This window comes from Amborella trichopoda, chromosome 3 (genome assembly GCF_054954075.1).
Source record: "Amborella trichopoda isolate Santa Cruz 75 chromosome 3, AtrichopodaSantaCruz75HAP2 v2.0, whole genome shotgun sequence".
Classification (NCBI taxonomy): domain Eukaryota; kingdom Viridiplantae; phylum Streptophyta; class Magnoliopsida; order Amborellales; family Amborellaceae; genus Amborella; species Amborella trichopoda.
The window spans coordinates 22,296,685-22,368,773 of NC_142338.1; the positions used below are offsets into that span (position 1 = coordinate 22,296,685).

Below are 72,089 nucleotides of genomic sequence, written 5' to 3' on the forward strand. Positions count from 1 at the left end.
AACCCGAAAGGGAACTCGGAGCGATGCAAAAATAATAATAAAAAAAAATCCGTTGGGCTGATAATTCGAAAGGAACCCTAAGCGTCGGAAAAAAGGCTACTGGGCTGAACACTCGAAAGGGACCTTGAGGTGATGAAACAAAAGAAGTTATCTCCTTCCTTCTACTCTCTGAAGTCTCTTCTCTCTAAACATCTTCTCTTCCTCCCCCTAAGTCAAAGTGGTGTTAAAAGAAAATCAATAAGCATTAGCCTGACGGAACATTGTTAAGGATCTAAATCATCTGTAACTTCGAAAGGTGAGTGGTGGAGGAACGAAATCAAAAATCCAAAGAGATTCTGAACATCTAGGGGTAGTATCCTTATTTTCAAGACTCTGTTTCACTCAAAACTTCAGATAACTCTCCTTGAATTGCAACAAAATAGCCGAGGTTGGAAGATAAAGAAAATACTTGATGATTCCTCATCCCGAAGATTCAAGCAAAGATCTGATACGCTCACATGGTTGCATGAGTTGAAATTGCTAACCAATATTGCTTTTCGAAGTATCTTTCCCTTTTCAAAATTTTTACCATATATCTCGTGTTTTAAAAAACGTTAATTTCTTTGTTAAAATCGTAGCCTATCCCTGCTCCGGGTTCTGCTTCAAATCCCTTCCTACATTCAAAAATTTCTAAAAGGACTTGTAAAAATGAAGGAGCTTGGGCACATGTATATGATGAACACCGCGTTGCTGCCTGGCCTCTCTATTCGGAATTGATCAAACAACTCTTGTCCTATATAAAGCCTTTTTCTATAGACAGCCTTAGGAAAAATCAAAGAAATTGCCAAGGTTAAAATTTTTCAAACTGAGAAAACCCTGAGGTCAAGTGACATGGCTGTAAAATCCACCTAGAGTTTTCAAGCTTGCGTAACTTGCTGACACCTCACGTCGAAAACCCTAGCCCTAGGTGGGTGAGCATGAGAGTGCAATGGCTTGGAGGGATGGTGTGCCATCTGCCCACGTGACGTCGGGATGACATTCATCTTTGACATTCTACTGTCCCTCGAAGGACAGGGAGCATTAGAGAGTCTACTGTTGCTACTCACCTGGCCCTTGATGGACAGGGAGTGTGCGTTCGCCTTCCGCTAGAAGGACAAAGAACGACAATGTGTCTACTTCTTTGCCACTCTTCTGTCTCTCAAAGGACAGGGAGTGTCAAAGAGTGGCAACTGTAGACACCCCGCTTTAAATCTAGCAAGTTCTATAGTTTTCTTGGACCCTTAGGATCACATTGACGTAGTGAACCCAAAATCCATAAATCATACAACTTACCCTTGGACCCAGAAGCATTCTGCCAGCCCAGAAACCCTGTTACACCCTATTTCGACCCAAACCCTGAAAACACACTGTTTTATGGAAAAAATCAATAAAAATAGTAAAAAAATATGTTTTGACCCAAATGTTTTCTAGGAGCTTCAGAACAGCCTCAAGAACACGTGTGAAAAACAATTTTTCAAATAGGAGGTGTTTTGACCTGGGCAACACTAGGTGAGTCGCCAAGCGACACAGGCTGTGTCGCCCAAGTCACTCATTTTCACTAAAACGCATTTTTACGTGTTCTCACACGTTTCCCCTACTTTCTAGGTCATTTATATTGGGTGTGGGGTCTGGGGAAAGGTATATGTACCTCCCAAAATTCGTTTTCTTTTTAAATTCGAATGGTGTTGACCAAGGATTTGTTGGTTGCGGGCATAACACTGCCCCAACAAATACCTCGTTCATAAAAACCCTCTAGGTGGTCATTTGAGGGGTGGGAACAAAGACTTTGGGAGACCTTTAGAAACCTGAGAGACTTTAGAAACTTTAGGCTGGAAAGATAAACCTGAGAGATACAGAGAGAACCTTTACCCTGCTCTGCGCCTAAAATCTAAACTCACCCTAGATCCGAAATTAGGGTACAACCACCCCAATACTACAGAGACTTGCTGATCATCAATGCCTGAATCAAAAGGGCAAAGAGGAACCTATTCTGATACGAGCGAGCCCTCAGAGGCTTGAGAGTCCCGGGTCATCCGACCCGGTCAGGTACTCATTCTCCCTTCATTTCTTATTTATTTTATTTTATTTATTTTGTTTTGATCTGATTTTGATTTTTTTTTATTGAAAATATTGTTTTGAAATGCTCCGGATCACGCTGGCTCCACCACATATCTGATAGCAGGTTTGCTCATTTTTTAACAGATCTGATCTCAGATCAGAATTTGATTGTTTCCACTTTCTCTACCATATATTTTCCTTTTCATTTATATCAATTTGAAGTGTCAGATCATGGTGATCTACATCATTAGATTGCTCGATTCTGTGCTGTAAACAAAAAGTAAACATACATGCCCTTCATTCGAGACAGGTTTTTTCCCATTTGGGCGTCATTTGGCCATCAAACTCGTTGATGCAAAAACAGTCACAGTTCTGGAAATTCATATGCTCAAGTTAACATGCTTTTAAAGAACACTTGATGTTTCCTAACCAAGCTACCCTTTGGGCTTGGAACCTTGTTCATGAAAGGAGTCTCACAGTGAGCAATTTCATGAGTGTCCATAAATAAAAAGATCATATATATGGTAAAAACAGTCATGGCATTGAGAAGCACAAAAACTGAAATTTCAACCTCATGTTAACCCATTCATTCTTCACATTTTCATTCTATCATTTTCCCATTCTAAATATTTGTTCTTTACATAAATTATAGATGCATAGAAACTAAGCCCACTTACCTTGACTTCTCACAGTATCTCAAATCCTCACTCATGGTCTCCACAGTCTTTCCTTAAGCTCCACCAATGGGTTATCTTCAAGGGGCAGCAGTGAACTCCTTAGGGGGAGAGAGGGAGTAAAATGAAGAAAACTGGTTGTTAAAGGGGCTTAAGTGTTCACGGTTGGTGGGATTCACTGTGGCTGACACAATCACGCATTGGTCTGACACATATGGAGCAGCGCTGATATGTACGGAGGTTGTTCATTTAATCAAGACACTCCCGGTGATGCTCTTTCTTGCTCCCCTTTTTCTAGTCTGCAGTGGGTCACAGTTGGTGCTAGCCTTGCATTCACAAATGGTGATGGGTTCTCTTACACAGCTGACGCTGCGTCTTCTTCTTACATAGCCTGTGCTACCTCTTTTCCTCTAACTCAGCCGGCATTGCATTTTCCTCTTACTCAGTCGACGCTGTGTTTTCTTGTTACTCAGTTGGCACTACATTTTCCTCTTACTCAGCCAGAGCTACATTTTCCTCTTACTCAGTCGGAGCTGCGTTTTCCTCTTACTCAACCGGTGCTACGTTGCCTCTTCCCTTCTCTTTTTTGATCTTCGTCACTGATGGTGTTAAGCTCCCATGCGGGCAATGCCTCAGACGATAATATGCTCGCGAGTGATATGCTCTCGGTAATACACCAGACGGCGATACGCTCGCGGTGATGCTTACGCGCGGTGATACTTCTTACACCTTTCACTCGCGGTGATAATCCTTATTCCTTTCACGTGCAGCAATATTCCTTGTTCACACACAGCATTACCAATTATTCACCCTTGCGGGCAGCGTTAGCTTTTGCTACATGGACGGCACTAGGCCAAGTCACCCAGACGGTGTTAATCCTTGCCTTTAGCGTCGGGCATGCGCTTCCGTTTTTCTCGATTCCTTCTCTCTCTACACTGCCGCGAGTGGTCCAATTTAATCTAATTGTGGCCCTTACATCATCCCCCCCTTAAAAGGGATTTTTTCCTCAAAATCATATCAACATTAACTAAAAAGGTGGGGGTATTTCTCCCTAATCTCATCCCTCATTCCCATGTTGATTCTTTCCTTGAATGATACTGCCATTGTACCCTAACCAAAGGAATTTATTTATTATGCAACACTTGTACTCTCCTGTCTAATACGACAATTGGTCGTTCAACATAGGTTAAATCTTCCCTGAGCGGGATTGGTTCATACTCCAAGATATGAGATAGGTCAAGTTGATATTTCCTCATCAGTGATATAGGGAAGACATTGTGGACGCAGGCCAGTTCAGGTGGCAGAGCAAGTCGGTAAGCCACACTTCCAATTCTCTTCAGGACTTCAAAAGGCCCAATGAATCGTGATCTCAACTTCCCCTTTTTACCAAATTTCATAACACCCTTGGTTGGTGATATTTTCAGGAAGACTCAATCCCTCACTTCAAACTCGAGGTTTCTCCGGCGATTATCGGTGTAGCTCTTTTACTAACTTTGGGTTGTCTTGAGCCGCTCTCTAATTAAAGAAATCTTTTCGAAAGTCATCTAAACTATTTCGGGCCCTAATAATCTTCTTTTGCCCACCTCATCCCAATAGATGGATGACCTACACTTTCTTCCATACAGAGCCTCATAAGGTGTCATCTGAATACTGGCTTGAAAACTGTTATTGTAGGCAAATTCTATCAGAGGTAGATGGTCTTCCCAGCTGCCCTTAAAGTCAGTGACACATGCCCTCAACATGTCCTCCAATGTTTGAATGGTTCTCTTTGACTGTCTATATGTTTGGGGGTGGAAGGCGATGCTGAAAGTAAGTCTTGCTCCCAAAGCTGACCGCAGACTTGCCCAAAATCTAGAGGTGAATCTAGTGTCCCTGTCTGACACAATGTTGATGGGCACTATGTGCAATCTCACAATTTCCCTTATGTACAACTAGGCTAGTTTGTCTAGAGCATAGGTCATGCGCACTGGTAAGAAGTGAGCAGCTTGGTTAATCGGTCCATAGGCACTATCATGCCATGTACTTGATCTCGATAATCCAGAAACAAAGTCCATCGTGATGTGTTCCCATTTCCACTCTGGTATGGGTAGGGGTCGTAGCAGTCTATCAAGTTTCTGATTCTCTGCCTGCACTTGTTGGCATGGCAAACACTTAGCGACAAACTGTGCCACATCTCTCTTCATGTTGTTCCATCATAAGGTCTTTTTCAAATCCTGGTACATCTTTGTACGTCCTAGGTGTACTGTGTAATGGAAGTGGTGTGCTTCTTCTAGGACAGCCCTTTTTATGTTCTCATCATTAGGAACACACACTCGGCCTTTAAAAATTAACAAGTCATCGCTGCTCATAGGAAATCTCCTTTTCCTTCCATGTTTAGTTCTTCAAGGATTTTTATCAGTTGGGGATCTCCTTTTTGGGCTGCTCGAATTTGTTGAAGGGGCAGTATCTCAAATCCTCACTCATGGCCTCCACAGGCTTTCCTTAAGCTCCACCAATGGGTTATCTTCAAGGGGCAGCAGTGAACTCCTTAGGGGGAGAGAGGGAGTAAAATGAAGAAAACTGATTGTCAAAGGGCTTAAGTGCTCACGGTTGGTGGGATTCACTGTGGCTGGCGCAATCACTCATTGCTCTGACACGTACGGAGTGGCGCTGCAATGTACGGAGGCTATTCGTTTGACCAAGACACTCCCGACATCACTCTTTCTTGCTCCCCTTTTTCAGTCGACGCTGGGTCACAGTCGGCACTAGGCCTTGCATTCACAGACGGCGATGGGTTCTCTTACACAGTCGACACTATGTCTTCTTCTTACATAACTGGCATTACCTCTTTTCCTCTTACTCAGCCAGCACTGTGTTTTCCTCTTACTCAGCCGGTGCTACGTTTTCCTCTTACTCAGTCGGCACTGTGTTTTCCTCTTACTCAGCCGGCGCTATGTTTACCTCTTACTCAACCGACGCTGCGTTTTCCTCTTACTTAGTCGGCACTGCGTTGCCTCTTCCCTTCTCTTTTCTGCTCCTTTGTCACTGACGTCGTTAAGCTCCCACACGTGGCAATGCCTCATACGGCAATACACCTGCAGGTGATATGTCTCGATAATATGCCTGACGGCGATACACTCACGGCGATGCTTACGCACGGCGATACTTCTTACACCCTTCGCCCGCGATGATAATCCTTACGCCTTTCACGCACGGAGATACTCCTTGTTCGCACACAGCATTACCAATTCTTCACCCTTGCACGTGGCGTTAGCTTTTGCTACATGGACGGCACTAGGCCAAGTCACCCAGACGGTGTTAATCCTTGCCTTTAGCACCAGGTGTGCGCTTCCGTTTTTCTCGACTTCCTTCTCTCTCTCCACTACCGTGAGTGGTCCGATTTAATCGAATTGTGGCCCTTACAGTTGGTAACACCATGAAGACTAAGTTCTGGTCGATTATCAAAGTACTTAGGATGCAAGCCAGTAGGGGTTGTAACACTAAGAATATTAACCGTCGTTCGATTATCAAAGTACTTGCGACGTAAGCCAGTGGACTAGGTAGACCAATCGCCTGTCAAATATCGAAGTACTTAGGATGCAAGTCAGTGGGGTTGGTAACACTAGGAAGACCAACAACTAGTTGATTATCAAAGTACTTGGGACACGAGCCTGTGGGGTTGGTAACACTACGAAAACCAACCACCGATCGAATATCAAAGTACTTAGGATGCGAGTCTGTGGGGTTGGTAACACTAAGAAGACCAATCGTCGGTCAATTATTGAAGTACTTAAGATGCGAGCCGGTGGGGTTGGTAGCACTACGAAGACCAACCATCAGTCAATTATCGATGTACTTAGGATGCGTGTCGATGGGGTTGGTAACACCAGAAAGACCAACCGCCAGTCAATTATCAAAGTACTTAAGATACGAGCTAGTGTTGCTGCAAGGTTGTATAGCAGTCGGGACCAAGTGCACGACCAACATGCTCAGCAGCGAAAATTGTGACCCTGTAAGAACAGTGCCAAGAGACCAAGGAGCCTTGGCTTTCTCCCAACCTCCCTTGGGAATCGTGTAAGGACTGTGCTTACGAGGTGAGGTTGTGAGATTCATGTGAGCAATAAAGGCGTGTGCTGCTAGGCTAGAATAATCCACAGCACGACAGGTACTCCCCTTTTTTTTACTCTTATCAAGGTATGTAAGAACTTGATCAATGGCTTAACACCCAGGACCAAAGCCACCTGGGGGCGCATCTTGTGGAATGTGGCCTTTCTACTTGTAGTTCCTGGGTTGTCGTAATTATCAGCAATAGTAAGATGATCCTTACGTGAGGGGACGTTCAGCGGAACTTCTATAGTGCCGACTTGACAGGAGGTCATTATCACAGCCATCGGTATCCCTTGATGACTTGTGTAATAACACAGGGGATCACTCATTAGAATGATGAGGAAGTGAGAATAATGAAAGAGAAAGAAACCCAAACTGAGGATATATGTAAAAGAAAAAGATTATGCTCTCTCTTGTACCCTACTAGTGATGAAGGGTGAACTATTCCCCAGTGGAGTCACAAGAGATTTGGAGCTCTAAAATGTGAATTACTATGAGAAAAAGGGGGTATTTGATGTTTTAAAAAAAGAAAACATAATTTAAAAGTGTTGAGACTCCAATTAAATGCTTTACTAGGGGACAATACATCCGAGGCTAAATTCGCATGTGCATTCCATATCATAGAAACACAGGTTTTTTATACTATATACTGGGAACGAAATAATTTTAAGAGTTTAATCCCCTTTTATAATTTACATTGACCAAATAATGTGATAAAAGCAAACAAGGCCAACTACCCTTGATTATAGCCTCAAGACCTATACATTCGTTTCTCTAACAAAACAAGACGTACAGACATATAAAAAGAAATAACATCGAATGGGACATAAACCCATATAGCAGATCTATGGCAGGGCTGTCAATCCTACGCCTTTTTCCCTTTTAGAAAATGGGCCTCAAGCGGGTATTTCAAAGCATGGAATCAATTTCTTCCTATTTTCTCTCTCTTCTCGCTCTATCTTAGTACTTCATCAAGTTATGAGATATTCCCTCCCAAATAGTACCTATCTCCAGGAAACAAATAAGTGATCTCATTTGTTTTCCTAGCTTTATAACCTTCTTTAGATGATAATTTTCAATTTCCTTTTTGATAACCACCAAATATCATCTCAATCGCCGATCTCTTAATTATGCTTATCCTTTTCCTCACCTTCACGCTGGATCTTCACTTTGTCCTTATTTCTATGTGAATTTGTGCTGATCTTATGCGGTCCTTAACCATACGTGAATTCAAATTCATGCCCATTTGATGTGGCTAACTACCCCTCTTTTGAATTTCAAATATGCAGCCTTGAGAGTTAGTCAAGTTGTCTGATGATAAAGACTAGGACATATCTTCCCTTTTTATTACTCGTCGGTTCATCTTTCTATTCATCCCGCTAAGTATACTTTCTTCACTTGCATAGAACATTTCCATACCTTTTAAGGGTGGTCGGATCGAGGATCTAACGGTCCTAATTTCTTGAGAAATTCCTCACATTAAGTGAAAGAATGCCATTATGTCTGGAACGCACGAGACATGGAGCTTTGAAGCTCCAACTGTCGAGCTATCCGACCTCCGACTAATACAAAACTTCAAGAAAAGAGTCACAGCACTTGACGTGTTTTCTGAGAGTCTCAATTTGGTCTCGAAGGCATCTAGCTTTGGGGTGTCATTTAAGGCATATCCAAACTGATGATGGATACGGACATGGGTTAAGCCAGGTCCAAATATCGCCCAAGTCATATCACCCTTGGACCTTAGGGTACATGAGGCCTTAATAAATATGTTTTAGGAATTCCCCTCAGTATATTATGACGAGGTTTTCTTTAAGCTCCATTGGTCAAAACACCATTATTTCAACATACGATGGATCCTTTAAAGAGTCACATCACATCTTACCCAGAACTCCTCCAGTATCCAGTGGAGAGGCATTTATGTGGCAGAGAATATATGTATTCCAGATTTTCGTCTCAAGTAGAAATGTCTTCATGATTTGATCGTAAGTTATAGCACATGTACATAACCAACGATGGATTCCAATATTAAGTTGTATATGTTCCTCCACATATCACATGGATGGGCATACATAGAACTTTAAGAGTTTTTATATCCTAGAACTTGTCTTAAAAGGAGATGACTTCATCATTTTATGTCAACCTTGAATACGTTTAGCTGATGGGCTTTTGGCATTATCAGTCTTGAGTTAGGACCTTTAAGGACTAATCGACGAATCAAGATTCCTCTAAGCATATCAAAGCCTTTTATGTAATGGATCTTAATCATATCATATATTTGCATCAGATGGGGTATTTTATTAAGCCTCGCATGAAGCTTGGTTGTCATATCAGTATCAAAAGGCATCTGGTCTTCATATGCGATTGAAAACACGCCCAACACCTGGCTAGACTTAGAATTTGTTCTGACTAGACTTAGAATTGAACCTAATTGAACCTAGATTTGGACCTAGGTAGACCTCACACCTAGCTAGACTAAGACTTGAACCTAGCTAGACCTCGACTTGGACATGGCTGAACCTAAAATCTGACGTAACTAGCCTTAGACTCAGACCTAGCTAGACCTAGACTAGAACCTGGATAGATCTAGACTCAGACCTAGCTAGGCCAGGACTCGAACTTAGATTACAGCAAGGGACATGAAAACAGTTTGAAAAATGAATTGACCTAAGACTCAATGGGGAGGTCAGGTTCAGGAGGGGTTCTTAACTAATGAAAAAGCTGAAAATAGGGTAGCACTAGTGTAAGTGCCCACGTAAGACCCAAGCTTCCAGTTACCAGTAGAGGCAAATGCTTAATTCATCAGCCCTTGATCTCGACATTCTGGGGACCCAAAGTGGGACCTTACCTGAGATCGCTCTCTCAGATACTGTGGCATGTGTGCGTGTTCCCTCTAGCTCGTGTGTGTGCTCGTGTCGCCAAAACCAACATAGGAGAAAGGTTTGAAAAAGGTGAGAGGTGAGACCTACCTCACGGGGTCAGGTTCGTGACACACCCAGGGGTGTGAGAAGCCCTCTTAGATCACGAAATGGAAAGCTCCCTGCCTCACGGCTCAGTCTGGCTCTAATTCCCTAGCTTCACACTGTGACATGGTAAACACACATGAATAAGATGGCTAAATGATGGGTCAACGACCCTAGTTTGTCCTTGCAGAAAAAGTCTTTGCAGTTATAGAGGAGTGGTGGTAGGGGCTGGTCAAAAGAGGAAGAGGAGACGATGAAGAAGAAGAACAAGAACAAGAAAGAAAAAGGAGGAAGAAGAGAGAAGGAGATAAAAGAGAAGAATGGGCAAGCAATTCTATAGCCTTTCGGTGCCACCTCCCAAGAGACATCAATGGTGGTATGAAAAGGCATCAAACCGAAGTCTAAATACCCCAGAGAATGCCTTAAGGATCGAATACTATGGGACAAGCCCAAACAAGATAAACCTCGGTAGAGCCTCCTAAGAGTAATCGAAATTCAAGAGAAGAAGAAGACGAAGAAAGGAAGAAAAGATTAGGGAAGAGAGTGAAGATGAGAAAAGAGATCAAGAAATAAGAAATTTGGCAACCTTTCGGCACCACCTCCCCTAGGAAACATCAACGGTGGCATGAAAAGGTATCAAACCGAAGTCTAAATACCCCAAAGGATGTGAGGATCAAATACTATGGGACGAGTCCAAACAAAATGAACCTCGGCAGAGCCTCCTAAGAGCAGTTGAAATGCAAGTATAAGGAGAAGAGGAAGAAGGAGAAGAAGAGAAGAAAGGTCTATAGAAGAGTGAGAGAAATGGGGACGTACTCCAATTGATGCACAGAGGGTCTAACATTGTGAGACAAGCCTAAAACAGGACAACCTGCAGCAGAACCTCGTAAGAGTAGTCTAAAAGATGGAGAGAGAGAGAGAGAGAGAAGGGTAAAGAGATGAGAAGCGAGACATTCATGGGAGAGGAATAAGTTTCAAGGGAGATAGAGAGAGAGTTTCAAGAGAGAGAGTTTAAGAATTTAATATAGCAAAAAAAGTTGAAAATTTAAGAGAGAGAGTGAGAGGGTTTTAAGATGAAAAGAGTTTAAGAAAGAAGAAGATTCAAGGGGGGGAGAGTTTCATTCAAGAAGAGAGAATTAAAAAGAGAAGAAGATTCAAGGAAGAGAGAGTTTCATTCAAGAGAAGAAGAGTTTAAGGGAGAGAGAATTTAATTCAATAAGAAGAAGAATTTAAGATAATAAGATTCAAAAGATAGAGAGATTCATTTAAGCGAAGAATAATTTAATAAAGAAGAAGATTCAAGGGAGAGAGAGAGAGAGAGAGAGAGAGAGAGAGAGAGAGAGATTCATTCAAGAAGAAGAAGAATTTTAAGAGAAGAAGATTCAAAGGAGAGAGAGATTCAATCAAGAGAAGAACAATTTAAGAGAGGAGAAGATTCAAAAGAGAGAGATTCATTTAAGAGAAGAAGAATTTAAGAGAGAAGAAGATTCAAGAGAGAGAGATTCATTCAAGAAGAAGAAGAATTTTAAGAGAGAAGAAGGTTCAAGGGAGAGAGAGTTCCATTCAAGAGAATAAGAGTATTTAAGAGAAGAACATTTAGGGGGGAGAGAGAGATTCATTCAAGAATAATAATAATTTTAGAAAGAAGAAGATTCAAGGGAGAGAGAGTTTCATTCAAGAGAAAAAGAGTTTAAGGGAGAAGAACATTCAAGGGAGAGAGAGTTTCATTCAAAAAACAAAGATAATTTAATAGAAGAAGATTCAAGGGACGGAGATTTTCATTCAAGAGAATAAGAGTTTAAGGGAGAAGAAAATTCATGGGAGAGAGAATTTCATTCAAGAGAAAAGAGAATTTAAGATAAGAAGAAGATTCAAAGGAGAGAGAGTTTCATTTAAGAGAAAAGAGAATTTAAGATAGGAAGAAGATTCAAGGGAGAGAGAGTTTCGTTCAAAAAAAGAAGAGTTTTTGAGGGAGAAGAAAATTCAATGGAGAGAGAGTTTCATTCAAGAGAAGAGAGAATTTAAGAGAAAAAGATTTAAGGGAGAGAAAGATTCATTCACTAGAAGAAGAATTTAAGAGAGAAGAGAGTTTAAGAATTGAGAGAGATATTTGAAAGTTTAAAATTGAGGGAGAAAAGAGTTTAAGAGTTGAAAGATAGATTGAAGAAAGTTTAAGAGAGAAGAAAGAGAGAAGAGAGTTTAAGAAAGTAAAAGAGAGAAAGATTAAGAGAGTTTAAGAGCGAAGCAAGAGAGTAGAAAGTTTAAGAGAGAAGAGAGTGAGAGAGGTTAAGAGAGGGGAGGCGAGCTCAGGCCGCCAGCCTAGGCCGCTCCCATAGGGAAAGAAAGAGAGGGTGAGAATGGGGAAAGAGACAAAAAAAAAGGGGGGGAGGGAAGCCCGTGGCCTAGCCGCCCCACAAAAAAGTAAAGAAAAAGTGAGAGAGACAGAGGAGGCACTGGCTTGGGCCACCCAGCCATAGAGAGAGAGGAAGGGATGGAAGGCCTTACCTCCTCTCGAGAGAGAAGATGAGAGACAGAGAGAGAGAGAGAGAGAGAGAGAGAGAGAGAAAGAAAGAGAGAGAAAAAAGAAGAAAGAGATGAGAGAAAGAAAAGAGAAGAGGAATAAGAAGGACAAAGGGGTTTAAGAGAGAAGATGACAGAGAAATTAAAAGAGAAAGAAAGAGATGATCAAGTACCTAGGGGTGAGCCCGTGCTCAAACTCCATTACTTGGTTCAATCCGGGTTGCCTTGGTATGCTCCTTGAGGGGGCTAAGGTCTTATGAAGAGGGTTGAGGCAAGTGGTTCAAGTGGATGTGGGCTGGTTAGGGAGTATAGGGTTAGAGTATGGAGGTAAAGTGTATGGACTAGGTTAACTTAAGGGAGTATAGTGGAGTATGAGTTGTGATGGTCTAGGGAGTATAAGTGGGGCATAGGCTACAGTGGTCTAGGGAGTTTAGGTGGGGTGTATGATATGGTGGTCTCAGGAGTATAGGTAGGTGGGAGTAGGAACTTTGGAAGTTAGAAGTATGGAAGTAAGAAGTTCAAGGGGTAAACTCTCAAGGGGACAAATATTATCTCTCCTCACTCTCAAGTTGAAAAATGAAAGTACACAAGGAAAAATCAAACTAAAAATCTCACATCACCAACCTTTTTCACTTATGTCCCACTTAGATCGAACTTCCTTTTTCACTTATGTCCCACTTAGATCGAACTTAGGGTTACAACATGAGCATAAATTGCTTATATATCATTCCCATTAAACATGGGTGGATGAAGAAAAATGGAAGAAATTGCTTAAAATTACATTTTAAGAAATTAAGAAGTGAATATCTGATTTGGGGGAAATGACCACTTTGCCCCTATCAAGAATCATGAAAATGAAGAAATAGTCCCTCAAAAAGGTGTCATATGCCATTACCATGGTTCGGGGCTATTTTTCATGCTATATGCCATTGCAATGATCGATTTGATACCTACTTTTAGCTTTGAATCTAGCATTTGACCTTACTTTTAAAATTCAGCCAAAACTCATAAACTTATCATCTTCGATCTCCGATCTTGCTCATTCCATCACGGTTTCGGTCATTTTCTTTGTCACAAATCAAATGGAAAATCGTTATGGTCATTTTGCAATGAGAACCCCTTTATTTGGTGATTTTTGGGAACACACCAAATTGGGGAGGTCGCCAGGATATGGGATTCTGGCAACCAAAAAACATGCTTTCTTTTAACTTGTAATAAGGTATCTTTAGTTCTTCAATCTTGCCCAAATTATACCCCAAATCAAACCCTCTGAGTTACAGTCTCAACGGACCCGCATTTGAGGCGATCCGATATCGGAGCTTTAAGATACGGCCATTCGGATGTATGGGTGTTCTTCTTTGAAAAATATGCAACACATGAGTTTTTGGGTCCCACTTTTATCTACGATTTCTCTCGTTTTGGGCATTATCACAGGTCGTTCCATATACCAAAATATGCGGCTTGATACCCTCTACAACATACTGAAATTTGAGCTCGATTGGCCCCAGAATGAGATAATTATGACCTTTGCAAGGTAATCTCAAATCAATGGCACACTTTTCATAAATAAAAACTAATTCAACGAGGCTGCATCAAAATAGTGTAAAACCTACCCATTTTTTATAAGTTAGGCTCATAATGGTTCAGAAAGGTCCAAATGAGCCAAAATTTGATATTTGGGGGTTTTTAGACCTTTTGAATCTAATTGTGGGGGTTTGACGCTCATCTGGGATCTTGCCAATATAGCTCTAGTTATTATGTGTTTTTCGGCATGCTAAGAATTGGCGTTGAGAACTAAATTTCAGTCTGATCTGCCTTAACTCAGTGGGATCAAATGAAACTTGATGGGCATCCTTAGGGCATCAAATGCTACCCTCACATGCTTTTTCGGGCCAATCTGATGCCTTTTCAAATTCACTCAGAATTAGACTTATTCAATTAGTGCTTTTGTAGTCCACAGGCATTTTTGACAACGCAGGTCTAAGTTACAACTAGCTCCTTCCTTATTCTCATCTTGGATACAAGTATGTCAAAAATACCCTACAACATTAATATATGGTTTGTTTTCGAGGTCAGGATGATCGAAGGGGTACTCCCGTCGATGCTAGCACATCCCCAACTTCTTGTGCACGAAAACTAGGATCATATATGATGTCGATGTTGGTTTTGGGGATTTTAAAAAATCAGTGGAAATAAATTTGTTAATGTGGTGTGTGTGATTCGTGTGTGGAAAACAAGTACACAAGTGGTGGGTGCAAAGTGTGCTGCAAACAAATAATATGAAAGCAAACTAAGATAAGATGTTGGTAGAATAAATTATACTAACGAATTAATGCAATAATTTTTTTTTTCTCAAAACAAGAAAGAAACTGCAGAAAACAAGGAAAAATCAGGGGGCAAAAATCTAGACAGAAAACAGGCCACTAGAAAAATAATTCCAGCAACTCTATATATTGCGCGAGTTGAATGGACTCAAGCAATGTGAGTCAAATCGACTTGGACAAATCTCCGCGAGTCGATGTGTCTTGTGCAAATCCAAGAAGGCCCAGATCAATTTTAGGGTTTTTTGATGATTTTTTTCCCTTGTCTTTTCCTCCATTTTGCTAAAAAAACTGAAAATAAGGACTAAAAATAACAAAGAGCTAAGAGCTTTTCTCATGATCAATGGTGTGAAATTGCAACTCGAAGGCCTCATGGTGGGTGCCAAACCAAACCGTTTATGTGAAAAGTTGAATATTCTCGAGTGAGATCCCCTCAAATTCAAGCCAAACGGTTAAATGTAAGTAGATCAGTAGAAACTATGGGGCCGGTCATATTATAGGTTCAAAACTAACACAGATCTAATTGATCTGATCCCTTTTGGAGCTACTAGCATCACCAGCTACAATTTCACACCAAAATAGATCTTGAAAAGATAAATCTATAAACAAAACTAAAGAAAATTAAACGAAACAAGAAAAAGAGAGATCACTTATCTGAGAAAACCTAGAGTTTGGGCCTACATCAAGACCGCAGATTGATTTACACCTGTGGTATCTTCTCTTATTTTCTTGAAGAATCGGCTTCACAGGTTTTGGATCTAGGGGATCTTGTTTCATACGTTTTGATTTTTGAAGATTTTCAGATAGATTTTTTAAAGGATTTTGGCTCAAGGTTTCTAGCTTAGGGTTTTTCCCTAGATCTAAGGTTTCTCGATCTTAAGGGAATTTTTTAGGATTGTCTTGGTATTTTTTATAATTTTCTAGTAGTTTTTCCTAATTTTCTAAGGGATTTGATATTCTTTAAGAGTTTTTAAGGATTTTTGGATAAAATTTATATAGGCACATGTTTTAAACATTTTTTTGGAATATTCCCTTACGTCCTAAGGTTTAACGCGTCAATACGCGTCCAACTACAAACCTAGAGCATCCCTCAAAAGGGTTCCAGAAAATTTGGGACTTTTTGGGAAATTTTATGGCCTAAACTTTGTGTGGGTCGCCGTACATCGTGCTATCTGACATGGCCCATGTGGTGCAGGGACTAATATGTCATCTTTTGCAACCAATTTGTTTGGGCTATAACTTTCAAAATATAAACCGGAATCAAGTGATTTTTAAACTGTTTGAAAGCTTACATCCTCCTTCATAATTTGGAACTAAATTTGGTCAAATTTGAGTGATTTTGAAGAATCTACAAAACTAAAATTTCAGAGTCTCTATTTTAGATTTCTGAGTGTTGGATTGGTGTTCAGGTTAGTCTTCTATGTTTTTTAGTCTCAAGCAATGGTTTAAAAAACGGATCGGTGACCCGGATCGGGCTTCCAAAAAACCGATTCGGATCGGCGAATCAGCTATCTGGATCGGGAATCGGGTGAATCGGTCAGAATAAAGCTTAAAAAAAATCCGAAAAAATTATTAAAATTCATTATAAATATTATTTTTTGGGAATTCAATAAGAATGAGGGTACTCCATTAAGAATTTTCATGTTTTTGAATGAATATGCGAATATTGATATGTTCTTTCCCTGCATAAACCGCCATTCAGCATTTAATTTACATCACACAAAAAGATAAACATATAATTATCATGGAATAAGTATATCAACATACATGGACTACAATAAAGCATAAAATTAGTAACATATGATCTAAAAATAAAATGATAGACGACGTTATTGTTCTTCTTGGTCACGCTGGTGCCATTGATTGAATTCGTTTAACAATTCATTGATTCGATCTAAAAACGAATCATCGATATTAGCAGGCGTCTGACTATTCCCAAATCCCTGAGTGTTAGTGTTTGTTGTGTTCCCAATCTAAAATCCCCGAAGATTGTCCATCCTTCATGGTCACCTGCACTGTCGTGCTCATCCCTACACTGTTGCTGTTGGGACTCGATATGTGAATAATATGGCTGGGATAGGGTGGCCTCATAATCATCATCTCTCTCATTTTCTCTTTGAATAATATGGATTAAAAAAAAAATAACAAATTTTCAAAAAAATCGATCATGGATTAACAAAAAAAAATCACAAATTTTCAAAAAATTCTATCATGGATTACAAAAAAAAATTCGATCATGGATTAAAAAAAAAAATCACAAATTTTCAAAAAATTCTATCATGGATTACAAAAAAAAATTCGATCATGGATTAAAAAAAAAAAAACACAAATTTTTTAAAAAAATTCAATCATGGATTACAAAAAATTCGATCATGGATTACATAAAATTCGATCATGGATTACATAAAATTCGATCATGGATTGCAAAAAAAAGACAAACAAAAAAAAGCAAAAAATTCAATCGTGGATTACAAAAAAAGAAAAAAACAATTCGATCATGGATTACAAAAAATTCAATCATGGATTACAAAAAACTCTATCATGGGTTACAAAAAAAGCAAAAAACAAAAAATTCGATCATGGATTACAAAAAAAAAAACAAACATTTCGATCATGGATTACAAAAAAAAAACAAACATTTCGATCATGTATTACAAAACATTCGATCATGGATTAGAAAAATTCTATCATGAGTTACAAAAAAAAAAAAAAAACAAAAAATTCGATCATGGATTACAAAAAAAAAAACACAATTCGATCATGGATTACAAAAAAATCGATCAAGTATTACAAAAAAATATATCATGGATTACAAAAAAAAAAAAAAAGGATTGTACGGGACTCGCCGATTCACTGTACGGAGTCACTGTACAGAATCGTCCGGTTCTCTCTAGAACCGGATGATTCCCGTTTTTTTCGCCAATTCGAGCCGTCCATGACGATTCCCGAGTCGAATCGGACGACTCGACGTTTTTTTAAACACTGGTCTCAAGCAGGATACTAGCTTGGGGTATTTAGATAGGCTTTGGTCTGGGTCTGGATCTAAGTAGCTAACAGAGGTACAGGTTTAAGGTCTTGGGGGCTTCCTTTGGCAAACATTTAGGGGGAGTGTCCACATTATCAATGAACTAGGGTAATTTTAAATTGTTTGAAGTTCAAATTTCCTACCCAAAATTCGATGAGAATGATTAGAATAACCAAAATACCCTGGTATATTTTCACCGCAGTTATGATAAGCGCAACTGATCTTTCACAGGTTATGCTACCTAACTTCACATATTTTGTACTTTTGATCTTTGTTAATTGTGATTTATTGTTCTTTTCAACTACTCCCACCTGCTCTATTGCAATTACAGCAGATGAACAATGATTTTTCAACTCTACGAAAACCCCATTCTTGGATTGAAATTTTGATGAGCATTTTATAAAAGAGGCTAAACTCTACTCCCACATGTTTTTACCGCGGTTAACTACTGAGATTTCTTAGTTTAATCATTTAAGTTTTTCTCTATATGATCCTTGGTAGAGAACATATCATTTTTAGCCAAAAGTTAGGTAAGTCTCCCTTAAGGATCGCAAGAGAGTGTAACTCTAATATTTCTTTAACGAGTGTTTCGCTCAGCTTAGTTTTATGTTGAGATATATTTGCCTAAGAATCAATTGCATTACAAAGAGATTTTACGTCGAAAGACAGAGATTTTATGTTTAAAGATAGTAAAGCTGGTTTGGAAACTGAGCTTTCCTACCAAGTGTTACTATTTTGCAGAGAAAAGGTCCTGGTGCAACTCTGACTCTCACTATTTCAGTGATTTTTGGTATCGATTGGAGTTCATTCTTAGTGGTTTTCACTTGGTTGGGACTCAATTTTCACGGAGTTGTCTACTTGCTGTAGCTCAAAAGCAGTATTTTTTACATCAGTTATGCTCAGACATTAGACTATGAACAAGCTCTTCAGTCTTCCTCAAAGATCAGTGAGCATCATTCCCAATGATCATCAATAGTTTTGAGAAGTTTATGAAGATCTGAGGTTTAGTGCAATATTTGCTCACATTTAACTTTGGATATTTGGGAAAAGTAGTCTCACAGAATATATGCCTTGGTATTTAATAATAGGGATTGTCTACAAAGAGATCATAGGTCATATTCATCCATGGATGTCAAATTGGATGGCTTGGGGTGAATCATGAAGTTCGAGAATATTTTTTTATATTTTATGCCTTTTCAATGACATTCTTACAACTACCCATTTTAAAATTTAACAGACAAGAACGAATGTCACCTCCATGTACAAAAGATAAAATGATCTTTTTGGAAACAAACCCTTAATAATATCTACCAAATAAATCCCCCTAAAAACCATTTTTCGTTTTGACTAGGGCCACAGGTGAAGCTTTTTGATCATAGGAGTAAAAAACTTCGGCCCGGTGGGGTGCGAGGCCAATTCTCCCCCCAACTTGCGAGTCGCCTACTACCTTGCCTTCATGCCCAAAAACCCATGGAAACGGGGTTTCAAGTCCTTTTTTGAGCTTTTTTTTTTTTTTGGATAATAATTTATATAATTCTATTCAACCTCCAAAATCAATCTTTGAATACCCTATTTTTTATCGAAAACTAGTTCATTTGGATCAATTCGAGATTTTAATTTTGATGAGGTTTTCTTGTTGAAATCTTGTGTTTCTTCAACCCTAAATATCAAATATGTCGTTCTTCGAATCTCTCTTAATTCTTATTGAAAGAACTTGAAAATCGTATCAAATTAATTGCAGAGTCCCTCAGTCAAACCTCTGTATTAATCAGTTGGGTGGAAAACTAAAATAAGAGAAATCAAGTGTCCAATTTTTTTGTGGTGGTTTGAACTTTTTTTATTTGTCTCTCATTATTCCACCAAATTCATTTAAATCAAACCCCCAAACAATTTTTGTGAATAAAAGTGGAAAATCTCTATCATCATTTTTTACTTGTTTTTTTTGGGAATTTTTTCAGCATTTTCTTTCCAAAAATGATTTTTAAAATTCTTTTTTTTTTTTTTTAATTAGGTTTTATGCTTCCTAATATGAAATCAATGTTTGATTTTGAATTCTTGATTTTATGTATTTTTGTGTATTTATTAGCTTTTTCTTTTCAAAATTGGAACCGGATGATTCGCCAAGTCGCCCGAGCCAGCAAGCAGTCGATTTGGGTCCCAAGCCAGGTTTTTAAACACCGGTAGGATGAAATGACAAAACAATGAACAGCTTCGACCGTATCTCTCTCGTATGTATGAGGTTGATCTCTCCATAATTATCTAGTAATTCTATGATAGTTCTCAAAATTTTAGATTTAAAAAAAATTAAAATTCCTTTCAAATTGATCATCTATCCCAGAGACTATGTATACAATACACTCCTGCAGGAGCACAGCATGCACGCTTCAGAAGTATGCGGAAGTCAAAGCGCCATGCGAGCCTAATCTTTTCAAAAGGACACTACTAATTGTAGTGCCATTTCCCCCTCTCGTCTGATTTATTGATTAGTTGCACCGCCATAAAAGACAGGTACCCTGTCCTCACTTCAAAACAACAAACCCAGCTCGTTAGGGTTTCTTTGTTTTGCAATCACCTTATGGTTTCCCCTTTGCCCATTAAGATTTGCTCCTCACAACCCAAGTGCTGATATTGAAGCCAGGGTTTTGCTCTCTCCTTCAAGAACCAGGGCCATTCTAAACTGTAACTCCTTCAAGACTCCTTGCTTTTCATCCATCCATTCCCAATTTTTCAAACATTTGGCATTTGAAAAGTGCCATCTGTAATTTGTAGTTGAATTGTTGTTAATAGCATCAGAGTATCAAACAACCTTAAGCTCTTGAGCCCCTTTACTCCTGTTTCTTTCTTCATCCTAGGACTAGTGCTCAGAAGTTGGTACACAATTCTTCAGTGAGAAATTCCATGACCATGATGTTGTCGTTGGCTTCGACAAGAACAATCTTCTGGACAATTACTTCGGCTGTGGCTGCCGCGTTGCTCGTACACACCATAGTCAAGGAATACACACCCCCTGAATTCCACGGCTACATCTCCTCAAAGATGAAATGGTTAAGTAACCACTTGTCTTCACAACTGTGTGTTGTGATTCAAGAATTTGAGGGACTCGCGATCAACAAGGTCTTTAACACGGCGGAAGTCTACCTGGGTAACAAAATCTCACCATCCATCAAGAGGATAAAGGTTGCAAAATCGGAGAAAGAAAAGGCATTTAGAATCAGCATGGACAGGAATGAAGAACTTGTGGATATCTTCGGGGGAAAAAATTCAAGTGGAAGTTGGTTTCCTATGAATCCCAAAGGCTAGTAGCTACGACAGCAGATTCGACGAACCCCTTGACAAATTGTGAAATCCGGTTCTTTGAGCTTCGTTTTCATAAGAAGCACAAGGACATGGTTCTGGAATCATATTGGCCTCATATCGTGGCCCAGGTGCATAAGAGAAGAGAAGAGCCTAGTTAACCTCTTGACTTTGAAACCTGAGTACTACTATGGTGATCCCAGAGGTGTTTGGAACCACATAGTTTTTGATCACCCATCGACATTCGATACTTTGGCAATCGATGCCTCGCTGAAGGAGGAGATCATGGCTGATCTTAAGAGGTTCACATAGAGGAAGGACTTATATAGGAAAGTCGGTAAGGCATGGAAGCGTGGGTACTTGCTCTATGGGCCACCTGGTACCGGCAAGTCTAGCCTGATAGCCGCCATGGCCAACTTCCTCAACTTTGACATATATGACCTTGAGCTCGCAAACATCAATTCAAATTCGGAGTTCAGGACTCTCCTCGTGGCCACTTCGAACCACTCAATTATAGCGATCGAAGATATCGATCGCACACTGGACTTTCAAGATAGATTCAAAGAGGACCAACCCAGTAGAAGACATAACTCAAGGGTGAATCTATCATGGTTGCTAAATTTTATTGATGGGTTGTGGTCGAGCTGTGGAGATGAGAGGATATTTGTGTTCACAACCAATAACAAGGAGAAGCTTGATCCAGCATTACTGCGGCCAGGTAGAATGGACAAGCACATACAATTGGGCTACTGCAACTTCTTTAGCTTCAAGAAACTCGTTTCAAACTACCACAATGAGGAGGATCACCCCTTGTTTGAAGAGGTTAAAAGTCTTATAGAAAAGGTACAGGTAACCCCAGCTGAGGTAGCAGAGCAACTTCTGAGGAGTGAGGATGTTAAGGTTGCACTTCAAGGCCTGATCGAGGTCCCTCAGACGTAACCCAAGGGGAAGAAATCAAAGCAAATGGACAGCAAATGGGGTGAAATGTCGATGTCAATGTCTTTAGGCCTCTTCCACGACTCACTAAGCGTATGTTTTGGATACTTTTGAGAAGAAATAATGTTGTATTTAAATTGACTTCAAGATATGTATGTAATCGCCATGCAAAGATGAATAACAAAGGTTTTGCCCTCCTAAACAAAAATAATTTTTTCTTTATGCAATCGCAATGAAGACGATTACCAAAGTTATTGCCCTCCTAAAGAAAATTAAATTTCACTTTATGCAATGGCAATACAAAGTTTTAGTCCTTCAAGAAAAAGGAAAAAGAGAGCCAAAGTTTAGTTCTTATGGTTGGTAAGTTAGTGAGCCCTCACACAAACTAAGGTATATAGGAAAACACTTATATAAAGTTACAATTCTACTTAAAAGAATTAAGGTTGTGGTAATCTATACCATTTATTTTATTTGGATAATGTAGATTTGATGTTGTCGTGCAAAACATGCCAGGAAAGGTTTCTATACTTCCCGTAGAGCATAGAAGTTCTATCCTACCCCTAACATACAGCCGTCCAATTTTGATCAAGAGAGCCACTCACTGTTTGATCTTAGATCCGACATCTCGAAGTATTTTATTTTTAGTTTTTTTTTAATACCATTTTTCTGAATATGAAATTTGGTACACGACATCTTCTCATTGGTGCGCCCTATAAAAAATATTAACAATAATTTTTTGATAAAAAATAATAGCCGAAATATCCCTTGAAACTTTCGGAGGTACTTTGATCATTTTATTTTATTAAAAAAAAAAAATTCACTAGTGCAAGTTTAATAGAGGAATGGATTTCCAAAATTTGGTGTCAAAATATTTTATAGAAAAATAAAATAAAAATAAAATAGTGTAGAGACGTGACATTGAAATTGGGGCAATCTTAGCCCTTCATTCAAAATGGAGGGTTGGATAAGGGGGAGGATAGAACTTCTATCCTTGGGAAACATAGAAAGCTTGCCCAAACATGCAACCTTTTGAAGCTATCTTAAAGGTTGTGGCTTGTATAAGGTCTCAACTTTAAACCATTAAAGACATACTTATAAATAATTTTAGAAAAGATGCAATTCAAGTGCCGCAAACACTTACAACGGTCTAAAAATCTATTCTCACATCTAATTATAAAATTGAAAACTCTGAAGTTGTTGTAGATCAAGCATATCTATACATACTCAAAACTTTTGAAAATGAACAGTTTGAATGCACTATTTTCAGAACTTTAAATCATCTTTTTTTCATATTCATATATCTCGAGATTGAGATGATCAATAGGGCTTTTTGAATGTCAGAACAATATTTCCTATACATTATTTAGGTGCACATATTTCTTTTAGATTATTTAGGTGAACCTTACTTCTATAATGTTGGGTTAACACCTTATATAAAATTTTTTTTGTCTTAAAATATGCGGGAAATATGTCTAATTAAAATAGAACATCGCAAGAAGTAAGATTTCTTTTAACATTAAAAAAAAACAAAAAGTAAGGTTGCTGCCTTATATAAACCTGACCCCCTACAAAAGTTGAGAATATATTGTTGTGAGTGAGTTTACTAAAAATTCATTAAAAAAATTTTATAGATAACAAAATCATTAAATGAGGTATATTTGAAATGTTTACAAAAGTAGAATGTTATTTCTTGAATTTAATTTTCTAGGATCTTATTAGTACAATACCCTTATCCTTCAGTGAAAAAATCACCTTGCGCACCTCAAAAAGTTGCTTTCCCTATTGAGCATATATGTAGCATTAATGCTATCCAAGGACAGCAGGATGCATGGCAGTAACTTTTCAAATGATGACCTATAGTTGGGGTTTTGATTTCATTACCGGCCAGTAATCGTTTCAGGGGAATTGCACGGCCAAACTGTAAGCAGGATAAAGTTAGATGAAGCATTTGCAGTTAATCTGAAGCCCTCTAATCTCACCATTTAGCGGTGCAATCAAGTAAGTAAAAAACCAGCCAGTGGTATGCTCTTGAAGCTCAAGGTTACTTAAATTCATGTGTGCTATTTCATGTCATTGACGCCAATAAATCCGACAATTCTTATTATGGCAATCATAGCTTCATGGCAATGGAGTGGTACCCTTTTCTCTTCACCAATACTTCAAATATGGCCAATATTCAATCAATGATAATAAAAGGTCTTTCTCCACAGTAGAATCCAACTATGTTGATGTTAAATATTATAAATTTGGCAAGGCTTCTGTAGCATTGAATGAATGCAAGAGGGCCATTAAATATAACGGTGTAAATGGGCAACATTCCGTATGGATCATCCAAACGTGTCCAAGGTCGAACCATAACCCTTTTGGGTCTAGGTTGATCGGTCCTTGACCTGACCTATCGGGCCTATATAAAAATAAAAAATATGTATTATGCATATATTACAATATACAAATATATATTATACTATACAAATATATTATACAAAAAGTAACGGAATGGGTTGGGCAAGGCTAGATCCAACCCAACTCTTGGGTCTACACTTTTAGAACCAAACTTGACCCTCCATGCCCAGAAGTTGGAACCAAACCCAAAATCAAGTCAACCAATTGGGCCCACAGGTCGACCCAACTCGATTGAAAACCCTAATCAAACGCTTCATATAAAAAGTCAATTTTAACCGTATATTGCATCCAAGCAGTAAGAAATACACCCTACCCAATGCTCAAGGAGGGATATTGTTTGTTGTGGGTTCTTAATTTAAGTCCTTTTCCAAATATTCGTGAAAATCCAACGGTCGTCTAAGAACATTATGAATTGTTTGGTAAAATGCTTGCAAAGATTCACTAAAAGACCAGTTGATTACCAGAAAAACAGAAATGGAAACAAAGATTCCATGAATTCAAATTTGTTCAAAACAAATCAGGAATCATTGATTTTCAAAATCTATAGATTCTGAAAGTTTATGGTTTTCAATTTTTCTCCCATGGGCCCTTGAAATATTTTAAACATCACGCCTTCTTAAAACGTTTCTACATCAGTTTACAAACACGTGAAAATAATCATTCAAATCAGTAATCATTAATTCCAAAATCTATAGATTCTTAAAATTTATAGCATGTTTGTTTTATGTGAAAAATAATTCTCAAAAAATATTTTCACATAATTCTCAAAAAATATTTTCACGTGAAAAAATTCTCTCATATTATTAGGTATGGGAGTATTTTCATATTAATTGGTACCAGTAGTGCATCTTTTCACACCAATTGACATCTAATTAGTGTAAAAATATTCACACACCTAACTACATGAAAAAAAAATTTCACATGAAAATATTTTCATGCGAACCAATCGTGTTATTAGAAATTTCAATTTTTTGCATACAGCCCCTTAAGTTAGTTTGAAAATCAAAGCTCGTTATAAGGATCCTTAAAGAACGGAATCTGTTTACCAAGAAAACGAACTACAGAGCGACTGCAGCAAACTGTGCTATAAAACCACCAGCAATATAAAAAATGAAATAAAAAAAAAAACTCAAGAACCATAACTAGACACCATATATGGGATCCTTCCTAAATAAATAGGCAAAACTAATAAATAAAGGGTGTGAACCTTAAACAACCTCCGAATTTCATCATAACATGTAATTTTGATGTAAAAAATTTTCAGGATTATCTAATAATCTACTTTCATATCTAATTGTAAAATTTTAAACTCCAAAAATGGTTAAAAACAAGTAGATCTATAAACATATGAAAATCTTGAAAATAGACCGTCTAAATAATGTATTACAAGATGCACTATTTCTGGAACTAAAATTTTTTTTTTTTTTCATATTCATTAATATCGATGTTAAGATGATCAATTAAAGGGTTTTTCAACACTAAAACAATCCTTTCCAATAGATTTTTGAGGTGCAGCTGTAATTCTACATTTTAAGGTTGCAACCTAATAGAAAGCCTTAGCTATGCCAAAACTTCATTCCACACAAACTATAACGGATATTTAGTGTAAAGCACTTCGGGCATTAAAAATCTCCCTAAGCTGTGCCAAAACTTCATTCCACACAAACTATAATGATATTTAGGGTAAAGCACTTCGGACATTAAAATCTCCATGCTAGCTTTAAAATCAATTTTCAATGCCAGCTATGGGATTTGAAACCCAAAAATGGTACCAATTGCAAGTATGTGAGTACCTATTTTTAAGAAATTATAGACCGTCTAAATAACGTGTTACAATATACATTATTTTTTAGAACTTGAAATCTTGATTTCTTTTCACATCCATAGTAGTAAAGGCTGAAGTGATTGACTTGAAGTTTTCCAACGTTATAACTGTAATTTTTGATGAATTTCAAAGCGAAACTTTACTTATTTTAATAGGGCTCAAAATATTTTCCTTCAAAAATTATCATCAATATTTCATATTTTATGCCCATATCCCAATTTTTATAGCACATAAATATACAAATTAATACTTTTCTATACAACAAGCACAAATTTTGGGTGCCAGTACTAATCACCATTATCAACTTGTAAGACATACAGAATTTATAATTTTTAATAACATTTGTATTATATATTTTGGGCAATTCTAATTTTTATTTGTGGGTCACTCTAAAATGCTTCACACTAATGGTGAACATAGATTTTAGTATTCCAAAATTGTTAAACCATAAAACACCCTTACATGGTTAAAAATGACTTTTTATTATAAATATTTCATATGGTATTTTGATTTTTTTTAAAAAATCCCTTCAAAACTAGATTCAAAAAAAAAAATTTAATTAAAATTGGACTTTAAAAGTGAGCCCTTCTCAAAATTTTCAAGTGCCAATTTTGATATACTTTTTAATATTTGTGAAAGCATCTAATGTCAAAAAATTTGGAGTACTAAAAATTCTAAATGCACTAATAGTGCAGTGAATTCTAGAATAACCCTTTATTTAATTATATTTTTATAATTTTTATAAATGAAATGTAGTTTGGATAGAGGAACACTTTCCTACATTTACATCCCCATAGGTATCAAACACCCATATTGAAGATGGATGTCATGTCGTGGCCGCTCTTTTTTAGGAAAAATAATCTAATGATTCAAAAACTTTCTACAACTAATCTTTGTAACTTTTAAATATATTTATTTTTTTACAGATATCCACATTGACTACATATGTCCAAAAATTTGGGGTCTAAATTCCGTCTAAAAATAGATCAAAAAGAGGCCGCATATCTACATGCGACTCATTAAGTTTTTGTCCTCTAACAAATGACTCGTAACGAAAAGGTGGGGACAAAACATTTGTGCTCACTCAATTGTATAGAATAATAAAATAAAATTGATTTACTAGGACAAAATATAAAATATTAGAACCACCTTTTAAATTTCAAAAAATATAAGGTATACTTATGTAAGTTTCCAACAGAAAAAAACAAGAGAACATGCAAATGACAAAAACATATTTGCCAAATAGGAAGAGGGAAATTAGCATGGTTCGATTCACGTGAATGATATAAAATGGAGCATGGTTGAAGTTGGAACTGGACATTCTCCATTCCTTCATGAAAAGTACTTTTTGGACACATCCTTGATGAAAAATACTTTTATCACGAAACAATGTTGTTGGGTTGAGATATGCTAATTCCTTTCCCAAAGATGCAAGAAATGTTTGCTCCCATAAAACCCTCTCTATCGCTTCTCAAAAATGCAAGGAATTTCTTGACATCGAGAACCCGAGTGTGTGTGAGAGAGAGCATAACCACAAACTAGAAACCTACATTTTCATTGTTATACTCCTCATTATGAAAATCAATAAAAAGTGAAAACTTATCAACCCCAGCAGCTCCGATGTTGGACAAAAACCAAGCCATTCTTTAACAGCGAAAAAAAATACGCTAAATGGCTGCATTAAAAGAGGCCAGCCATCATTTAGCAGAGAGCCCTGCCAGAAGGCTGAGTATAGAAAGAGAGAGAGAGAGAGAGAGAGAGACGAAGTCACCTTAGAACCCATATATGGGTAGGACCAAGGACACCCAGTTTGTATGTAATATATCAGTTATCCATAACTGCCACAGCGAAAAATTATTTTATAAAACCCTTCCCACACAGGAAGGCTTCAAGATCAAAACCTGGCAAATAAAAAAAAGGGAAAATAAAATAAAAGACCCAAATTAATCCAAGACTGCACTTCATCTGCACACTCAACAGATTGAATAAAATTAGCTTAAAACTTCAGAAAAAAGAAATGAAAATTAAATAAATGAAGAGAATTTCATAGACAAATTGCCTGTTCATGAGGATCAATCTTGAATGCTTATGGATGTTCAGGACTACAATGCGTTTTGTATTTTGTCGATTTAAAATGTCATGTTGCCAGACAGTAGAATGCACGATCAAATGACCAAATGCACAGAAGCAAATAAACAAACCACGCACAACTACATGTAAGGAAGAAACTCCTTATGATCCACGCATGCATCTATAACAAAGAGAGATAAACAGGAACCTCAAACTGAAGAGTCCTGAGAAATAGATAAAGAATGTGCATGTATATGTGAGAGAGAGACGAGAAAGCTATGATCTAGGTTAAAGTTGGTACCCAGAAACAATGAAAACATGCGTATGTATGCGTATCAACAATCAAAGTTAGGGCAATGAAGATTCCAAAAAAACCCATTAATGAAGAACACACGGTACATGTCAAGCAGTTCCAGTGTATTTTGATGCAAAAGCACATGAGAGAGAGAGAGAGAGGCATAAATATCATAGAGTGGTACCCAAGAAACCGCAGTTCTAGAAATTCATCAGAATTTCCTGAAAGCATTCAAGATATTCCTAGCCTTATGCTAAAGTGCATATCTAAAACAAATAGGATAGTTGATTTTACAGCTCTATGTCAAAAGGAAAAGGGAAGTAAATTGGGATAGCAATGGTATCCCCTCATTCTCATGGGTACCGAGCCCATTTCCTTGGAATTGTATTTGTAATTTTCACTGGGGAAGTGTACTATGATTTATGATCATAGAGAAAAACTGTGATCATAAGCTTTTATCAACATCCAATCTACCGATGGGCTTGATGGAGAGAGGGTGGAATCATCAAAATATGACAAGGTCCACGTGGTAAGTCCCACTCTCTCTATCGTCATCCAACAAAATATTGGAATATGATAATACTTACGATAATGTAGATCATGATACATTGTCCCTTTCCTAACATTCATGAGCAAATTAATCTTGTGATTTCTCATAAACAAATTGTGTGAGCAATAAAAGAGCTATATAAGTACCAGTTTTGTACTCACCCCAAAATGTGGATCTTCACCATGCTCAGGATAGTAAAAGGGAGGATTTATCCTTTCTTCTGCCTCTGCTCAAGAAAAAAATGCTAACCTACATCTATACCGCCATTTTCATCTCTATTTTCTTGTGGGGATCATACCCCAAGAGTTGAAAATCTTCGCCCACAAAAGAATCGATATCTTTCTTCAGAGGATTTATCTTCAAAACCTATATACACACAACATTGTAAAGTCTGAGAAATTTTTCTCCAAGGCTACCATTTTGAAGGCTGAGAATTTTGCCGCTAGAGAAGAATAATTTGCATAATCCATTTCATTACCGGAAATGGTTTAGGCAAGTTTTGAAGCTGCTCTAGTAGTGGCCTCACATGAGTCCTGTACACATGCGCATCTCCAAGAACATGGATAAAATCACCAGGAGTAAGATCTGCACACAATGCCAGATAACCAAAACCAAGGTTCTATACTCAATTTCAGGCTTGTAAAGGGTTGTATGTCATGATGGAATTCACATAAGAGAACAGCAGATCTTCTAGCCAAAAAGAATGTATTAAGAAATAATTTGCAACAGTTCACCAAGTATAAAACATTAAGAAATAACTTGAAATCGTTCACCAAGTATAAAACATTCATTTGAAATCACACAAGAAAGGACTATGAATATAAAATTTTGCACCACATACCACAGACGTGACCTATCATGCGCGTCAAGAGAGAATAGGAAGCAATGTTGAAGGGCACACCAAGACCCATGTCACAGGAACGCTGATACATCTGGCAAGATAGCTCCCCATTTGCTACATAGAACTGCAAAGGGTTTTATCTTTTTCAATAATTAATGAAGCCATAAGATTTTGTTAATGTCCACAAAAAGCTACCAAATTAAGAACAAAGCAAAATGCAATACAGAATATTTTGTCACATGTCTTCGAAACTACAAAAATATTAGAATTAAAGAAAGATGTAAGGGAGAAAAATTTTTACATACCTTTTAAAGTTTAAACTATAAGTTTCAATAATAAAAAGAAAAACGAAAATTACACAGAACATGTCGATTATTAATTCATGATACGAGGTAAATTTACCATTCATATATAGGTGTTTTTTTTATCTGAGCAGCTTATTAATTTACCCTCTCTCTCTCTCTCTCTCTCTCTCTCTCTCTCTCTCTCTCTCTCTCTCTCTCTCACACACACACACACATTACATGCCTTCAGACAATATGAAGTTTCAATATTAAAAAGTAAAAAGAAAATTTATACAGAACGTGTCAACTATTAGTTCATGATACTAGGTAATATTACCATGGATATATGTTGGTGTTTTCTTGATCATGAACAACTTATTAATTTTATACACTCACACAGACACACACGCACACACATGAACGCACGCATCCATGCACACGCTCACTTCTAAATAGCCTTAACATGATTCCATGTCTAATCATAAAACATACCAAGAGAGTGATCACAATTTGTAGGGAAAGCTTTCTATGTTCTATCCTCCCCCTTATCCAACCATCCATTTTTTAATGCGGAGCTAAGATTGCCCCAATCACAGTGTCTCGACTCTACACTGTTTTATTTTTAATTTTTTTTATAAACTGTTTTGACACCAAATTTTGAACATCCAATGCTCTATTAACTCGCACTAACAAAAAATATTAAAAAAAAAAAATTTCAATAAAATAAAATGAACAAAATACGCCTGAAAGTTTCAAGCAGTATTTTGGTCATCATATTTTATCGAAAAATTATTGTTAATGTTTTTTATAGGTGCGCCCCAATGAGAAGAAGGTACATACCAAATTTCATATTCAGAAATTTTGTATTAAAAAAACTAAAAATAAAATACTTTGAGACGTTGGATCTAAGATCAAACGGTGAGTGGCTCTCTTGATAAAAAATGGACGGCTGGATGGTATGGGGAGGATAGAACTTCTATATTGTAGGGGAACATAGAAAGCTTTCCCCAATTTGTAAAGGTGCTAACCTGTGCAAACATGTGACAGGGAGGGAGGGCCATCAGTTTAAGATCAGAAGGGTTCCATGCAGAAAGAATGATGCGTCTATCATCAGGCTTGTTCTTTATCTTGTCAATTACATCCAATAATTGATCAAACCCTTTCCCAGTGTAGTCTGCATGCATATCAGTGTACCTGTACAAGTATATATGCAAACCAGCGAAGCTTTCAATCAACAAGTTCATGAGTCCTAATTATTTTGTTGAATTTATCAATAAAGAGGTTAAAGTATCCATTTGCCTCTCATTATTCACCGACCTGGCACCAAAGTGTCTCCACTGGAATCCATATATGGGTCCCAAATCACCCTCCTCCCTTTCAGTTAAACCAATACTGCAATCAGAAGCATGGCGACATCAGAAATGAAGGTATGAAAAAATAAATGTAAATCAAATCCACCAAATGTACTACGTGTTGCAATCTACCAGCATTAACATATGGGTGTGTGTGTGTGTGTGTGTGTATGCATTTATGTAAATACACATGTACGAGCATGTTCTATTGCACATGAAGTCATATATTATGTGTAAAAAGATGTCCACCATATTTTATGCTTCCATACACCATGCTTCCCTCTAGGAGGGCCAGTATCTCGGCTGTGGTGGAATCCGCTTCCCCTATGGCCCTGAAGAAGGACAGGAGAGTAAGGCCCTCAAGGTTACGGATGATGCCTCCGATAGCTGCTCACCCAGGGTTGCCAAGCGAGCAACTGTCGAAATTCAATTTAATCAGGCCAAAAGGGGGGGTTGCCCGAAAGAAGAACGAGGGATCCGAGAGGGTCTGAGTCGTAGCATGACCTCCCAGTTTAAAACAAAATCTGAGTCCGAAAAAATGTTTGAAAGTCGGGTGGTTTTGGGCCCAAAAGATAACGGATTCGTTCACCCTGGTTTTTAAGGCATCAATGGAGAGCATCTCCCCACGAAAAGTCCTATTGTGGTGCTCTATACAGATGATCCACAAGGTCACCACTATTGATGCATGCAAAAGAGGAATACCAGATTGCATCCACGGGCCAGAAAAGGTCTAGGAGAAGAGGTGAGGAACCGAGCTTGGAGTAATCCAGTTATAGTTGAATAGCTGGAGTAAACTAGTCCACTAGGCTGTGACCATGCTGCAGTGGATAAGCAAAAGGGAGTAGAGGGGTTCCCCTCTCAATCAAGCCCAAAGTTCAAAAGAAATTTTATCAAATTTTGTGACACACCCAAGCTATCAAATTTCATGCCAAATGGTTTTAGAAGTAATTGTGACCTTTTTGTGCCAAAGGTAAATGGTCTCTTTGTATACAACCCCATAAATAAATAAATGTAGAACCAATTTTTCAAAGTTTAATTAAATATTGTAGCATAAATGGAACCAACAGGGAAGACGCTTTACAGGTTCAGAGTTTTTGAGCCATATCTAACAACTAGAACATAGACCAAACCCTACAAACAAACACAAGCTTCAAAACAAGATATGTGACTAACAAGATATGTGACTAACATGGTACAGAAATTCAACAAATGACATGAGAGACCTCCGCTGTCAGGTAGGTATATCTGCATTAATTGACAAGGTTCACTGATTAATGTTGCCAGATCTGAATACCAACATGCATGTGTACAAGTACTTGGATGCGCATAGAAATGGGAAGATCAGTGAGTACATATATTAACTTACAGTTATGGACTTCCTTATCTGTTTTCTAGTCTTTTTTTTTATTTGGGTGGGGCTTAAGAGGCGTGAGGAGGGGCAGCAGGGTGGTTAGCATGGGATTTGAAACCTTGGATGTAGGGTCGCAATCATCGACACCTAACCAATCAGCCAATGCCCAAAAATCCCTTTCAATTACAAAGACTTGCTAGATAAGTTTCATAGTTCAAAATAAAAAAGATCCCAATTCAATTGACTGTTCCCAATTTAACATATTTGTAACAAGCACCAAATTCCCAAAGCTATTATTGTCAAAACATAACCAAAAGACTCATACACCTCTTCAAGTTGTGAACAAATTTCAGAAGTTTAAAGATTTCCCATAAAACGCATAGTATCTCATGGTTTCTTTGTACAACATGTGATGTGTTTCATTACCATGGCAGATGAGACTAAATACCTGTCCAGGTAGTCTCTAGATGCATTGCCATCCCAGATATGTATACCTTTCTCTTGCAAAACCTACAAGCAGAAACCACCGTAATTAGATAAAGCACGAGACATGTAGATATATCTGTTTAAGATTTAATCAGAACTCAGTCATTATATCAAATTTCCTACGTATGTAGTAACACATGACGACCAACATGCTGCCTTTCTTGCCAACTCCTCTTCATTTTCCCTCCAGTTTCATTGGTCCCTCTAGGCATGAAAGAGGTTTCATGTGAGAAATTGTTTTGAGAGAAAGAAGCAAATGAAAATTTCATTCAGTCCACCATCATGTAGATTTCTGCTCAGAGGTTGACTAGATAGACGGCTGCATTACCGGCCATCAATAGTACACAATTTCCCAATTTCCCAACCAAGGTAGCTAGTTCAGATGAATTATGGCATGTAAATCCTAATGACTCATGTATTTAGGGCATGTAACTCCTGTCCCAAAATCCATAGTCCCCAACTAATAACTCTAACTCATGACTAGAAAAGTTCAAGGAGAAAGTAGTCAATAAGCTGAGTTGGGGTAAAGAAAAGTGTATAACCATAAGAAAAAAAAAAGAAATTGATCATCAAAAGGGTCTAGGTTTGCTTGCAGGATTCTCACATTCAAAGACTAAACAATAGCAAAAGACAGCTCTTGATTTTGTTGCCAGGGATCAGGTCATGAGTGATAAGCTTGGTGGAACGACTCACTCCACATTGTCATGGCGCAAATGTTCTGACATGTGCAAAGAAAACCTCACATGTCCTTACTAAACTCTAAGCTCATTGTAAGAAAAATGAACCAAATGAGTCTAGGAAACTCATGATAAAAGGTTGAACAGTGAATTGATACATACAGGAGCTAGTGAGATGGAGCATAAAGTGTTTTAGCATTTGTTGGATTGGAAACCTCATGGAGGGATAAAGATAAGACCTTAAATATGATACTGGTAATACAGAATCAGTGTGATAGGAGAGTGGCAAAGAGGAGGAAGTTCTTTCGCTGTGCAGTATTCAGTAATTTTCTGTGAGATGAACATAAAGTATAATGCTAAGAAAAGAGAGAGAATTTACTGTGGCTCATATTAAAGGAACAGAAGCCCCTTTGAAAGTAATCGCTTTCTCTAGGTTCACTGTTAATGGCATATTCCTCATTGACAATCATCTGCAGCAATATAATGTATTGCTCATCACAATGACGCACAAAAAATAGAGAAGCAACTGAAACTTCCCACACTTCAATTAGATTGTGCCCAAGATCCAAAAGAGAACATTACCCCATTATTTTGGCCAGGGTGTATGGTGTTAGCTTGAGATGGACATTTCAACACACATAATGGCTGGCTTTAAAACCCAATAAAGAAAGGTTTTTGTGGTAGCAATGTTATTTTGCTCTAAAGGCCAAAGGGTGCTGTCACTATATTGACTGTCGTAACTGTCACTGTATGTTTTCTCAAACCATGGTTGCATCAAGTTCACTTCATGATTGACAAAAATTGGATTACAATTGACAAACCTAAGAGGATTGCAGTAACTGCCATTATAAGTTTTCTCCGAACCATAGTAGCTACTAGTTCACTTCGTGATTGAACAAGAAGGGAGGACACACAACAAAAACTAAGAGGATCTTAGCTCTTGTGAGCCTGTACTAAGGCTGTTATTCCTGACATTTGGAAGGAAATGAAGAATCACCATTTTAGGAGGACTGACAAAGATTATAGGGGAGAAAGAGAGCAAAAGGGACATATCGACGTTTACAACAGAGGCTTAGGGTGGAAGCATGTATGACACGCAGATGTACTCAAATGTTACACCAAAGATTCATGCAGCATAGCACTACTGAAGGGAATACTCAAGTTTCAGTTTGACAAATGTAATCAGGAAATTAGACAACAAAATTCCGTGGGATAATCCATAACGATTAAAGGATAACTGAAATACAAAGTGAGGTATGCCATATTTGACAAGGGTCTTGTAAAAATATGTACCCTTGAATAAAGGATATAGTTATCCTCGTATAGTTGCGAGAGACTGAAAATTTAGACTAGTGGCATAAAGATGGGCATGCCCCTTGATATGCTCTATATAAACTCTTTTGTTCCCTTTGATTAATCAAATATACCGCCTGGATTTAATTTACGGCTACTGATTCCAACTGATTGAAGGCTAGCTAGCTAGCAAGGTTATCTGATGACTTAAGAGTGTCTCGGGCAGTTCATGTCAGTGATGTTTCTCGGAAGGCCTATGCTTTTGCCAATCTTTGGCCAATGCAAGTGTATTGAGATAAGCCTGGGTGGGGGACGATGGGATATTTGGCCTCCAAAGGCCTTAGACCGTGGCTCTTGTACATACCCCATGAAATTGTTCACTAATGCTTTTATAGTACAGGATGCTCTAGATTAAGTGGGAAGTTTGAGCTCTGTGATCAGGCTCTGTGGAGCGGGCTTTATGAGTGCCTCTATGGGACATAGAGCAGCATGCATGAGTTCCATCAATGAATGGGCTCTATGGGACTTAAGAGCGGGCTCTACGACTATCACCTTCGATTGCAGTCTAGGCCTTGGCAAGATCAAGTCGGAAACTGGCAGCCTGGGCTTGAGGACTAGCACCTTGATGAATCATCAACAGTTTACAAGTACCCTTTCAAGGTCAGTTTTATCCCAGTGGTGATCATTAATAGAGCCAAGAGGATCTCGGATAGGTCTCACGTGAGAAGGATGGAGGCTTGTGACACCAAGTGCCCAAATCCTCAACACATCATCCCTCATGCATGCTGACCAGGAACTGCGGGAGACCAAGATAGGTCCATGTGCACATGTTGAGAGAGGAGCCCCTACACTGAATGGTGCATGTGTCTGGAATGTACATGATATCCAGGATAAACATGACTTGTCCTTGGGGGAACACCTACAATCCACGACAATTATGGTTCATCAGCACCTTAGCTGATTTGATGGGCCAATCATAAGCCCTTTTAACAGAGGCATATTGGTCATGGGTCTGTTGGGTTAGTTTAAGATTTAGATTGTAATTATAGGATTAGCTACTGAGTGCCTAGCTATAAGATTATCTCATGGCATGCTAAAAATATTCACCTTAAATGTGTGTTTTGCAATTGTTCAAAGAATCAAAAGCATTTATGAAAATATATGTTTTCTTCTAAAGAGGGTCTGTTTTGGAATAGAAATATTATTTAGTAAGGGCATATTTTAATGGGATTTTTGGGTGGTTACATGTGGTATTGGCCATGTTTGTGGCACACATATGGCCACATGATGGCAAAGAGATGCCACAAGGACCCATTAGCCATGGTGTCCAATATGGCACATAGTTATCGTTCCAATTGGACTAGGAAATGCTATGAAAATGGCCATGGTGGCACACATTGGGATATGTTTTGCGTTATATGAAAATTGCCATGGTGGCAAGCGTTGGGATTGGTTTAGGTTCCTAGTTTTTGTAAAGCGAAAATCCAAGGTTTAGAAAATAGTTTCCTATTTTTGTGGGTATGGGAATCCTAACCTTTAGGGAATTATCTCATTAACGGTTAATTATTATATCATTATATTTGACATGTCAAAAAGTAAGGTAGTGATGGATAGTGATTATCCTTATCAAAAAGAGAAAAGGAAGGCCTCGCGTGATTATCCTTCTAAGTTTCCTTCTTTTCGCTGTAAATAGGCATGTAAAGAGAGAAAGGGTTAAGGGTCGGCAGAGGGTCCTTTGGTTGTGTGTAGAAAGAGAAACATGTAGAGAGAAATTGCAAAGAGGCTAATTGAGAGATTGAGTTTGTGTGATTGTGTCTCTGGTTCTCTCAATTAAGAGCTTTGTTGCACTCTGTTCTTTCTATTGATTAGTGAAAAACCATCGGGCGTCTTAGTATATGGATGTAGTCACATCTATGATGAACTTCATAAAATCTTGGTGTTGTTCTTTGAAATAGTTCTTTCTTACTTTGCTTTCTTGTTTGTTGCTTGCTTGTGGCCAGTTGTGCTCTTCTCACTCTTTACTTTGTCAAAAATCAATTGTCAAGTTATAGAAGCTTTCGTGCACAAGGAGTGGTATTAGAGTTTGGGGTTGTTGTGATGGCAGAAACTTCGTCTGAATTAGGCATATCAATGTTCAGGACTTGCTAGTGCAACAACGACTACACAAAGTTTTGAAAGGAAAAACAAAGAAATCGGAGTCAATGTTGGATGAGGTATGGGAACGCTTAAATATAAGGGCAAGGAGCACTATTAGATTGTGCCTATCAAGTAAAGTGTTGTATCATAATCATCATCATCGTCAAAGCCTTTTCCCAACTAATAGGGGTCAGTTGCACGAATCCTGGTCCACCATTATGCTATAATAAAGGTCATACCCCAAGAGAAGTGATGTATAACGACATCAATGAGGACTCAGCAGTATGCCTTTGATCGAAACTTAAAGAGTCTATATATGACGAAGTCCCTCGCAAATCGATTGTAGTTGAAGTAATAGCTATACACCTTGAGAATGCATGGAGGTACGGATATCCATGAGAATCTAAATCTGACAAAATAATTTGTCAATAATTGAGCATCAAAATTCATATGGAAGACGAGTATAAAGATATGATTTTGCTTTCCTTACTCCCTCATTCGTATGAGCATGTTATCATGAGATTGCTTTATGGAAAAAATAGCATATATGGAAGACGTGACTTTCATCTTTTGAATGCCAGTTGACATAAATGAAAAGAGACATGAAAGGTAGGGCAAATCCAGATAATCAAGGGAAGGTAAAGTTCGATGTTAATATTGTAAGAAAATGGACATGTCCAGAAGAATTGTCAAAATCACAAAGAAAAGGAAAATATAGCCTCTAATGCAGCTACAATTGCTAATGGATGCTTGGAACATGGAACATATAACGTATTGTCAATCTCGACGAGTTGTGATTACTCTACGAATTCATGGATTCTTGATTTGGGATGTTTCTATCATATGTGCCCTCATGGAGAATGGTTCACCATATACAAGAGCTCAAATGACGGCTCAATTTTGATGGGGAACGACGCGGCTTGATCGTCGGTACAACAACAGGTCATATTAAGATGTATGGAGTTGTGAGAACCTTGACTGATATGAGACACATTTCAGATCTAAAAAATATTGTTATCTTTTGAGGTGCCGTAGACTCTAATGGCTGCAAATTTATTGGAGAATGTTGAGTCCTGAAAATTCAAAAGTACCAAGATTGTATGTGTTGCTTAGGACTATCGTCATAGATAGAGTAGCAGTTTCCAAATCTGATGGTGGCGAATTCGACTTGACTCAGTTGTGGCATATGCATCAAAGCCACATGTTTAGGATAATTGAGTAAACTTCAAGTCACAATGGCATGAAAACGTGCAATTTAGAATTCTACGAGCCCTATGTCTATGGCAACAATGTAGGGCGCACGTCAGTACATACAATAAAAGACATTCTTGAGTATGTTTGTTTAAATATACGGGACTCTACATCAGTTGTCTCAAAAGGAGGATCTCTATAATTTGTTTTAGTATTTTAAAACCCAGATAATTCCGATCCAAGCCACCGATCTGGATGCAAAATAGATCGACTAAACTGGTTCCGAAATGGTTTGGGTTATCACCCAGTTCCCCTTTAACCCCCTTTTTATTTTATTTTCTTTTCTCTTTGATCTAATCTAATGTGTCCTTGGTCCCCCCTAAATCCCCACCTCATCAACCTTTATTTTATTTTTTATTTTATTTTATTAATTCTTTTGTTTTTCTCAAGATGATCGATCGAGACGATCCAGATGGCTGATCCAGCCGATCTAGATCAGGATTGGGGGTGGATGATCCGCCCCACCAATCGGACTTTATAAATTGTCAGCAATATTATCTCGGAGTACAGATACCAAAAAAGATGCAAGGACAAAGCATATTGATGTCAAATTCCATATTATCCATGAGATAATAGCTAAGGTTGATAACTTGTAATTGACGATTGACACCAAGAAGAATGTTGAGGATAATGCTGACAAAGCCACTTCCATTACAAAATTTCAAGCCGCTCTTGGACATGATTAATGTATTGCCAGGGTGAGCGCCTGTGGATGCGAGTAAGGAGGAGACAGTCAATGGGAATTTCTTTTAAAATTCAAGCCAGGTGAAATTGGTTGGGAATGTCTTTAATCATATGCAATCCATGTGGGATATCCTGTAAGTTTCCTACTTTTGAAATTGGTTTCAGTTCCTAATTTTTGTAAGGAGCAAGTACTAGGTTTTAGGAAATATTGTACTATTTCTGTGAGAGTATCAGAATCATATCCTTCAGGGAATTATTATCTTACCATATTTGACTTTACCAGAACATAGGAGATAGTGATGGATTGTGGTTGTCCTTATCATAAAGAGATAAGGAGCTTCATGGGATATCTTTTTACGTATCCATTTTTTCTCCACAAATGGGAATGTAGAGATAGAAAGGATTAAGAATGTGTACAAAATCATTGGGTTATGTATAGAGAGAGACACCTTAGATGTAGAAAGAGAAAGTGTAGAGAGGCTAATTGAGAGGTTCACTTTGTCTCTGGTTATCTCGGGTAAGAGCTTTCTTGTACTCTTTTCTTTCTATTGATAAGTGAAAAACCGTTGATTGTCTTCGCCTTTGAATGTATCACATCTATAACAAACCATGTAAAATCTTGGTGTTCTTCTTTGCATTATTTCTTTCGTGTTTTGCTTTCTTGCTTGCCTCTTGATCATGGCCAGTTCTTTTTTTCTCGCTCTTTACTTTGCCAAATATCAACATTCAGGGTTTTTGAAGCTTTTGCGCTTAGCAGCACATGCCCCTTGGCATATTTTCGTCGCTTGTAAGTCTTGGTTATTAAGATGTCACAACATAACATCTCAAATTCCATTCCTATTGAGGTCACAAGCTAGCATTCAAAACAAAAAAACAAAAAACGAACAAGCTGATTAAATTTGAAAACCAAGTTCGTTATGGATGCTCTTAAAGTTACAAGTTTGCTAAAGCAAATCTAGTAGAAAATCTTCTTGGAACAAGAATCCAAGAGATTTAAGAGTGTGTTGAAAAAGAAAATGAACAAGGTGATCAGATTTGAAAATCAAATTTGTTAGTATTATTCTCGAAAGAATTCAAAAAGGAATTCGAAACTTAAATCCTCTTCCCGCAATAGACTTTCCAATTATATTATAAGCCAAAATCCAAAGGGAAAGTATGATAAGATCATTTATTTTTGGTACATGGAGGTCACTACCACCTCTCGTGGTAAGATGTAAAATCAAGTGGCTGAGGGTGTGTCATTGACTAAGCTCAAAGTCCAAAAGAAAATCTCTCGATCCTCGTGGCACACCCCAAACTATCGGATTCAACCTCCAAAGGTTGGAAGTGAATGTGACCTTGTATCATGGACAAATAGTCTTATTGTATACAATCCCAAATCCAAATTCCCAAAATACTTGTCGAGAGTGTACAAATAGAGCAACCACCGATTGGTCCCACATATCCCAACATATGAGGCTCTTATTTTGTCTTTCTTTGCACATTGTTTTGTGAATGTGGAAGCAAGTCTTTCTTGAGCAATTCTTTTTCTTTCTTTTGTTTTCTATCTAGTCTTGAATTCATAATCAAAAGAGGTAAGGCAACACCTATAAGTTAGGTGCCTGGTGCGCTATAATAAAGGATGGGTTTAAATGTTTCTGAGAAGTGATTCCTAGCCGACCCCAAATAGTTCGGAAAAGACTCTAATGACAATGATGATTCCTAGCACGCCCAACCACAGTTGCTGACAGGAGAAGAATACGGACCATAATATAGCCAAGTGCATCTCAACGATCAACACAAGCTAATGCTTCGAGCAAGAAACAACCACTATGCGCTGTCAAACATACACTATGACTAAGCCACAACAGAAAGAGTAGTGATAGTGACATTGGGAAGTAATGGGGTTAATGGACTTCAATTTAGGTCTAGGCACAACGAGGAGTCATGAAAGCAATATGAATACTGATTGTAAACACTCCCATCAACTCAGCCACTTAAAGCAGTCAAAATGTGAATACAAGTAACTCTAAGTGATCAAACTTCAAAATCTCGAAAGCATCTGTAAAGCACCTAAATTATGCTTGGCATCACTCATTGCAGTTTAATATCTTCCAGTTAAATACTGCTTGAAGAAAAGGGCAGCACCATGTGCCACTTCTGATAGAGAATGTACACACCCTCCAAAAGCAATCTTCTTGGGCAAACATCAGCTTTTGCTGAAAGATTGTGAACTAGAACCCAACTTTGGAAAAGCAGTCAGCTCCAAATACAAGCTCAACTCTTCAAATCTAGATTTTCCAACAGCAATCATGCTACTGCCTCTAAAAGGGACAAATTTCTAGTAATTCTTCTGCAATTTAACACTCCCACTCTAAATTTTCTGTTAAACATCCCCATTTAAGCTATACCCTTTTCACTCCACGGAAAGGTGGCCTCAAAGTTCAAGTTCTTAGTAAAGCCACTAGGACAAATTTTCTCAAATATGGTAGAAAACCTAATAACTAACATTGACAAGCCACAATCTGGAATATTCTAACCTAGTGACAAACCACAGTATAGAAATGATAAACTTACTTTCTCAATAGAAACCCATATCGCTGCACTATATTTAAGAAGAGGGAGTTACCTTAGCGTTCGTTGAACCGCTGATGAACCACAATAGTTCTTCAACAACTCCTCTCCAAAATACTTTCTGTATGTATCAAACAGTAAGGAAATAAACCAAGAAAGAAAATAGAAGGCCCAAAGCAAAATTTCTTAGAAGATAGCATGTCATGGTGAAGGAAATGGGTTTCAGTTCTCAATGCTTCAAACTTTATCTGCTTATCATATGCCCTGATTTACGGGTTTGCCTCAATATGTTTAATCAAATGCTTATATGCAAGATTGCATGCAAATTCATTGTAATATTTTGTTGTTAGAATAAAAATTTCACTGGAAGGACTACATAAGCAAAAGGAATAACTTCACTAGAAAACAACCTTGGATATGTCCTGAACTGACAATTAAAAAATCCATACCTTTGTCGTAAGAAGCGGAAAAGATTTGCGTAGATTAAATCGCATCTGTGGAAAAAAAAGCAGGGGCCCAAGGATGTTAGAAAAGTTTTTTCACTTCCAATATCCTACAAAAATGAAAACTCAGACATCAAAAGATAAATTAACCACATTTAGAAGTAAAGAGTCAGAGATGGGTAAATAACAAAACCTGACAACCGAATTTCGAAAGTGTTCCAGTTCCAGTTCTGTCATCTTTCTGAGCACCATTAGATATGATATCTTGGACCAACCGTAAGTAATTGTACTCTTCATGTCTCTCAAAAATGATTTTAGGAAGAAAAGAAAACTTCTGAACCTCAAATTTGTCAGTATCTGGGTTGCAAAGCACTTCCCCATCAGCCTTGGCATGGGAATCCACTGCAGGGGAGCTTCTCACACGAACATATGTGGAGAAAGAATACCTAATGTTGTTCTCTACTGACGGAAATGATGAATACCATGGGTGAAAAACGGAGAGATCAATTTGAGGAATGAAAGTGGCACACTCAATATTCGTTTCTATATTAGTGATATGGATAGCATCACATCCTGGTGCATTCATTGCTTCCCTGCAAACAAATCCATTCATACTTAGCTTTTCTTCTCTCTCTTATTGGTCAAAATCAGCCAATTTCCAAACAAAAACTAAACTTAAAAGCTTAGACAGCTTATCAATAAACAAAAAGAACATATTCAGAAATTTGCCTGACCGAAAAGGAATAGAACATTTCTTGTAAGCGCACAACAGCGTATAACGTGTACCTTAAAATCTGACCACCCCCAATGACAAAAACAGTTTCTATTGACAAAGAATAAGGGGGTGCTGCTAATAACTCAAGAGCTGATCCCATACTTCCACACATAACAACATTCTCAGCTGTTGCAATATCAAAACTTCCCGAGCGTGTCAAAACAACGTTCAAGCGACCAGGCAGAGGCCGTTGCTCAAGTGGAATGCTCTCCCATGTTCTCCGACCCATTATAACTGCATTTTTCTTTAGAGGAACTGAAGTAACCATGGTGATATCCTTGAAAAACTTCATATCAGAAGGCAATTTCCATGGCAATTTCCCATCCTTCCCAATGCCCATATCAGCAGTTGCAGCCACAACTACTTGGTAGGTCCTTAGGGGATCAGGCATACTACCATTCTGCATATTCCTTGGTGCTTCACTTGCCATAACTGATGCTGTAATATAGGACCTAGGCCGTGTAAATCTTTGCAAAGCTGCTAGCACCAAAGGTGCATTCCAAGAGTTAGAGATGGATAACCTCCTTTTACTTAAGAGAGACTGAGAAAACCTGGAACAATAAAAAGCTAGTTATGATTAGAGACGAGTTAGTCTCAAGACCTCTATATAACTACACAGAGATGAATTAGTCACACAAAAGGACTAGAAAAGTAAGGGGACACGATATAATACCATTAAAAGTCTACCTTCATGTTTCATTTTGGAACATTAGGAAAAACTTTTTAATATGAACCAATTCCAAAGTTTTCCACACTTTAAGTATTAAGGGAAAATGGATGGGAATATGTCCAAAGATATGGCCACAATTCTCGAAAATTATGGGCAGAACTTAGCTGGGTTTTGGGTTCAATTTTATCCCAAACTTCATATTAGAAAAACTATTATCACCTTTTAATTTTCCTCCAAACTTGCATAACCTTCAGTTAAATTTGCCAAAATAATGTGGATTCGTAATTAGAAATTCATTCAAAAAATAATGCGGATTAGTTATTAGAATTTCATCCAAATAGGAAGAAGGCCAATAATCAAACCAAATAATAAGGCACATCGACACCAAGTGTCAAGAACTAGAGCCAGTTGGACATATTGTTCCAAGAGCAGCTTTCATTAAGGGCTACTTACCAATATTAGCTTTACTGTAGGCATATGCTTATGATATGCTCCTTCAAATGTGAAGGACATTAGGAGACAGTAACAGAAAAACACCATCCCAAATTTCGTAAAAATGCAACAGGTTATAAACAAGATATAGACGAGTTCTGACCAAAACACTAAAACAAAAATATATACAGTGAGAGTAATTTCACATAAGATTTAACAAACTACTGATCACGATAAATGATAAAGGGGGATTATGAACAGCAGTAATAGAACATATCCAAGCTTTTAAAGGACAGATATTATTAAGTGGGTAATAGCAAAATTATTTGATATCATAATTACAAAACAGCTTCGTAGCAGGAGTTGAATTCCAGAGAATATTTAGATAGCGGGAAGAAAAACAGGAAGAAATCAACAAGAAAGTGGCAAGAGACAAAAGGATGAAGCAAAACATGTAAAATAAGCTCAAAAATAACAGAGAACAGAATTGTTTTGAGAAATACCAATCACTTCAGAATAACTGGTTAGAATTGCCATTCCATAGCTTATTTCTTATTAAAAGATGCTAATAAACTTGAAAAGTCCTGAGGACATATATAATGGAAGAAAAGAACACCAGAACCCAAATAGAAGCTCAAATAAAGTCCCAATTAAAAAGCATAAATAAAGAGTAAATTGGAAACATCAAAAAGACAGCATACACATAGTGATCTACATGGTTTACACATTTGCATTTCTGTATTTAAAAAGAATAAATTAAAGGAAAGCATGCACAAAGAAGAAGACTAAGAAGAAACAACAAAAAAATGATAATGATGTACAACTTCAAATGGAACTGAGAAAATAAATAAAAGTTATTTCATAAACACAAAAATGTTAACCGTACTTTGCATTTTTGCATGTTGAATCCAGAAATACTTCCTTAATTTGCCAAAGTAATAAACTACAAAACCAAAAGGAGAAGACTCGTAAAGCATTTAGAAACACCGAAAGATTCAATTAAAAGCATCTCAAGCCACTTCCATAAGTACAGGAGCCCACCAAAAGCAGAAATCATGCGTAATGTCAAAAGAGAAAGAAGAATAGAAACGAAAGGCCTAATAGAAAAGAGGAACAGAAAATATATAATACCACAGAATAAGGAAGAATGCAGATCAACAAGCTCCAAAGCTTCAACCACATCAAAACCCCAATTTAGCACAAGAATCAGAGAGGGATAGGAAAAGAATATATCAGAAAATGCATAAGAACTCCATCATGCGAGGTGGAAGAAAAAGACTAAAACAAAATGAAACACTATTTATCATATAATACACGAAATAATACTAGTTTTGAATAATGTTCATCTCAAGTAATTCCTTTAAACTAAAAGGTTTGCCAAATAAAGCTGAGAGCATCTGAAAAAGTCCATCCAATTAATGCATTATATACAACAAAATATAATGCAAATAGAATAGAATTAAAAAATCAAACCACATTTGGGAAAAATAGAAGAGCATCACTTTTTAAGGGGGGGGAAGAAATCACCGCAAAGAAATATGAAAATCACAGGAAACAACAAACAGTTAATTAGTAATCAGTGGAAAAAAAACAAACAATCCATGAAATGCTACACGTTATAAACCACATGCATCAGATTGTCATGCTAAAATGCACGCACACACATGCGCATGTGGGGGGAGAGAGAGAGAGAGAGAGAGAGAGCATTAAAGAAAGGAAAGGCAAAGGAAAATACCTACTCATTCAGAAGAGTACAAAATAACAAAGTTGTAACCATGCTTTAGAAGTCCTCACACTAAAGGTCGGTGTGTGTGTGTGTGTGTGAGAGAGAGAGAGAGAGTAAAGAACAGGTTAAAAAATAAAAAAAGGAAGAGAAAGAAAGCAAATAAAAGTCATCACGAAATAGAAGAAGGGCTTATTTCAACGAGGAGGGAAAAAGAAAAAAGGAAAAAAAAAAAGGTTAAAGTAAAGCATCACTGTCTTTGCTGTGACATTGAGACTTTTTTACGAATGAAAAAAAAAAAAAAAAAATTAATACTTAAAATATAAGCGAACCCTCATAAAACAGGAACCCTAAGAATCTCACACCATTGCCTATATATTCGGATATAAGAAGTTACCTCTCACGGAAAACAAAAACAACTACAAAATTATGAAGAACAAGATAAGGGACAACACTTATTTGGAAAAATAACAGAGACTTCTCATCGAACAAAGATAAAAGGGAAGGGTTATCGACAGTCAACACAAATAACACGTTCATTTCTCATTCCGAAAGGAATCAAAATAGAGCATAAACTCAATTTTATTTACAAAATTTGGGGGGGGGAACAAAGAAATAAGGAAGATGATTATTCCAAATAATGCATCAACATGCACACCATAATAAAAACATATATTTTGGAAATAACAAGAAAAATAAAAAACTATGAAACTGTTAAACTGAACTTCGATCAACAGATATGGAACGGCAAACAACCAGAATTCTTTGGGAAATTTTAAAAAATTAAGAAAAGAAGAATCGTTAATACAAATCTCACTGAAAAATTGCAGATAAAATGCAGAAACACAATAACTTCTAGAAAAATTACGGATTTTCTGGGAAAAAACGGAGAGTGAAGCATTGACCAGTGAAAAACGGATTCAAACACTCATAAAAAAATGAGATAAGAAGAACAAATTTTCTTGGAACAGCATTTCGGTCACTACTGAATCTTTAAAGCTCGAAACACGAAAATAAATGATAAAAAGAATACAAAACCAAGGGGAAGTTGGGCAATCAGCCATTGTTTGGAAAAAAGCACACACAATTTCTCACCGGAAAACCTAACATTGAGATTGCCGACCTGAACTGAAGCAGGAGCCGATGAAATCGCCAATTCCGCGGCAGAATGTATCGTTCCTTCACAGACACGAATCAAGAAATGCCGAGGAATTCCACAGACGGCCGATTTAAATCGGCATTTATAAAAAAAAACGCGGCACAGAAGAGAAGAGAACTGCCAAAGCCCAAAATCAAAAGGCACGTTTGACGGGTACCGCCTAGCGAATAAAATAAATTAGTAGTTCCGAGAATGCCCTTCGGTATGAGACGAAATATCGTAATGTTCAACCTTGATAAATTACTATAATACCCCTCATGTTTTTAGCAAATGTGGTTTTAAAATCCAGTGATTGTACATTGGACACGGTTTTTATGCGGCCAGCCTTATTGTAGAAATGCGGGCTTGGGAGTACATATATTTTCTAAATATAATTTGATTTTAGAATATATAATCTTTAATATAGAGATCATGAATATAAAAAATATATATATTGAAAATTAGAAATAATAATTATATTAAGAAAACATTTGGACAAGTAGTTACACTTGTTTTTAAATAAACCACCTATTTGCATCCATCTTTGAGATGGATATTTTATACCTTTGGACTGCATATTGTAGAAATGCGGTCCAGCTCGCATGAAACAATTTTCTTTATATATTATGAAATGATTTATCGTTATTACAAAGCGGTCATGTCACAACTATTCCTAGTTATCAGATGTTAAATTGGATGGTTTGATATGTGTAGTGAATTTTGATAAATTTTTTGAAAAATTTGGTAGAGTCAATAGCACGCTTACAAGTACTTAATTTAAAATCTGATCACCAAACTTGATTATTTCATCCTTGTACTAAAAGTAAATGATCTTTTCGTAATTTTTTTAAAATTTCAACTTTTAGTTTATTCCTCTTTACTCACAAAAATGATGAGATTAAATATTGGCAATTTTCAACCTATATACCTCTGTCAAAATAAATTTTAGCTTTGAAAAGACCAAATTACCCTAGTAAGCGTGTCCATGGACATGTACCCAAATGTCACTTTTTTTTTAATTAAAATTGTCCAAAATATTTACATTTCGAGCTATTGTTGGAACAGGGCTTTTTGTGGTAACCCTTTTAACCCCATGGAATCTATTAACACACGGTTTGCGTTATGAAAGAGAAACTGTCATATAAGGCATGAGCCCAATTGAAAAAGGTAAAATCAACCCGAAAAAGATCGACTTGTCTCAAAAAAATTTCAATTTTTTCATCGGGTTTAAAACATAAATGAATTTAAAGTTTTAAAAATAGTGTAAAATGTAATATGCATGATATGGACGATCTATTTTCAAGTATTCACATATCCACCATATCTACATTATTTTTAAACTCAATATTTCATAATCTAGAGAAGGAATAGTTTTTCAGACCAGAAAAATTTTCGACACAAAAACTACAATCGCAGATGAATTCCTAAGGTGCGTGCGTTATCGTTTTTGCATGCCTAGTCCTTCTGCTAATTACACCTTTTGAAGGTTAGAGTATGTTTTTTTGGGGTAATTCAGTATGGAAGGGGTCCCCCGCTCGTTATAAGCTTGGAATTCAAGATGTCACATTATGGGGACTAACACCCGACTTAGGCTTGAGCCCATTCCTAAGGTTAGACTGTGCTTTTTAAAAAACAAACCATTTGACAGTGTTTTTTCTGTTAAATATGCTTACAGGCTTCTCTTCCATGATCATATAAGATGGTTAAATGACTACTTTTATGCTATCTAGAAATGACCTATTTCTATGAAGATTAAGGCTTTCCTTTGGGTTGGTGTAGACAATCTTCGAAAGAGAGGAAAAACCATCCCTAATATGTGTCTCATGTCTAGGAGTGATGAAGAAACCCTACAAATAAACCTGCCACCTAATTCTTGCATTATTCTTTTGGAAATGATATTTGAAAGTGGGCATGCAGTCCTTTAGGCTTCAATCTCATAATGCAGGAAGATCAGTTATTAACCACCTCAGTTTTCCCCTCTTATCCCCAAAAGGAAAAAAATTGTTATTTGGAATATCTTTAGAAGTGCAATTTTTTGGCAAGTATGGTTTGAGCGCATTAGGCGTGCTTATGAAGGGAGATCATTGGATAGTGCTACCATTAAAGATACAATTTTGTAGACCTTGTAGAAATAATTCTCTGTTACTCTTTTGATAGGAGAGGAATTTCAAGGGCAAACATCTTTGTCAACTTAAATTTCCTAGCCTTTTCATATGTTTTAAAACACCATCTATCCTCGACTTAGGTCCATCCTCCTCTTTCAAACTAAATTTTGATGGAAGTTCATTGGGAAATCCTGGACAGGCTAGATTAGGTGGTCTATTTAAAAATCACGAGGGTGCCACTATTATTTCTTATGCTAGACCATGTGGTTTTACCACGGCTAACCAGGCTGAGATGGTTTCTCTTCTTCATGAGCTGCAAATCATTGTTCATAAAGATATTCAGGGCATTATTTTGGTTGAAGGAGACTCTAAATGTCATCAAATGGTACAAACAAGAGCAAAGAATCCCTTGGTTCCTACATGTTATTGGCTAAAGATCATTGACATTTGTTCTTCGTCTGGCCTTCAGGTTTCTTTTTTCCATGTTTATCGAGAGTCAAATGATGTAAATGATCACTTAGCTAAGCTTGACGTCACTTCTTCCTCTCCTATGTTTCTTGATTACCTAATTCCACCTTTGTAATCTCATGCCGCTACAGTAGTTATTCAACAAACGCCCATGAATTTTGTTAAAAAAAAAAAAGCACGCTGACATGGTCTTAGTTGTTAGGTACATGGTCTCAACCATTATCCCATGTCCAAATCTAACTAACCTACTCCAAGCACCAAAAACTTCAAAAAAAAAACAAAAAACAAAAAACTTGGGGCAAAATAATAGAACTTTAGATGTTTTTTTATTCTTCCTTTTTTTATTGAGAATAACAAAATTAAGCAAACCTTCAACTAACTTAACCAATAATCTAGAATTCAAGGTACCTTCACGGTATCTTAGAACCATAGAGGCGTGGACGCGTCACGGTCTATTGAAAACCGTGATGATCATGGCGGGTTGTAAGTCAAATGTAATTTTGAAGGATCGTACTATTTTTGGAGTAGGAGAGATTTGGTGAATCGGGTGTCTCCCAGAATGTGATTTTTGTAGTATGTTCTCCTATGAAAAATCCATACAGGAAATAGATGGGAATCTAAAACTTCATAGTTCTATCATATGGACCACCACAACATTGCTTAAAAACTTATGAATTTTAAGCCTTAAAATGGCCCATATTGCAGCTATTTCTCTTGTTTGTTCATATAAATTTAAAAAATCATCATATCTATGCTATTTTTTGAGCTCAAAATGGGTAGATAGAAATAGATTTATAGTGATTTAGGATGTGTTTAAACTAGCATGGATGCCTGAGTCAATAAACTCACTAAAAAACCTTTCATTAAAAAATTATTCGATCCCAATAGTTAATTTGGAAAGACCGGTGCTTTTTTGGTAATTGTCGAAAGAAGACTACGGCCTTTTTGTCACTCACATTTTTTTAAAAAAAATTTTAATTCGATATTGATAAGACCACCTACAACGTCAATAAAATTTGTTCATTAAATACTAAATTTCTTGTATTGCTTCATAGATAAGCTTAAGAAAGAGAAAGTAACAGAAGTATATAATGAGACCATTTACCTTTGCTACAAGTTGGTCACAATTAATCTTGACCATTGGATGTGAAATTGAGTAGCTGCATTGATTTCATTGACCAAGCTCAAAGTTCGAAAGAAATTTTCTTGAACTTTGTGACACACTCAAGATGTCAGATTTCACATTGGATGATTGTAAGTGATTGTGACCTCCTTATACAAAAAGTAAACGACCTCATTGTATAACATCCCATAAAGTAATGTGTGAGTAGACCAACTCATGCATTTTGCCCCTGTTTTCAAGGGATCCATATGCTAAAAAAAATTTAAATCATCAATTCCACCTCCCAAATCCCCACTAAGTTGCCACTTTTGGGAAAAGGGTTGAGGTCGTGGTGATAGCAACCCACACCCTAGTCACCATATTGTGTTTTTCATTCTCATTGACACATTAAAAAAAGAATTAACTATTAAACTATTTGAAAAAATTGGTAGGGGCCTATATTCCCCACGGAATTACTCAAAAAAGAAAAAAAAATTGAATTGTAAGTCTGTAACAGAAATATGTTATTAAGACTCACAATTCTTATGTTGATATTCATGATCATGGTAGTCAAGATATGATTGACCTCTGAAATTTTGAATTCAAAATCCATCTCCAAAATGCATTTAAACTTCTCCAACCTTTTCTTTTGGTTCGCTCACAAATTTCATCCTACATGAACGATATCCTTTGACAATAGGGTCGTCGGGTAGGGTTGACCTGTGGACCCAGTGGGTCGAACCGAACTGGTTTTGAGTATGGGTCCATGTTTTGGACCTAATGTGTTGGGTCTATGTCTAAATGTTTCGATAGGTCTGGGTCTGACATGAAATCCTATCGCGTTTCGAATCGAGTCTGACTCAATATAAAATATATCATTATTATTATCATCATCATCCAAGCTTTATACCAATGATTTTTGGTCAACTACATGAATCATGTTCATACATTCTTTTATGTTAAATGTCATACCCCTAATATATATCTATAAATTAATTTTTTATTTTTTTAATATTGGGTCTAGGTCCAAATGACGATTAACTTGGATCAAACCCAAGTCTAGGTCAAGTCCGAGTCCACCCAAACTAGACTGGAATGGATCGAACCAGACCACAACTGTTGCCACCCTAAATAAGGGCATCTCCACATGGGCATTTCCACGATACTGATTGAATGAGAAGGGTATAATTGGAATAGAAAAAGCTACAACATTCTTTTATAATTCCTTATAGTTTAATTTTAATAATATAGTACTCTGATTTCTTATTGGATTCCTAAAAAACAACATTTATAATAAATTTTAATAATTTTTTTATATTTTTTTTACAGCTTAATCCGATCGATTCGGCTGATTCCCGATCCGGATCGCCGATCCGAATGGGTTTTTGGCAGTGTTTGAAAACTCGCCGAGTCGAGCCGAACTCTCCCGATTCGACTCAGGAATCGTCTGCTATCAACCCGGTTCCAAGAAAAAATCGGGAATTGCCTGTGTCCAGAGAGAACCAGGCGATTCCCAATAGTGAATCGCTAGTCTCACAAAAAAAACTTCTATTTTTTGAGTTTACACGTGGCTGCCTTATTGGAGCAACATGTGGCCACATGTGGTAACTCACATCATGTCTGCCTCCTAACTTTTCTACACGCGCAGTAGAGTGTCTATTACACAGGACGTTATAGAGAACTAAGTGACAATCATCCTTCTATATGGGATAATTCCCACAAAAAATCATTAAAGCAATATGATTGAATATATATTATTATAGAAGCTAATTAAATCACATGAAGCAACGTGGCACTGATTTTTTGGTGGACGTCTAGAGTTCGAACCCCTTAGTGCACAACAAAAAAATACAAAAAAAATTTTGTTGCCAAAAAAATAAACAAAAGTAGAAAATACTGTTGTAAAAAAATAGAAAAAATATAAAATAAAAGGCTTTTCAAGATAAAGATAAAAAAGATAATACAACATTTTTTTATTTTTCTTGTAAAAAAAACACAATTTGTTATAAAAAAAATAAACAAAAGCAGAAAATATTGTTGTAATAAAATAGAAAAAATATAAAATTAAAGGCTTTTCAAGATAAAGATAAAAACGATAATAAAACATTTTTTTATTTTTCTTGTAAAAAAAATACAAGGTAATATAACAAGTATTTCTTGCAAAAAAATAAAACAAAAGGCATAAAAAAATAAAATGTATTTTGGCAGCATCATTTTTTTATTTTTCTTGTAAAATAAAATAAAAAGTAATACAACCAGCAAAAAAAAATGTAGTACAACTTTTGTCAAAAAAAAAAAGAAAAGATAATCAAGTATGATATTTTTCTTGTAAAACAAAAAAAAGATAACACAATAAATATTTCTTGTCAAAAAAATAGAAGGTATTTCTTAATACAACCTAGGAATAAATAGTCTAATTATATTTTTTATTTTTATAACATGATGGTCTTTAACATAAATTTAGTAATATTAATTTAAAGATATGATTCATACAATGAGGCCATTTGAAATCTCTCTCTTTCTCCTAACAATCTCTTCCACTAATTTATTCTAGAAACCTAAAAAATTAAAGAAAATTGGTACGCATTCTAATAATTTTTACATTGATAACCAAATCTTTTATTTTATTTATTAATTTTTGTATTATAAATCATGTAGTGTACTATTTTTCTTACAATTGTTAATAATACATTTTAAATTAGATGATATTGTAAAATATTTTAGATTTTTTATTATTTATATAATAAAATAATTATAAAAATATTGTTGGTATATAATATTGTAGTTAGTTAGGTCGTAATAATTTGGGTTTTTTTAGCGGATTAGGGTTTTCCTCCAATTCAAGATTTTAGTGGCTAATTTTTCATCGATTAAGTCAACTCTTTATTGTAGTCCATATATGATTATATACTTAATCCATGATAATTCTATGACTTTTTTTTTGTGATGTAAATTTAATGGTCAACATAAGTTCATGCGAGGAAAGAACATCTCAATATTTATAAATTGATGAAAACAATGAAAGTTAATAATGTAGTACCTTAATTTTTTATTGGATTCCTGAAAAACAACATTTATAATGAATTTTAATAAATTTTTTGAATTTTTTTAAGATTTAATTTGGGTGATTCGGCCCGATTCTCGATTCGAATCGTCGATTCACCGATTCGGATGTGTTTTTGGGATGCTCGATCCGGGTCAACGATCCGTTTTTTAAACTACTGATTTTTTGGGTGCCCAATCCGAGCCACCGATCCTTTTTTTAAACCATTGCATAAGACTGTAGCTATGAATGCTATGAATACGAGGGCACGGGCTCCAGATCCAACGGTCCAAATATAGCCTCGTGTCAAAATCGCCTCGCGTTTGCCATAAGAATATCGCTAGAGTGGGACCCGGTGGTAGTTAACGCGTTGTACTCTCATGTGACCGGCCGTTAGAGTGGTACGGCAGATCGTAGCCGTCCGATTTGTTTTGGCGTGCGCAAAGCGTCCCATCACATTACGATGGACGGATTAAAAATCTTGAGCCACAAGTGCGCTATACGTTATGTACGCCACGCCATAGAAACTAATCAACAATTTCATATGAGCGCCGAAATTTACAAAGGGCAAAAATAATAGAAAACTAAGACGTTTCAGCAAGTGTGGGGAAGGGTGTTACGGTGTTGGATTGGAAGGTTGCAATGTGATTTAGGCGACCATCTCATATGATCTTTGCCGTTGATAGGAGCCAAATTGAAAAAATGAATGGAAATGAAGAACTCAACAATTATGTTCACTAGTTTGGGTCTACGGGTGGCACGTGAGACAGCATTCATTTTGATGTTTGTGTGTTTTAGTGGTTTATAAATTGACAAAGGGCAAAAATAATAGAAAACATGGGCTCAAAGCAAAGTCCACATTGAGAACAAAACCCCTTTAAAAGGATAGGATTAGGACATCTTTCTCTTCTATGGGGTCCGCCATTTTTTAATGAAACCTCCCAATTACGTAAGAATTGTGAAGGTCTTGTGGGCCTCATATTATGGATAGGGACCTTTCTCCACTGAATTATTCAATTAAAAAAAAAAAAAAGAGGTATGAGGGCCCGCCACTTACATCATCACCCCCTACACCTTAAGGTGGGCCATGACCATCATTTCCTTCTTGGCACACATGTGCACATCCCATTGGGTGATGGCATGCTAAGGGTCTTCTATCTATAGGCATAGGTACCACATAGCTTAGGGGTTTGAAAGATAAACCATGACAAGATCCAAGGGCCCACATTGCCTTGAGTTTGATAATGCAAATGTGGGACCCATGAAGTATTCGATCGACTCGATGAGCGGTCTATGTTTTTAGAGGCTTAAACGAATGACACGCTTTGCTTCCGAGAAATCATGGTCGTCTATTCAAAGCATTATCAACTTAAATAAAACATGATGAGTGATTTGCGATCGCAACCGTTCAATAAAAAAATTAATTAACTTAAAAAACCAGTACAATTTAATCAAACTTCACAATAAAGCGATACTTCCGGCTTTTGGTTGTGGTAGTTAATCACCATCTAACCAACCAAACATATCGTTTTATTTTCGAGAGATCAAAATCCAGCCTTCCATTTTATAAAACTAATTTGCTTATGTAGCAGTATTAAAAAAAGCGGCTTTGAGATTGACCAATCCGACTAGCACAATTCCTAAGTTGGATTGTCGTTCGTCTACAACATAAAATAAAACAAAAGAATTTCAAAAACTTGGGGACTCTGACGATTCTAGGGTTCCTTAATATCAGATGACACCCTCACTAATACCAGATGACACCCTCACCAGTTCGAGTTAATCGATTCTGAGTCAGCAAAGAGAGTTTTGGGACACAATTATGTAGCATACAAGCATATTGATATGTTGTAGTAGGGATGGTTTGCTTGAGAGAGCGGTTGATTTAGTTGAAATTCAGGGTGCTGCCCAACCAATGGGCTGAACCATTATTTTGGAATAAATTCAGTTTCTTATGCGTATATATAATAAAAGTGTGTGGTTTTCATAAGGTTGCAACCTCAAACAATCTAATTAAGGCGCACCTTGAAATTTTATCATAACATGTACTTTTGGTGTAAAAAATTCTTAGGATTATCTCAAAATCTATGTTCATATCTAATTATAAAATTTTAAACTTCAAAAATGGTTAAAATCAAGTATATCTATAAACATATGAAAAATCTTGAAAATGGACGGTCTAGATAATATATTGCAAGATGCATTGTTTCGGGGTCTCAAAATCTTTTTTTTTCTCATATTCATACATCTCGTTGTCGAGATGATCAATTAGAGTATTTTTCAACATTAAAAAAATATTTTCTGATATATTTTTGAGGTGCATATGTAATCCTACATTTTAAGGTTGCAACTTTATATAAACTTTTTCATCAATAAAATCACCTGTGACATGTAATGTTTTGGATAAGCCCCAATAATAGAATGTAGCACTGAGAGTAGAATATTAGGATAAGGCCCGATGTATCTCCATGGATTGGAGGAATAAGTTTGTCCTTGTGTAAATATTTATTCCCATCATAACCTAGGTAAGAATAATTATCTTCCATTTATGTTGGGGTGAAGAGCACAATGCTAAATATATTATTATAGTCATTTGTTTAAGGCTGCAGGTTTTAGAAGGCCTAGGCTTCATAAAATCAAAGTAAAGCCTCATCTAGAAATCTTGTTGAGAATGCACGTTAGGTATCAAAAATCACAGTGATGCCTCTAAAATCAATTTCCAACATTGATTATAAATTTTGAAGCTTAAAAAAATAGTATAGATTTTATAGATTTGTGAACACTTAATTTTAGAGCAAATTTAACGGGCTAGATAATGTATTATAATATACACTATTTTAAGATTTGAAAATCCTAAGTTTTTTTTCCACAACCATAATGATTAAAGCTCAGTTGATTCATTTGAATGTTTTCTGTTGCCAGAACACCCTTTTCAGCAAGTTTTGAGATGAGGCTATACAGATGACTCGTGTCGAAGTATCTTATATCTATATTGTAATTGTTTTTCGTAATTCTGAAAATTTGAAAAACCAGAGCTTTGATATGCCGTTCCAAGTTTTTGTAATTTGAGGTGCAGTTCTTAGTAACCGGCAAAGATTAAAGCTTCTACACATAAATTAGTATAAAATGCGTCATTCTTATAAAAAACAAGAAAATATTAGGTTTTATAAAAAATAAAAAAAATAAAAAAAATAAAAAAAAATCTTTCTAATTTTTTTAAATAGCTTTTTATCATTAGATTAACAGCATTAAAAAGGAAAAAAAAATTGATTTTGAATTCAAAAAGGCCTAGATCTTGAAATTCGTCAAATAGACGGTCGAAATTCATTATTGAATGAGACTCATTTTGATCATATCTAGGGCTGTAATTGATTCTATATTTTTTGGGATTGACTGTTGGTATGCAGAGAGGGTATTTGTCAAAGTTGAGGTCATACAAATTCTACAAACATGGTTTTTAAGAAGTATGGTTTCATTATATTACAATGACATGATGATATGAAATCATTCCCCAATATATATAGTACTGTTTTGCATAAGGTTGCAACATTAAACAATCAAATACACCAAACCTAGGCCCTGAAGCACTTCTAGTACCAAAGGCGAAACCTTGATCACTCTAGTTAAAAGATACAAGTTTTTAGCCTATGATAGTTTATATAAATGCTAAAAGATGCGCATACAAATGTTTCATAATTGGGGAAAACAATCCATTTGTTTCATGAAAGCAAAACTTCTATATATATAAGTTTTTTTAAAAAATAATTTGTTTTTAAAAATAGATTATAAATTTAGCAAATCCATCCTTCACAACTCTCTTTATCAAGGGAGAAGTCCGGAATCTATTATTTGTTTTTGCCATTTATTTAATTTACGTCAAATCATTATGGGCATGTATGGTCCCTTGGTAGCATATATTATTTCTCCTCCATGAGTCAGAAGACCCTTGAGGGACATTTTTCAATCTGTAATTTTGTAAACCACTTAATAATTACTAGATGATTACTCTAAAAAAATATTGAAATTCAAGCTTTCTAACACTTAGATCTCACCATCTAAAATTTGGATGGCCTGTATTCAATCTCGAGACATTATTTTTTTCAAGTACATCGATGGTACAATTAGAATAGTTTTTTTTTTAAAAAATTGAAATCAATATTTGGTCGAAGAGGTTACATCTCAAAAAATTTGGTTCCTAAAATTAATTCTAGGTGAGGTTTTACCCATGGCAGTAAATGCACATTTTACTCCCAAGGGAGTAGAATATTATTTGGCAATTATTATTGAGATTATATACTATGAGACCATTTATTTTTTGTAAAAGGATGTCATAATTGGTACTAGCCATTAGATGTCAAACTGATGGCTTGGGTTGTGTCACAAAGTTTGAGAACTTTTTTTTTTGAACTTGGAATCTAGTCAATCATACACTCACAACCATTCAATTTGAAACCTGATGGATAAAAGTGATTGTAACCTCCTTGTATTAAAATAAAGGAAAAATTACGTACATATCCGTTATAGTTTGCATTATTACAAAACTACATAATAATTTCCGTTATTACCTATTTGTTCGTTTTTTTTTATGGCATAAGAAAACAAAAACAATTTTACCCTTTTTCGGTTATTCAACAACCGAATTCAATGGATTTTCTGCTGTTCAACAACCGAAATCAGGTCAATTTTCGGTTGTTGAAGAACCAAAATTTTTAAATATTCAGTTATTCACTCTCTATCGACTAATCCAATTTTTTTAAATTCAAATTTTGAACAACCAAATTCTCTCTTTACCCGTCTTTTCCCTGTTTATCCATTCTCTCTCCTATGTTTATCCATTCTCTCCCCCTATGTTTATCCTAAACTCTTCCCTATGTTTATCCATTCATTTTTCGGCTTTTCAAAAACCGAAATTGGCCTCATTTCGGTTGTTGAATAACTGAAAAATCCATTGAATTTGGTTGCCGAAAATTTAAAATTTTTGGTTATTCAATAACCGAATTTTTTTCAAAAACTGGCTTGATTTTAGTTGTTGAACAAACAAAAATTCATTGAATTCGGTTCTTCAGCAACTGAAAAAAGGTAAAATTGTCTTTTGTTTTTAAGAATTTTCATTATGACATCTAAAAAACAGACAGATAGGTAATAATAGAAACTATTCGGCAGTTTTGTAATAATACAAACTATATAATTTTCAGATTGTATACAATGAGGCCATTTACCTTTAGTACATAGAGGTCACAATTATTTACAACCATCTGATGTGAAATTTGATAGCTTGGGTGTATCACAAAGTTCGAAAAAATTTATTTTAAACTTCGAGCTTGTTCAATGAAATAAATGCAACCACCCAAAATCACATCCAACGGTCAAGATTAATTGTGACGACATTGTATTAATGGTCTCATTGATAGCTTGGGTGTGTCATAAAGTTCGATAATTTTTTTTTTGAACTTTGAGCTTGGTCAATGAAATGAACGCAACCTCCCAATTTCACATCCAATGGTCAACATTAATTGTGACTTCTTTGTATCAAACGTAAATGGTCTCATTGTATACAATCTCTTAAAATAAATGAAAATGATTTGATAGGGTTGCAGCCCTATCAAAATAAATAAAGCCTCATCCCATAACTCATAAATGAAAAAACTTTAAATCAACCATCTTAGCTTGAACATTATGATTGTATAAAAAAATTAGGATTTCAAATTCAAAAAATAGTGTATATTGCAACAAATCATCTAGACCATCCATTTTTCCCTAAAAATAAATGTTCATAGATCCGCAAGATCTGTACATTTTTTGAGTTTCAAAATTTATTGTTGGAAAATTAATTTGAGAGCCATCATGGAGATTTCTGATGTCAAGAGTGCTTTCCGGTTGAAGATTTGAGTTGAGGCTTTATTTTGTTTTCATAAAGCCCAGGCCTTATAAAAACTTCATCCTAAAATTTCTATTATTATTTGATATATGGAAGCTTTGAAACTTTCTATTGGCTTAATTTTGGAAATTTGTGAAATACTTTTACAAGCAACGTTAAATATTTTAGTCATTTCTCACATTAAAAGCAATTTTTTTATTTCTATTATGGAAAGTTTTCTCCTATATTAGACATTGCCAATAAGTGACCTAGGGAAGAAGAATTTCATATAATAGAAAGACCAAGGAACGATGAACGTGTTCTTATTTTTGAGTTGATATATCGCCCATTAAGCATAGTTAAACTTGAGGGTAGGATGGGAACAACAGGCACACATTTGTCTTGTCCTTAACAAGTGTGGTTATGAGGGACCTTATCCAGACGAATATACCATCTTATCAAATAATTATTGGTGAGCCCATGAGGCCCACGTTGCTTTTGATTCCCATTAGTTCTTTGCCTACTGCAAGGTAACGCTATATATGCGTGAATTGATACATATGGCACATTTGTATTGGCCTCTAGTTTCTATAAAGCCAGCAATGACTCGATTCATGGTCATAAAAATTAATTTTATGGTGTTGATTTATGAACCTTAAGTTACAACATAACCTACACATGGGTGGGTGCACAAATAAACATCACATCTACTGATGACATGCATTTCAACAAATATGGAACACAAATTGTTATCATTTTTCACGAATAACAATAGCCAAAATGAATGCCTACTCTAGTGGGAGCATATTTTACACTCTTCTTAGGGCTGGAAACGGCCGGCGACGCACTGGGTCAACACCTAGCCCGACCCTTGTCCCCATATTGCTAGCCTAAGCCTGGCCTCGACTGGATTATGCCAAAGAGGCTCGGGGCCCATTAGGACTAGTGGTGGCCAGCTCGGCCCAGCCATCAAGCCACATTTTGTATCCCAAGACTAAGTTTGGGGGTGCGCCAACCATAACGAACTGGATTGCCTGGCCCATTGCCATCCCTATCTCTCCTAAGGGTAAATCCCATTTAAGAGTATTTTTAGAATCTTGAATTTTTGGGATGTAAAATTTTCAAGTTACCGAGCAACCTCTAGGGGGGAAAAAAAAGTCATACAAACTCTATACTAGCTTGAAAAAAGGCATCCTAAGATTGACCATGAGTTACTCTTGAATGGCCATATTTAGGTCTTTAAAAATTCATTTCTTTTTTTCTATTTTGAAAATATTTAGCTTGTCAGCTAAAGTTGATCTCAACATTTTAGATAAGTAAAATACTCCTAAGCATGTATTTTGCCCAAGGAAGTAAATATATAATGTGTCTCTTTAGTGATACATGCTCAATAGTATACGCATTATCAATAATAAAGACAATTATGCTGTAAAAGATCATTTTTTATGTTATCTAAAGAGATTTCTAGTCTACATTGCTCATTTAGAATACGAGTCAAATTTAGTAATTTTCAAAGATAATCTCTCTACTTTTGTGTTGAAGGAATAAAATAGAGAGGAGGCGTATGGGACTTGACAAGCAAATCCAACTATGCTTGAAACTCAAGATACTCTAAGGGCTGATGGGTACATGGATATTAAGGCATGGATTTTTAATATCTTAGATATTGCCAAAATTTATTGTTTGGATTGCGTAATGACTAGGATACTTAAAATAAAAAAAATCAAAATCATGAAAATAAGACCTTACTTTTCCATGATTTCATTTCCACATCCAAAACCTGTTTTTTTGAATTTCCAAGGCATGAAGATTTCACTCATTGGCTCCCTCAACCCAAAACATAGGAAATATTTAATAGGTATGAAAATTTTAGAGAGAGAAAATATCAATTTATTTTTAAAGAGGTACTATCTCAAAATTTTTTGAGAGAGAAACTATCTCAAATTTTAACTTTTAAAGAGAGAAAGTAAGTTAAAATTTTAGTGAAAAAAGTATATTAAAATTTTAGAGAGAGAAAGTCTGTTGAAATTTTAGAGAGAGAAAGTATGTTGAAATTTTAGAGAGAGAAAGTATGTTGAAATTTTAGAGAGAGAAAGTATGTTGAAATTTTAGAGAGTACCAAAATTTTTAGAGAGATAAACTATCTCAATATTTTAGAGAGAGAAACTATTTCAAAATTTTAGAGGGAGAAACTATCTCAAAATTTTATAGAGAGAAACTATTTCAAAATTTTTAGAGAAACAATATCAAATTTTAATTTTTAGAGAGAGGAACTATATCAAATTTAGAGAAAATTTTTAGAGATAGAAACTAGCTAAAAAATTTTAGAGAGAGAAACTATGTCAAATCTTAAGTTTTAGAGAGAGAAAGGCTTCTTAAAATTGTAGAGAGAGAAAGTATTTTAAAAACTTTTAGAGAGAAACTATTATAAATTTTAGAAAGAGATATTGCCAAAACAATTAGAGAGAGAAATATTTCAAGTTTTTTAGAGAGAGAAACTATCTCAAAATTTGAGTTTTAGAGAGAAACTATCTCGAATTTTGAGTTTTAGAGATGGAAAATATATTAAAATTTTAGAGATAGAAATTATATCAAAATTTAGAGAGAGAAACTACCCAAAAAATTTTAGAGATAGAATTATCTCAAAATATTTGGAGAGAGAAACTATAGTAAAATTTATGTTTTACAGAGAGAAAGTATCTTAAAATTTTAGAGAGATAAAATATATCAAATTTTAGATAGGGAAACTCATGAAATTTTTAGAGAGAGAACTGCCTCAAATTTTTTTTGAGAGAGAATCTCTCAAAATTTAAGTTTTGAAGAGAGAAAGAATCTCAAATTTTAAACTTTAGAGAGAGAGAGAAAATATATCACATTTTAGAGAGACACTCTATCAAATTTTTAAAGGAGAAACTATCTCACTCTTGAAGTTTTAGAGAAAGAAAGCAGATTAAAGTTTAAGAGAGTAACTATATCAAAATTTAGAGAGCAAAAGTACATAAAAATTTTTAGAAACAGAAACTATCGCAAACTTTTTAGAGAGAAATTATCTCAACTTTTAACTTTTAGATATAGAAAGTATTTTAAAATTTGAGAGAAAAACAATCATATTTTAGAGAGATAAACTACTTAAAAATGTTTAGAGAGAGAAACTATCTCAAAATTATTGAAGAGGGGAACTATATCAAGTTTTAAGTTTTAGAGAGGGAGTATCTTAAAATTTTTGAAAGAGAAACTATATTAAATTTTAGAGAGAGAAAGTACCTAAAAAATTAGAGAGAAAAACTATCTCAAAAATTTTAGAGAAACAATTTCAAATTTTATGTTTTGGATAGAAAGTATATTAAATTTTAGAGAGTGAAACCATATCAAATTTTCGAGAGAGAAACTATCTCAAAAATTTTATAGACACACTATCCCAAATTTTGAGTTTTAGAGAGAGAAAGTATATTACAATTTTAGAGACAGAAACTGTATCAAGTTTTGTTATCAAACAATGGACATAGAAGTGATTGCAAGGAATCCATATATTTTGTTTAGTTTATCCAAACAAGAGATTTGGGGAATCTATGACAAAAATCCTCGATATTGAAAATCCATATATTTCATTGGATTTCAAATATATAAGATTTATAATTTCCACTTATCCAAACAGGCCCTAAAAGAAAACAGCTGGAATTTGAACAATCCCTTGAGTGGGCATTTGTTAAAAGATATGCCAATTGATCATTCGAAAAAACAAATGGTAAAGAAAATTATGGCGAACAAAGTGATAATAAATTTCAATATTTTTCATCTGCTCATGGAACACATCATTATAAGCAATCCAATTGTGATTTAGTTATAACAAAAAGGTGTAGTAGGACCAAATTGAACAACACCTATATCTCGAAGAAGCCACTGCAACTAGATAATTTCATTAGCAATATGTGCTTGAGTTCGGGATTCAGCTTTAGCACTTGAACAAGCAGCCATCTTTTGTTTCTTGCTTTTCCATGAGATAAGTGAATCATCTAAGAAAACAAGAAACCCAATAGGAACATATCAAAGTTGTGCTTTCCAGTTGCATTGAAGAAGGAGAGGTATGGGTGGTTGTCCTAGGATGAGATGCTCGAACTGTAAGAAAATATCATTCAATCGAGAATTTTTGATTCTTCCCTTCCATGTTTCTTCCGCCATTATCAATGGATGAAAGAGGAGTGTGATAGATAACAGATGCTCAAACTTACACGAAATCATCTTCTAGTGCCATTCAAAGTTGTATCAATCACATCTCTTGTTTTTGGGGTGAGCCACTGGTAGTGTTTTAGATCGTCAAGAGCTAACCAATTAAACCCCGCTCTTATACTATCAATCATTTCTCTTCTCTATGTTTATAATAAGTTTCCGCATCAACAATCGCCTTTGGTTAAATTATGACCACTGATCCCAAATAACTGACTTTTGGAAATAAAAATTAAAGGCTGACTGTTATTCTTTTTACCTCATAGATCGAATATCTATCTCAAATTTATATTTGTGAGCAAAGTTGGTTTGAATATACTGAGAGGCAAGGACGCCCCAAATCTCTTTGGCACTTTTAAACTTTCCAAGCTGTATACTAATTGAGGGTATAACAAATGTGACCATCCATGTGATAATTTTATAATTGTTTATCTCCCACTCCTCCTAACTTAGACTTTAACTCATTTTCCTTCAAATTTATCACGCTCCTTTGAACCTGATTTATCATTGGTAATATACTTCCATAATCCTTTTCCTTCAAGAAGAATTTTCAGAAGTTATGACCAATGATTGTAGTTTAACCCCGTCCAATAGTGATGAGTTCAATTATACTATAGGAAGTCATCTTGATTAAGTTATAAGAAAGCTAGTCAAATCAAATTAGTGTGGAAAATTACCCGATGAGATAAGCCAAGCTCTGAAATGCCTTTTGCTACAAATAGGGCTGATTTGTAGTGTACGGGATTGGAGTGAACTGGACATTGGTTGGGAGAGAGAGAGAGATTCTCTCTCTAATGTCTCAGGTAATGAAAAGAGATGGAGTGTGGCCTCATATATCTAGCAAGGAAAATATGTATTAGTCTGGAGTAATTGAATCTTAGAGAGAGAATTAGTTTATTTTGTTTTTGTGACTTTTACTTTAACTTTTTGTAGAGAGATGATGTAAGGTTAGATCAAACCTTTTAGAGTCAACGAGAAGCTTTGACCCTTTTTTTTTTTTGGTAAATCAATGGGGGAGAAGGCCCCTACCTGTTTTTATTAAGAATAATGCAGAAAATACAACTCACAATGTTACAAATCTAAAATAGGACAATTGTGACAAATCATGATGTAAAGAAAGAGAAATGAAGTTCAGTGGTCTAAAGCGCTAAACTTCACCATCAGAGAAGGATGTGATTGTTGGAAGGTATTTTTTATCAACATGGGGCCCCCGCTCAATAAAGGCCTAGCAAGTAGTGGAAATTCGGATAGTCTTAGAACAACCCCAGAACTTGTCAAGATCTTCATGAGGTCTCTCAAGAGTCTCCTGCCAAGTTTCGTTGCATTCTGACATGTCTAAGGCAGTGCAGACTGAGAAATAGTTACTACCACCATTGGATCCGACACAGTTGAAAACCCTCAGGGGTCAAATTTCAGCTCAAATGAACATTCTAGGAAGAAGTTATAGACGAAAGAGTGAAACAGGAGAAGCCGCACACTATTCCCGTGCGGCCACCTTGCAACACTACACCATTGAAGGGACAATCACGACTAATGACTTTCGATGCTCATATCTCACTCATCCTAAGTCGGATCGCGCTCAAATTTAGTGAGCATGTTCATCTAGTAAAGACCAGCGATTCGATGTGGCACGCCCCATGACGATACCCGAGCGCGAAGAGAGAAGTTACTGATCCGTGAAGAAGAGTGCAGGAAATTTAACAGCGTTGTGATTCGCTTGAGTGGTCAAATCACGCCGCTTTCAGCCCGATCGACGCGAGACTAATTCCATTGCGGGCGTAAGGTCTCGAGCCATCTCTGACTCGAACTCCGTACATGATTAATGGTCAGATTCTGCACACAAAGCGACAAACAGATTGTAAATTCCATCGTCAGAATCCTTGATTCTGGCCAAAATTCCAAACTCGCAAAATCTTCGTTCGGCCACGTAATCGAGCTGCGTTTGGTTTCCCGTGTTCGTAGTGGCATGCTCAGTGTGATTCAGCGAAGAAAACACAGAAAAACATCAAGAAATGAACACACTAACGATCCAAAGTTTCAAGATCTACTCAACTTTCAAGTCACATGATTGTGCACTAAAAACACGATCCATGGCTTGAAGTTGGTATCAAATCGATCGCCATGCCGAGCGCTACAAGAAAACAATCATCTTACGATCAACTAGGCATCAGAACGACCTTGGATCAGCCATGCAGGATCACGTAAGTCCTTGGGCAACACATGGACTGTTCTGAAATTCCACGATTTGTTAAGAAGGGGCAAATATGTCATTTTGCATCCTATTTTCTAATTTATTTTAATTCAATTTAATCTTAATTTTTAGCAATTAGGGTTACTTTGATCATCCACCCATGTTTGGGGCATACTTCTATACATACGTACCATCATTGTATGTAGAGAAAAGGAAGACGCAAAGGCATACACACACAAGAGAGAGTTTTCACTTAATAAAAGTTTCTCTTTCTTACCATTATGGTGTCATGTTTGAGAGAGAGAGAGTGAGGTGAGATAAACTTTTTGATTGGTACCCCTAGGTTTGAGGTAAACCTTCTCTCTTCTTTTTCTTTTCTTCTTCTCACTCTCTTCTCCCCTCTCTTTTCCCTCTTCTTCGTCTAAGTTCCTTGCAGAGGTCGTGCACGGCAGTGGCAGTGCCGTGCATGCCTCTCCCTTGGTCCCACAGGTTGTGCATGGGGATGGCAGCGCCATGCACGAGTCCCCCTCCCCTTCTATTCGTTAGTCTCTTTATCAAACTTGAAGTCTGTAGATGGTGCTGCCTATTATCGCCCACAGACGTAACTGTGACGTCTCGGTGAAGAACCCAGACGGCAAGGCTTCTTGCTACCTGCAGGGGTCTTCCTCAACTGCGTGTTTAGCGAAGACGACGATACCTATCGCTGCCTACTAGAGGCTTCGACAACTCCTGTCGCTGTCTGCGAGCCTCCTTCATGTGCCCGGCGCTCGTCGTCATTCTCCCTGCGTCCTACGCCTATCGCCATGCGACTTAGGAGAAACTAGCGCTGTGTGTCTCGTCAGGAGCTGACTCCATCCACAAGGGATGCGCCGTCTCCTTACATTGCCAACCGCGATGCCTATTGACGTCCAGACTTCCCCTTCTTGTTGCCGTCTCGTTCTTTCCTCTTCACCTCTTTCTCCTCCCACTTGACTGAGAGTAGACTTAGCCTATCATCGACACACTGACCTCGGTTTCCAGTAGTATTACCGCCGTGCTGGTCCTGAGAACCATGCCCGTCTTGCTACCACTTCAAGTCGATAATTTTTGGTTGTCATGCTAATCTCACCCCTACATCAAGCTCTCTTCTCTATTCTATATTTCATCGAACCTTGCACTTCATCGCTTTCTCATGTGAACGTGCATTGCCCTAAGATAAGGGTGGGGCCCTTCGACCCACTTGTCTTATAAATTAACCATAAAAGTGTTGTGCAGAAAAACAAGAGGATTACAGGTCAAGGGAGGTGAATCCGAACTAGCTCAAGTAGCTGAGGGCTTTCTTCGTGATTTAAGAGGGCGCCCACGCGAGCCAGCTCGAGTATGTCCCGAACCCACCTAAAATTCCTCTCTTATTGGTTAGCATACCTGCACTTTCCCTCGAGCAAGGTTTCGAGAGAGCGATCTCTAATCCTAGGTTCACCATAAACCTGAGACACGTGCCGCCAGATCACCTAGATCTGGAGGGCGAGATCGAGGCACCTAATCAGCTTGACGACTCCATTGGGAACTTACTACCACTTAGTTGGTTCGCTCTTGTTTGATCAACTTCCTTTTTACTTTCTGCACCTATTTTTATGGCACCTGGGTTGTTCAACCCATTCATCTGAGTTGGGGACTTCCTTATCTCTGCACTCGTGGCTGTCCCAGGGAAGCGAGTCGCTCAAGCATCCTTCCCTCCTTTTGAGTAAGGACTCACGATCCGGCTCCAAGGTTCTCACCAGGATCGGTGCGAAAGGGGACTTAAAGGTCCCTGCTTCCCCGCTTTCTCACCTTGGTGGACTCTCCACCAAGGCCCCTTGCATTGGAAACACTGTTATTACCGCACGCCCTACTAACAAATCTCATGCCAGTCATAATGCTGTGGCACTCCCAAAGGTTGCCCCGTCCATCCCTGCAAAATGTAAGCAAACTGTCGTCGCTCCTGAGGTTCACCGCAAGGCAACCCCCTGTGCTCCTTCACTACTCCGAGCCTCTGCACCTGGAGGGTCGGTACATAGAGGCGGAGGTCTTGAGGTCTTCACCCCTCGCACACACTCAAAGGCTTGTGGTCTATCCACTCGAGCCACACCTCGGGGCAACCCTCATGTTGCCTTGAGCTCGCATTCACGGCCAGGCCTTCTCGGGCCGAACCCTACATGCACCATGCATTCACTTTCCACAACTTGGGGCAACGCTAGCTCTATGCCACCTTGTCTCTCACAGCTTAGGGCAGCGCTAGCTCTATGCCACCTTGTCTCTATTCCCTCCCGGCACACACAACTTCACCTACAGCGCTAGCTCTATTCCCTCTTGGCACACACAACTTCACCTACAACGCTCTTCCCTCCCAGCGCACACAACTTCACCTACAACGCTATTCCCTCCCGGCACACACAACTTCATCTACAGCGCTATTCCCTCCCGGAACACACAACTTCACCTACAACGCTAGCTCTATTCTCTCCTGACACGCACAACTTCACCTACAACGCTAGCTTTATTCCCTCCCGGCACAGACAACTTCACCTTGTGAGAGACAAGCTCCCACCTTGTCTCTCACAAATACAAGCTCCCACCATGTCTCTCACAAATACAAGCTCGTGGGTCTCAGTCTCCTCAGGTCGAACCCATTGAACGAGCCCGGGCTAACCCCCAAGTCACCCGGACGGCTAACCTTAAAGGTGCACATGCACCACTTTACAGGTCCCTCTCGGATCCAGACTCAGGCGGAGTCACAAACCAACTTCTTCCTTCGCCGCTTCCCCGACGCCAGGCAAGGACCTCGAGCCCTGGTACTCAAAGGTCTTCCTTAAGAATACCATCTTGAGCCAATCCCGGGTCAACCGAACACCCGGGCCTCACAAAGGAATTCGGGGCAAGGGCTTGATGTCAGACAGAGTCCTCCGGCCTCCAAGACAAGAACCCAAGCTGCCCTCCATCCTTGGGCCCCACTCCCTGCTCCAGCTCATAGACATGGCCCTCGCCTGTTCAAAGAAAACAGGGCGTTCCAGGTCTCAGGCTCGGTTATGGAATGAGGTCCACAACCGCCTCAAGATCAAGCATAAAAGAGGCATGCAAACCTCTAAGGCAGTCTAGGTCACCACCCCTGATGACCTCTTGCCTTGTAATCCCTTCTTCCCTCTTCAAACTTCGGAACCTGAGCAAGTCCAGGAGTACTGTTCGGTGATCATCACCCAAAAGTCACGGTCCTAAGACCATCAAGAACCGGTCCTCACAAGATCGGTATATAAAGCCTGAGTCCAGTCAGGGCAAGCTGAGCCCCTCTAGAATGACTTGCCATGCACGACTCGCCAGCCTCGGCAGTCCGCTGCATCACCTGACTCTGACCTTTTAGAAGAAATGGCCAGTGTCATGGTGATCAATGACCAGAATGATGCTTAGGAGGAGCAGCTGAACAAGTTCGCGAAAATGATGCAAGCCATCCTCAAAAAGATGGAGCACCTAGCGGTCTCTAGGTCCCCTTCTTCGTCTGATTCCCCAATCAGTGAGGACATGGCTCCTAGGCAGACTCCCCTCCGGTCTCTCAAGACAACGCCTCTTCTTGCAGGGTCTCCCAAACCGACATAGATGCTATGGTGGTCCTTAGCCTCAAGAACAAGGTCCCAGGCATGTAGGAGACGCCACTCTACCAAAAGCCGTATCCTTCGTACATTGACCAGGTGTCGTTTCCCTTGAACTACCAAAAAGTGAAACTCCCCCTGTTCAATGGTACCATGTCTCCTCACCAGCATACGGCCCACTTCCAAGCAGCCTGTCAGGAGATAGCAATTGACAAACGTATCCTCTTCCCCCAGTTCATCGAGACTCTTGAAGGACCAGCCTTCCAGTGGTATGCTCGGCTGCTGCCAAACTTGGTGCACAGTTGGCAAGAAATGGAGCAGTTGTTCTACCAGGGCTACTACGAAGTCCAAAGGAATGTGGAAACCATCGAGCTCCTCACTTTGATGTAAGACCCTAGTGAGCCGGTTGACAAGTTTATCATCCGATGGAGAGAGCTGGCGACCTTTCACACCATTCCCATGACTGAGAAGGAAGCAGTTCAGATCTGCATACAAAACATGCTTCCCGAGATCGCCTACATGTCGAGGCATCCAATCCACCCTTTATGTCAGAGCTCATCTCTAAGGCAGTTTGTATAGAGGGATTGTTCAAGCACCATGACAGCCCTGATCCTCTGGATCAAACTCTTGCTTCAGCAGTCGGGGCAATCAAAAGGCAGTGATTAGTGCAGCCGTCACCATGACTGACACCAAAGGTGCGGCTCCCCAAACTCTCGATCTCTCTACAGCATAGATGCCTCAAGCCAAAGGAAAGTAGCAGTCCTACAATGTGGTCCCGCCTCATAAAAGCAGTAAGCAGAACGACTACTGGACCCAACACCAAAATAAGGTTTACCCCTTTGACATGAAGTGGACCCCTACACTGCTCCAACTGCTGTTAGAACAGAACATGATCCAGCTGCCAGAGGTCACCACTGTAGAGTCGCCGGGGCAGGAGTCTAATGAGAAGTACTGCACTTATTATAGGAGAGTTGCCCACCCCACTAATGACTGCTACAAGCTCAACGACACTATCGAGGCCCTTATCAATAAGGGTCAGATAAAGCCCGAAGAGTTGAAAAAGGCATTCGGGGCAGTTGAGGCATCTAACATAGTCACGATCCAAGAGGACGATTGGACACCCTTTATTCTTCGTGCATTTTTATCTATAATGCTTGAAGAAGGGATCGCCACCCTAAAGCCGATAAGGCAGCCCAAGTTCCTGCCTCTAGGGACCGAGAACCTCTAGTGCACGTACCACTAGATACGAAGTCATGACATCAGCGAGTGCATTGGCTTCCATAAACTCTTGGCAGAAAAGATGCAGTAGTGTCAGGAGGTTCAGGGCAACCCGACAAGACACCCTCAAGTCCCTCTTCTGCCTGTGCAAGAAGACCCACTGAGGCAAGCCCAACAAAATACTGAGCAAGATCCCATGTAGGCCCTCTTAGAGGCAATGCTTCAGCAGGGTCTTGTCACTCCCAAGTCAGTCAGATAGCCTAAGCGTCTTGTCCAGGGCACGGAAAAACTCTGGTGCTCCTATCACCAAGTGTGGGGTCACGAACTCAAGGAGTGCACTGGGTTTGAAGCCATAGTCATGGAGAAAGTCCAGCAAGGTCACATCATCTGTGCGGTTCTCTCAGGACACGTCCAAGCCTTCGCTCCCGTCAAGAGGAAGCCCCGCTACAAGCTCCTCATGAGCGTGCGCTAGACCTTTCATAGCCCTCAAACTCTCGGCCCTGGCTATCATGGGCGAAGTAGGTTCAAATCCTTGAAACATGAGGCAGTCTGCCATGCAAAGGCCACTCACCAGCATGGTAGGGTGGTCCAAACACCCCCTCAAGGATCCCGAAGGAGACGGCGAGCACCTAAGTCAGCTCGCCAAAGGAATCTTCCTCAGCCACTAATCGAGGAAGAATTCCTCAGGCCCCTTCCTCGACTAACCTACCTTGCGGGACTTTATCCCAAGCACAGCTCGCCTCATCTTATCATCCAATCAGGCAGACCCTGAGTTATAAATATCTCAAGAGTCGGTCAAAATGGGTGACGACGTTAAAAGCACCCCACGACGGTCAAAGCTGGGGTATGACCTTAAATACCCTCTGAAAACGTCCAATTCTGACGACGACATAAAAAGCTGCCTAGAACATTCTAACTCTTCTTTTCCTTTCCCCTCCTCCATTCTTTCTACAGGCACAACTCGACGGTGCCCAAATTTTGATGCTCTAAACAAAGACTTCGGAGGCAATAGCCTCATCATGTTGCAACAAGAGCGCCTCAAAGAAATGCTGGCCTAGGGGGTAGGATTCTCGACAGCCGCGGACGCCCTAGCAGCCCGGGCCAAAGCCAAGTCATCCTCGGCCTCCTCTTCTAAAGAAGCCTCCCACATGGTGCAAA

At 37.5% G+C, this 72,089-nt stretch overlaps 1 protein-coding gene and 1 pseudogene across 12 annotated transcripts; one reads left to right on the forward strand and one right to left on the reverse strand.

Moving 5' to 3' along the window:
- The first annotated feature begins 20,415 nt into the window (after positions 1–20,415).
- LOC18437259 (protein HYPER-SENSITIVITY-RELATED 4 pseudogene) lies at positions 20,416–22,100 on the forward strand (annotated as a pseudogene).
- Positions 22,101–27,743: 5,643 nt separating this feature from the next.
- On the reverse strand, positions 27,744–47,196 carry LOC18437260 (putative bifunctional dihydrofolate reductase-thymidylate synthase). 12 transcript variants are annotated; one of them, XM_011626206.3, is made up of 12 exons: positions 47,110–47,196; positions 43,173–43,712; positions 42,580–42,979; positions 42,393–42,437; positions 41,999–42,064; positions 33,312–33,373; positions 31,478–31,552; positions 31,189–31,354; positions 29,877–30,000; positions 29,514–29,620; positions 29,197–29,401; positions 27,744–28,021 (listed from the first exon to the last, which is right to left on the reverse strand). In XM_011626206.3, the coding sequence occupies exons 2-11, from the start codon at positions 43,589–43,591 to the stop codon at positions 29,291–29,293; spliced, it is 1,575 nt and encodes a 524-aa protein (XP_011624508.1). In that variant the 5' UTR covers positions 43,592–43,712; positions 47,110–47,196; the 3' UTR covers positions 27,744–28,021; positions 29,197–29,290. The 12 variants fall into 12 exon arrangements, with proteins under 12 accessions (XP_011624508.1, XP_088718398.1, XP_088718399.1 ...); XM_088862272.1 differs by having other exon boundaries at positions 27,744–28,085; XM_088862273.1 differs by having other exon boundaries at positions 47,082–47,196.
- Positions 47,197–72,089: the final 24,893 nt, after the last annotated feature.

Excerpts from the sequence above, each read along its gene's own strand:
- LOC18437260 (XM_020669107.2), bottom strand. Across the intron at positions 33,374-41,998 it reads GCGGTTCAACGAACGCTAAG|GTTTTGCAAGAGAAAGGTAT; the intron begins GTAACTCCCTCT and ends TTCTGCTTGTAG. Across the intron at positions 30,001-31,188 it reads CCTGTCACATGTTTGCACAG|TTCTATGTAGCAAATGGGGA; the intron begins GTTAGCACCTTT and ends AACCCTTTGCAG.